Raw genomic sequence first — 66,052 nt, 5'->3', positions numbered from 1 at the left:
GTTAACTTGTCTTTAATAATGCTTGAAATTTGTATTGTTTGGGCTAGTTGTTTTTGCTATGGTATTTTTAAACCATAGGCAAAGCTCCTTCTGTAAGTGTTCTTTAGCCTGTTAATTTTTGTTCATAGAGTTCATCTACAAAGAAATGTTTTGATTTACAACTTAAAATCAAGCGTGGGGCCCAGTGCACCCTAAGCAGAGAGCCCTACAAATACGCCACGTTATTCTCTAACTTATTCTAAATATACGTCAGTCTTATGAAAATGTCTGAAATGGCCTAAAGAACACAGATAAACACACATATATCATTGTAATTGTGTTTTTGTTATGTTTCTTCAGTTAAAATGTCTCTATCTGTATTTTATTTAGTTATAGTGATATCTGATGTGTTTGTCCATAAGGGATTTCCTGAAACATCATAAGTTTAATACTTCCTTGAGTCTTACTTGTGAAAGAGACATAAAAAAGTGTTTATTGCTCCATAATGCTCACATCACATCATTTTAGAGAAAAAATGTTAAATAATACTAAAGTACTTTGTAACACAGTAACTTGAATAGTTTTTCAGCAATCCTGTTTATTCTTACTTGAGTCTTGTTATTTTTCAATACATTTTAGTACATTTTTTGTTTTTTGTACCACTGATTGTTGATTTGTTGTATACAGTAATTTAAAGAGTGAACTTTAATCTCATAGTCCAGTTCATCAGAAGAGATCAGAAGCAGAGCCCAGCTGTGTGTCTTTGAGGAGTGATGAATCTATTGATCTGCCAATAAAGTGTAACAGTGGAGATACACAGCCTGATCTCAGGTATAATATTTGTATAAAAATGTGATTACAGCATGACTTTTAATATTGTCATATATTATCACAGTTTTTGGATAAACATCTTATGAAATGAAATGACTCTATAGTTAATTTGATCATGATAAATGTACAGTTGACTTGTTACATACAGTAATTAAAAGAATGAACTTTAATCTCTCTGTTTTAGTTCAGTTCATCAAACAAGATCAGAACCAGAGTCCAGCTGTGTGTTTATGCAGTGTAACATGTCTATTAGTGATGTGCGGATGGTGGTTATATCCGCGGGCGCTGCGGATAATCCGCGGGTCGGGTGGGTCGGGTAATGAAAAAATGCATTCTGATTATTTGCGGGTGGGTCGCGGGTGGATGAGATAAATCAATAATGACGCAAATATTAACTACATTTTCTAAAATATGCACTTGTTTTAAATACTTTTTCCATCAGGTAAACAATTTTGTGTTTGTGTGTTTGTTCGAAAAGTTGTGACAGAAAAGGTGACATTCCAGATAAAGTTTGAAGGGTTATGCCTGTGTTAATGCTTTTGAGTAGGGTGTTGTGCAGAACCTGCGTATACCCATTTCTTTATCAGTCAGCTTTGCGTAAACCTACTTCTAAATCCCCTCTGATGCGCATCATTCAGTATTTTTCATGCATTAGCCAAAATCATGACAGGACTTTTCTAATTAAATCGTATGTGAATAAATGCAAATATTCGCTCAAAACACCCAGCAAAGACGGTAAGGACCTTGGTGCCGGCTTCCTTTAAAATATGTTTGATGATTGCGCCTGATGCGCCCGCGCCCGCTCCGTCCGCACCAGCACCAGATTTGCTGCCTGTTAATACACGAGAGCATGTCAAGGGTGGCACGCCGAGTATTAAAATAAGAATTATTATTGATTACTAATTTTAATCAGTACATTATAACGAAAACAATACATTAAAATGTAAAGAATTAGATTTTTATGATCAGAAATGTCTTAAACTGGGTGAACCCCTGTAAACTTTTGTCCAAGGATCCAGTAGGCATTCAAACACCCAACCGATTTCATCAGAGATTGCGGAGAGTGACATCCAGATGTCAGTTAACGTTATTCTTTTTAGTGTGGCTTTGGCTTAAAAGCACGAGTGATTAAACTTATATAAGTGTGCAGGGATGTGCAGATCAGCTGAATCTGCTGTTAAAAATGAACCATCCATTCATCATATCATCATCCAAAACTAAGAATTAGAATAATTGTAAATGACGATCGGGTGCGGTTATCTAAATCAGAGAAAAATACAGGTGCGGGTGGGTGGTGGGTGGGTAATTTATTTGAAGCTGTGGATTCGGACGATGCTTGAGCTCATCCGCGTATCTCTAATGTCTATTATTGATCCAGTAAAGTTTAAGAGTGGATATACACAGCTTGGTCTTAGATACAATATTTTTTTTATTTTACAGCCATGAAGTCCTCAACACATTTAGATCAAATCTAAAGAAGAAGTTTGAGTGTCTGTATGAGGGAACAGTGACGCAGGGAAACCCAACACTGCTGAATGAGATCTACACAGAGCTCTACATCACAGAGTGTGAAAGTGGAGAGATCAGTAATGAACATGAGGTGAGACAGATTGAGACACAATGCAGGAGAACAGCAACAGAGGACACACCGATCAAATGCAAAGACATCTTTAGACCTTTACCTGGACAAAACAAAGCCATCAGAACTGTGCTGACAAAGGGAGTCGCTGGGATTGGAAAAACAGTCTCTGTGCACAAGTTCATCCTGGACTGGGCTGAAGGGAAAAAGAATCAGGATGTCCAGATTATATTTCCACTTCCTTTCAGAGAAATCAACTTGATGAAGGACAAAACACTCAGTCTTTCAGATCTTCTTCATGTCTTTTTCCCTGAAACTAAAGAAATGGAAATCTCCAATGATGAATATAAATTGTTGTTCATCTTTGATGGCCTGGATGAGTGTCGTCTGTCTCTGGATTTTCAGAGTAATGTGAAGTTGTGTGATGTAAGCGAATCAGCCTCAGTGGATGTGCTGCTGATGAACCTGATTGTGGGGAATCTGCTTCCCTCTGCTCTCATCTGGATCACCTCCAGACCAGCAGCAGCTGATCTTGTCCTCTCTGAGTGTGTCCATCGAGTGACAGAGGTACGAGGATTCAATGAGCCACAGAAGGAGGAATACTTCAGGAAGAGAATCAGTGATGATGAGAGTCTGGCCAGCAGGATCATCTCACACCTGAAGTTATCAAGGAGCCTCTTCATCATGTGCCACATCCCAGTGTTCTGCTGGATCTCAGCCACTGTTCTAGAGAAGATGTTGAGTCGAGCAGAGAGTGGAGAGATTCCCAAGACTCTCACTCAAATGTACACACACTTCCTGATCCTTCAGACCAACATCAAACATGAGAATGACTACGAGAAGAAGGTGACAGATGAAGACATGATCCTCAATATGGGGAAACTGGCTTTTCAGCAGCTTGTGAAAGGCAACCTGATCTTCTATGAAGAAGATCTGAGAGAGTGTGGCATTGATGAGACAGAAGCATCAGTGTACTCAGGATTGTGCACTCAGATCTTCAGAGAGGAGTTTGGCTTGTATCAGGGGAAAGTCTTCAGCTTCGTTCATCTGAGCATTCAGGAACATCTAGCAGCTCTATATGTACACCTTTCCTTTACAGTGCAGAAGAGAAATGTTTTTGACAAAACCAAAGAGAGTCTTCTGTCTAAGGTTTTAAGCTGGATGAAGTCATTATCTGATCTGCATTCAGAGAGCTGTAAATGAGGCTTTACAGAGTAAAAATGGACATTTGGATCTTTTTCTGCGGTTTCTTCTGGGTCTCTCAGTGGAGTCCAATCAGACTCTGTTACGAGAACTACTGACACAGACAGGAAGCTGCTCCTACGACAAAGAGAAAACTATAAAGCACATCAAGTGGAAGATCAGAGAGAATCACTCACCTGAGAAATCCATTAATCTGTTCCACTGTCTGAATGAACTGGGTGATCATTCACTTATGGAGGAGATCCAAAAATATATGAAATCTGGAACAATAAAACAAACCAAACTCTCCTCCTCACAGTGGTCAGCTCTGGTTTATGTGTTGCTGACATCAGAACAGAAGATGGATGTTTTTGATCTAAAACAGTTTATTGGAGCACAACATTCAGTAGATGAAGTTCTTAAGAAGCTGCTGCCTGTGATTAAAGAATCCAGATCAGTTCGGTAAGAAAACAATCATTCCACTTTAAAAACGTGATCACATTCCACTGGATACACTCTTCCTTGACTGCCTTGCTGTAAGAGCTGATGTATTTACTGCTTATTGAATTACTTCAACTCTGTCACTACAGTCAAAGGTTTTTACAAGTCATTTGTACTCCAGATTATATACCCTACCAGATAAACACAGTAATGTCGCTGTTTGTTTTGTTCTTTACAGGCTACAGTTCTGTAATCTCACTGCTCAGTCCTGTGTGAGTTTGTCTTCAGCTCTACACTCCTCAAACTCTGTCCTGAGAGAGCTGGACCTGAGTAACAATGACCTGCAGGATTCAGGAGTGGAGTTGCTTTCTAATGGACTTAAGAGTTCAACCTGTAAACTCGAGATACTGAGGTTTGAGTTTCAAATACTTGATTGATTTTTTTACATTACGTTAATTGCTAAAAATCACATTGCTAAGATTTATTTTGTATTAAATTAAATTATGGGCTGAAGTTTACTTCACTTAAGAACACAAATTTGTGCTATACCACTGACTGCAGTGTTTTCATACACAGGCAACACTTACTAACGAAGTGTAAAGGCTTATTTAACCATAATCATGAAATTTGAATAGAAGTCACGTCTCACGCACTTTACTGCCTTTTCAATAGAACATATTCGTTCCTTTCGAACTGGAATCATGGCGGAATATCCTGTCATGTCCACTTTGACAGGGCACTTACGGTCAACTGGAACAAACCCCTGAAGTGGTAAAAGAAACATACAAAATGTGCAGAGTGGGGGGTCGCAAGGACCAGGATTAAGAACCGCTGGTTATAACTGACATTAAATGACCAACAAAACCAGGATGCCTCCAGTAGTATAGAATGGTAAAGTTTACTCTGTTGAAAATGTAAAAAAGAAAGTATAAGTGAATGCTTCTGTTGTCTGCTGTTCTGTAATACAATTCAGTCTCTATTACCAACATGACCTGCAATTAAGTTGAATACCAACAAATAAGTATTAAAACATTTTTACTAACCAATTTCTATTCACACTTTTCAAAATTAGTCATAGAAAACAATTGCTGGTGGCAACAGATAAGACAAAAATGGATACAACAGAACAGAATAGAATAAAGTAGAATAGAGAAGTACTTAAATTAATTGATCAGGTGTTGACAAAGAGATATGCTGTTAGATGTTTTTTGACAATGGCTAAAGACTCAGCTGCTCAAATTGAAATAGGCAGGTCATTCCACCAGCGGTAAAGATCAGTGAGAGTTATTTTTGTACCTCTTTGGGATGGCACCACAAGGCGTCGTTCTCTCTTGCAAAAGCAAGCTTCTGGAGAGTGCATAAGTCTGAACTAGCGAGTTAAGGTTTACTGGTGCAGAGCCAGTGATTGTCGTACAGGCAAACATTGGTACTCGCATCAGTACTCTGAATTTGATGCGAGCACCTATTGGCAGCCACTGCAGACCAATGAAGAGAGATATGCTGTGGGCTTTCTTTGGCTCATTGAAGACCACTCTCACAGCTGCATTCTGGATCAGTTGCAGTGGCTTGATAGTATATGCTGAAAGGCCTGCCAATAGAGCATTACATACAAAACAACACTAGTCCAGTCTGGAGAGAACAAGAGCTTGTACAAGGAGTTGTGTGGCCTGCTCTGATAGGGTCTAATTTTGCTGATATTGTATAAGGCAAACAAGACCACAAGCAGTTCTTTCTTGGCAAGTCTGAGTTGAAAGTGATGGTCTATCATCCAGCCAGAAATGTCTGTCAGACAGGCTGCAATGTAAACAGCTACCACTGGATCATCTGGTTGGAATGAGAAGTAGAGTTGAGTGCCATCAGCATAGCAGTGATAGGAAAATCCATGTTTCCGAATGACAGATTCTAATGGTGACATGTAGATGGAGAAGAGAAGTGGTTCAGGGACTGAGCCCTGAGGAACCCCAGTAGCAGGAAGTTATGACTTAGAAACCCTCCAAAATACCTTAAAGGTCCTACCTGAGAGATAAGACTTGAACCACTGGAGTGTGGCTCCTGAAATGTCCATCTTCATGAGCATGAACAGCAGATTCAGAAATGAGTACTGATAATTTGGAATCTGCTTTTGACAGTCCCAGGGCTTCAGTGACTATTTTAGACTCAGTGTTCACTTTTGGAGCCAGATTTGTTGTTGTCCAGGAGGTAGTTTTGTGCGAAAAACATAGAGAGATGGTTGAACACAACTCGCCTTAATTGTCTTTGCAATGAATGGAAGAAGGGATGCCAGTCTGTAGTTTTCTAAAAGTGCTGGATTTAGAGAGGGTTTCGTAAGCATTGGGGTTACCCAAACCTGCTTAAATGCTGTGGGAAATGTATCAGTGTGAAGAGAGGTGTTGATAATGGGAGTGAGCGCAGGTGTAACTGAAAAAGAAATAGCATGAATGAGGTAGTAGGATGATTGGAAAGGATAGGTTTAGAAGCATCTACTTCTGAGAGTGGGGAGGAGGAGGAGAAAGAGGGTGTATTGTTATGATGTATTTGACAGTTTGTGGTGTAGAGAATGTGAAGATGCTAGTGGTGTGGAGTTGATGAAGAGAGAGAATAGGAGGTTTTGAAAAGTCAAGTCACCACTATTTATATAATGCTTTTATACAATACAGATTGTCAAAGCAGCTTTACAGTGTCAAACAAAAAAAATGTCAAAAATGTAAGAGAACAATAACAAACAGTCTGTGTTTCAGTTAAAGTCAGTAAAAAGTTATTTTTAAATCAAAATGACCACATGACCACACAGTGATAATCCATGTCAAAAAATAGGTGTAAATGTGTAAAAGTCAAATGTCTGATTGTGAAACTAATCCCATCTGGACTTTTGCTCTGGTTGTAGATTGTCTGGCTGTATGGTGACAGAGAAAGGCTGTGGTTATGTGTCTTCAGCTCTGAGTTCAAACCCCTCACACCTGAGAGAGCTGGATCTGAGCTACAATCACCCAGGTGATTCAGGAGGAAATCTGCTCTCTGAAAAACTGGAGGATCCAAACTACACATTGGAGAAACTCAAGTAAGTTCAGTTTGTATTTTTTACTCCTTAGTTTCTTGTGTTTGTATATGTAAATTTTGTCTAGTTGTGTGTCTAACCTAAAAGTTTGTGCAACATACTTGGTAATAAAACAGCCAAATTTGATGTGACTAATTAAATTGCATTAATTTATTGCCACATCATGTCCTAATATATGTATATTTATACTACAGGGCTGTTAATGCATTATCTGATTGGCTGACGAATGTTCTAAGCTGTGGAATTATATATATATATATATATATAATGAAGTTGATAATGATCCTTCATCTCTGGATATGAAATAGTCCATTGTAACATCATTTAGGTCACTGACATCACTAAGATTGAGCAGATTGAGACAAGTAAGATCGGTTAAGTGAGCAGCTGCAGTACACATTCACAGACTGCGTTGTTGTGCTCTGCCATCTCACCATATTAAAAAATAAAAAATAAATAAAACTTGTGTGCCATAGTTTACACAGGATTAGCGGAGAATGTGAATGATATACCTTTGTGAAATATGTTACGTGGTTTATTTTGATAGGTAAATTGTTTTTATGGTGTTAAGGGAAAACACCTCAGCAGCACGTTCTTAAAGGGGTCATCGGATGCTAAGTTCACTTTTTCATGCTGTTTGAACATTAATGTGTGTTGGCAGTGTATGTACAAATCTACACTATAATGATAAAAATCCATGCAGCGGTTTTTAATTAATCTGTAAAAATAATATCCCCTTTTTCAAATCGAGCCATTCTCAGAAGCCTGTCGTTGTTGCGTCACACCCGCAGAGGCCACTCCCACAATAGTTGATTGACATGAGTGATTTACCTTGAATCAGCCGTCACAGTCCACCCTCTTTGTTTCGATGCAAGAGCAGGGATGTAAGTTAGACAAGAATATCTCTGATTGAGCGATTGAGGTGTTGTGTTGCTGGATGTAATAATGAACATAGTGGTCGTCATTTACTCCTGACATCTGAGTCACTGAAGATGCAGTAGATTACGTTTGTTTGTGAAGGGAATGCACCTCCCGATCTACATATATCCGTCTATGTTCACGCAAATCATTCATGATCCAGCTTCACTTACAGCAGAAGTGAGTATAAGGGTTTTTTTTTATGAATCTTTGCGATCGCCTTTCCTTATAACGTGGTAGTTAGGAAGTTTAGCGGCTAAACGCGGCTACATGCCGCTAATGTAAACAATATCGTCTTTCCACAGAGAGAAGAAAGGGGTGGGTTGAGCAGAGCTCATTTGCATTTAAAGGAACAACCCCTTAGAATGAGATGATTTTTGCTGAGCTCATTTTGACAAGGTTAAAAGGGTGTTGTTTTACAAAACCATTGAGAATTTTAATCAAAGTATATTAGAGACTTTTTATTAAGACCCTAAAGAATCATATCAGCTTGTGGAAAATGGGCATCCGATGACCCCTTTAACATAAGAGAAAGACAGTCATTTCTGCTTGCTGCAATAAATGGTTATTTTTCTGCACTAAACAAGTGAATTTTGCCAAGATATTTTCAAAGATGATGGACAACATGTTATAGAAAAATAATGTAATGAAAACCTAATTTTGACCAAAAATTGACATTCAACCTATTTTTCGAATTTCCTGAAAACGTCCCAGCACGACATCCAATGGGTTTTCCCAAATCGCATCACACACACACACACACACACACACACATATATATATATATATATATATTATATTCAATCAAGCCGAGACCAGGTGATCTCAGACTGATTGTTTTTGTGTGGATCTGAGTGTGATTGCTGTGTTCACTTTGCTTCCTGTATGATCTGTCCCATCATAATAAAGGCAAAAAGGCCAAAAATAAATAAATATATATATATATATATATATATATATATCACATTTGTTCCTGATGAAACAGGGTTTCTGCAATTTCTCTTAAATTAGAGCAGAACGTCTTGAATTCATAAAGTCAGGGTGTTGAATGTGCTGCAAAAAACATTCTTAAATCAAGATGCATTTACTTAAGATGAAATGGAATACTTGTTTTCTGAGAAGTGGGACAAAATAAACTGATTTTATACTTTAAGGGATAGTTCACTCAAAAATGAAAATTACCCCTCTCAAGCCATCTTAGGTGTATGTGACAAACTTCTTTTAGACGAATGCATTTAGAGTTAAATTAAAAAATGTCCTGTCTCTTTCAAGGTTTATTATGCTAGTGAATGGCTGTTAAGATTTTGAAGCTCAACAAAGTGCAATAAAGAGTTATAATTTCTCTGTAATTAAAAAAAATGTTATGATGCATGAATATGTATATTGTAAATACACTGAGTCTATCAGGGTTTCCTGTTAATCTGTGAAATTCAGCTGTCATATTGATAATTTCCCTGCATTTGACACAGGTGCAGATTTCATGATCAGGTTTGAGACACAAACACGCATCTCACTGCTGGAGTTTCTTCAAGCTCTTGTGAAGTGCAGGAAGAAATGTTGTTGCTGCAGAATCTCTGAGTTTTAGACTAGTTCAGTCTCTGTAAAACCAAAAAAGACCAGTGAGAAAATCCTGAGCAGATTTATTCTGCATTGTCTTGTTATTTGCTGTGATATTTAATCGGTCAGTGAGAGACATTCTGAAAGTGTGTGAGAGCTGGCAACCCTGATGCTAGTGCTATTCTAGATTGTTTACCACTTTGCTAGCATGAATATTGCTAATCTTTTTGAAGCTTGGTTTAGCATGTCGTTAATGATCATCTTGTTTTATAATTTGATTAGTCACACTGCACTGTGTGTGTGTTTACTGACCGAATGTCACTCTGTGTGTGTTTTCTAGTGTGGATCATGGAGGAGAATCCAGGATTACAGCAGGACTGAAGAAATGTATGTTTACAAACACACACACACACACACACACAGAGACATACACACATTGTGTTTCCATGTTTTATGGGGACATTCCATTGGTGTAATGGTTTTTATACTGTACAAACTGTATTTTCTGTCACCATACACCTAAACCTAGTCCTCACAGGAGACTGTTCACACTTTTACTTTCTCAAAAAAAACTAATTCTGCATGATTTATAAGCCTGTTTCCTCATGGGGACCTAAAAAATGTATTACTATCCTTGTGGGGACATTTGGTCCCTATAACGTGAAGGTATACACACACACACACAGCTGTAGTGATTGTTGTTGTGTTATAAATGTGTCTGTTCTTGTGTTCAGATGCCTGTTTTCTCACACTGGATCCAAACACAGCAAACAATTATCTCAGTCTGTCTGAGGAGAACCGAACAGTGACAAACAAGAATGAGAACCAGCCGTATCCTGATCATCCAGAGAGATTTGATAATGTGCGTCAGGTGTTGTGTAGAGAGAGTGTGTGTGGACGTTGTTACTGGGAGATTGAGTGGAGTGGAGATGTGTTTATATCAGTGTCATATAAGAGCATCAGCAGGAAGGGACAGAGTTATGAGTCTACATTTGGGTGTAATGATCAGTCCTGGAGTTTGATCGGCTCACATTCTGTTTACTTATTCACACACAATAAGATAGAGTCTGTTCTCCCTGTAAAGCTCATCAGCAGTAGAACAGGAGTGAATGATGATGATGATGATTATAATATCTATAGAGTAGGAGTGTATGTGGATGTGAGTGCAGGAACTCTGTCCTTCTACAACGTCTCTGACACAATGAGTCTCATCCACACAGAACAGATCACATTCACTCAGACGCTCTATCCTGGGTTTGCTGTTTGTTGTGGATCATCAGTTTCACTGTGTTGATGAATCAGAGTAGACTGACGAGAGATTCTTCCCATAATGCTTTGAGCTGATGATGAATCGGTAACAGTGAGATGATATAGAGTCTTTATGACATTAATACTGCAGCTGAACATCTGTCACTGAAATAACAGTCAGAATAAATGTATCATAAATCCTCATACAGACAGTAATATCAGTGTGTGTGCTTTTCTTAACCTGCATTTATTTTTTATTGTAGTCACAGCAATCATTTATATTATTACTATCAAAATTACTGTTTTGTAATTTTGTAAGAGTGCCTTCACAAATGATTTCTGAAAAACATGTATTATATATATTTTAACATTCATTAGATTTTTCTCTATTAATTTTGTGCACAAATAATAAAAACAATATTAAAAAAACTTGAGATCAGATTTTAATTTATGATGAATATATGTATTTATCTGTAACTTCATGAAATTGTAAGAGCAAAAAAAAGAAAGAAAAAAAGAAAAAAATCATGAATGGTCAAAACCAGGGGAAAGGATTGACATAAATGTGATAATGGATCAATTAAATGTGTAATGTTTTTTTTTAATTCATGTCTTGTGTTTCAGCAGGGTTCGATTTGTTGACCTGACTTGATTAGATTCAGATGGTTAATGTCGTTTATTAAGTTGATTACCATATTATAATGAAACCATCCTATTTAAAAATATTACCTTAAGTTAATAAAAGATCATGTTTATTGTAACTAATGTAAACAACAGTAAAGCCATATTAAATAATTATAGGATCTTCTTCAAGCAGTGAAATAAATATTTCTCTGTATTTTTTAAAAACATTTTAATGACAGTACAATTATTGAACAAAAATAAATTATTTTATTAAAACACATTGAAAGCACATTGTTATTATTTAATGCCAATTATATTACTTTAGCTTTAGCCTTTTTTGGATGTTTTTGCCGTGTATGGAGTAAAAGACCCCCATCATCACCTCATATGTGACCCTGGATCACAAAACCAGTCATAAGGATCATTTTTTCAAAATTGAAAAAATTCAGTTTTCATACATTTACTGTAGGAATTTTACAAAATATCTTTATGAAACATGATCTTTACTTAATTTCCTAATGATTTTTGCCATAAAAAAAAAATAAATAATTTTGACCCATGCCATGTATTTTTGGCTATTGCTACAAATATACCCCAGCGACTTAAGACTGGTTTTGTGGTCCAGGGTCACATATGTTCATAAGAGTTTTATTTCTTATATGCATGATGGATAAACAGAATCTTTTTGTTGCTTCATGTCCAGAAACCCGATGAAAATCATGATAAATGTATGGAGTGTCTGTGGTATCTCTGGAAATGACGTGCTCCTGTAACAGGTGCATGAAGTGCATTGCTATGGATTACTGCTGTTGTGATGTGCTCTCAGATCATCTAAATAAAGCTGTGGTCACACTAGACTTTGAGCATGTGAAATTTCTGCAGACGCCACAACAGTTGTGTTATGATGTCATGGTGTACAGAAGATACAATGGGCCTCATTCATGAAACTTGCGTAAATATATGAGTAATCTCTGTGTAATTTGCGTGTAAAACAGAACTTTCCGAAAACTCTCCTCCGGATTCACAAACACTTCGCAAACATCCGAATTTATTGTTAAATGTGTATGTTAATGAATTCCAGTCATTCGGAAATGGTACACATGCACGCTCATTCACAATTAGCATAATGCCGCCTATGAATTGCTATGATTTAGGATATCCATGGCAGCAATGTATTACTAGCATTTCATTATTTTTTTTTTTTTTCATTTTTTCAATTTTACTATATATAAAAAGCACTAACCAGTATTGACATCTTCTCTATTTACGGCCAGGTAATAGTGACAGTGACGAGCGCTGTGTTTTACGATTATCAACTCAGCTATTAAAAAATCAATAAATAAAAAAGAGGGCAAGGGCAAATTAACTTGTATTTATTATGGCAGTGCATTAAAATTCAGTGTCATCAGATTGCTAAAAAAAAAGAAGACATTTTACGCACTATTTACACTTGGTAGGGAGCAGGTGTACATTTCTTTCCTACCAACTAACATTTTGAAAATATGAACATTTTCATGAATCCAGTAGTTTACATCAGAATGGCTTTACGAACAGTTTACACACAAATTCGTTCTGCTCGTGTTTTATGAATGAGTCCCAATGACAGTAAATAAAAAAAAAGTGTGCTGTTCATGGTAGAGGTAATTAACTGTACTGCTTAAACAGAAAGAACAACAGGAAAGATGCAAATAACTGTCAAGGCAAACTACAGCAGCAACAAGTCTGTGTTGGCTGAATATATATATATATATAGTAAAAGCAATATTTTAAAAAAATGAATTATCTGAAGCACAATTAATCAAAATTGGTTTGGGCAAACCTTTCTATGGTAACTACAACATTACATTCTCATATTTTCATTTGGGATTAAATATGAGACAGCGCTTTTATATAGCCTAATAAAGTGCACTCCGGAACATTTGTACGTACACTTGAAGAGCATATATATATATATATATATATATGGAATGGACCCTTATCACAGTGGAATTGATTACCGGAAGTGCCCGTCGAAGCAGTGTAACAATTCTTTCAGTTATATATATTGTTCAATATGCTGTAATCACTTAGTTGAATAAAAGCCTTTTAAAATGAACACCTGCAGGATGATTACTTCAAAATCTGGACATTTTCAGAGACAGGCGAAGAGATATTCTGATTATTACTGTGCACAGAATGTTTTAATCCAATGCAACGTTATTGACTTCACACACTGTGTCAGTGCCCGTTTAAATAGTGACTGCGATGCTGTATCGTGTGCGAGACCTGATGAATAAGATCAGAAGATATTTACTAATTTGTTTTAAATGTTAATCATTATTCTGTCATCTTTCATTGACAGTCGTTTTACTGTAATTCATTTATGCCAAAATTCATAATTAATATTGAAAGTGACGCTGTCAACGCATTATACTGTTTAAGATTAAACAAAATATTCATTCAACTATTTTAATACTGCTCTTACGAAAATTAATGTGGTATATGTAGTCAATACAAATGGAAATTAGTAAAAAATAAAATAAAACATGGTTACTACTACATATTTACTACAGTAAAAACCATGATAAAATTATTAGTAAATCTCAAATTCTTTTTAAAAAATGTAAACAGGTATGAAATATGATCAGTATAAGAGAAAAACTTTGTTAATGAGAACACAAACGTGACTGTAGCAGGTTAATTGGGAAATAAATGTACTTATTCAAAATGCACATTTTGAAGGGAAATATATTAATAGGAACATTTCAGCAGGTGATATGAGATGTAGGCCTAAAAACATAATTCATCTGAATCTCATCTGTGTTGTGTCATGAAATCATGAAAACTGATGCAGTGTATTGTTGTTTAGAATACAGGTACACTGCAGTAACATCGGCGAAAGAGAGGATTCTCCCATTAGTTTTAACTGTGTTGCAATGGGACCGGAAGTGGCGATACACTGCTTCACTTTTATCAGACCTAGGAAGTGCGATAAAGGTCCATTGCATTTATTTACAAGCACATCAAACAGGAGACCCAACAAACATAAGATGTCTGCTCGATGTACAGATCATGTCTATACTGTGTCGGTCGGTAAAGGACTATTTCTGTACATCTACATGACGTGCAAATCCAATATGGTATTTGGATGTCTGACTACGACATCCCTTGGACGTAGATATGCAGTTCAAAATTTGAATGTCTTGCTAGGACTTTTCTTGGACGTCTGTAGAACGTGCAGAACAGGTTCAGGAAATCAAACTATTTATGCCGGCCCTGGACAGTTTACTGCCCTAGGTAAGATTTTGCCTGGTGCCCCTTGCCTCACAGCCCATTCCACCAATAATCATTTTGTTCAAACATTCACACAGAAACTACATAGCTAGATATTTCAAAGGTGCATCTGAAGAGAGAAATGTAGGGGTAGATGTGACAATTGGCTGTAACATTTTCTTATTTAAAAAAAAAAAAAAAAAAGAAATACGATATAGCTGATAATAGAGAAATGGTAACACTTACAATAAGGTATTAGCTAACTTATACTAATGATGAACAACATATTTGTAACAGTATTTATTATTTTTGTTAATGTTATGGAAAATGAACCTTATTTTAAATGGTTTCCAGTGAAACTATAAAAATGTAAGTGTGCCTAAGGCACATTATAAATCAAACACAAACAGCAAGAATAATAAAAAAATCTGGTATTCATACACAAAACTAATACAGTTTTGTTTGAACACCTCTAGTTTACAGTAATGTTACTGTTTAAAGGTGCTTTATGTAAGCTTTTGACTTTTCTAAAGCCAAAAAATATGTTTGTAGATATTTGGGAAATATGTTATGTTTACGTAGTTGTTTCTCTTAAAGGGGTCATCAGATGCCCATTTTCCACAAGTTGATATGATTCTTTAGGGTCTTAATGAAAAGTCTATAATACACTTTGGTTAAAAATTCTCAATATTTGTCTAAAACAACACCCTTTTTACCTCGTCAAAATCAGCTCTGCAAAAATCATCTCATTCTGGTCGAGGTTGCTTTAAATGCAAATGAACTCTGCTTGTCCCGCCCCTCTCTTCTCTCTGTGGAGTGACGAGCATGTTTACTTTAGCTGCACTTGCTAACTAGTACATTTTTAGGAAAGGCAATCGCAAAGATTCATAAAAAACCCCTTATACTAACTTCTAACTTCTGCTATAAGTGAAGCTGGAATTTGAATGATTCGCGCAAACGTAGATGGATATATGTAGATCAGGAGGCGCATTCCCTTCACAAAACAAACGTAATCTACTGCATCTTCAGTGGCTCAGATGTCGGGAGTAAATGACGACCACTATGTTCATTATTACATCCAGCAACACAACACCTCAATCGCTCAATCTGAGATATTCTGGTCTAACTTACATCCCTGCTCCGGCATCGAAACAAAGAGGGCGGACTGTTACAACTGATCTGAGGTAAGACGCTCATGTCAATCAACTATTGTGGGAGTGGCCCCTGTTGGTGTGACGCCACAACGACAGGCATCTGAGAACGGCTCGATTTGAAAAAGGGAATATTATTTTTACAGATTAATTAAAAACCACTGCATGGATTTATATCATTATAGGGTAGATTTGTACATACACTGACGACACACATTAATGTTCAAACAACATGAAAAAGTGAACTATGCATCCGATGACCCCTTTAAAAAGAATGCTGTAGCCAGTAATTCTACTCTAAAATGATTCCGGGACGGATTTGCAGTACCCATTTCAACCGCTAGCTGGCAATATTACATACTGCACAATGAACTATGAGCAGAGGAACAATAAAACACAATAAATCAACTCATCAAATTACAGTGCAAGACTTGTCACATGTTTTCAATCTAGCAAACCTGCGTGAGTGTCTAGTCTGAGTAGGAGGAAGTGAGAGGACAGGCTATACCCATTTCAACCGCTAGCTGTAAATCTTACATAATGCACCATTAATCTTTAAAATAAATTTGAAGTGTTCAGTTGCCAGTACATGGCAGCAATGTTCTACAAACTATAGACCTTTCTAACATTATCACCATTTTTATTACCCCATTTTAAACTTTTAGTCTAGGCTTTCTAGACCAGAGGTCAGGGTTCTGGGGACCCACTATCCTGAAGAGTTTAGCTACAGCCCTAATCAAACACACCTGAAGCGGCTAACCCTAACCCAGGAGAAGGGTTGAAGACCCCTGTTCTAGACTGGCCTAACATAAAGTTTGTTCACAAACTTTTACCTCATCTAGTTTTTTTATATGATCATCATTTATTACATCACATTTACCTTAGTCTTTGTCCTGTTTGTCTTTTTCTTCTTTTCTTTTTTTCTTCCCTGGCCACAAGAAGGCTTCGGTCTTTTTGACATAGTGGTAATTTATTAGTAAACATTTGTCACAATCAGGTAACTGATGTATAAGTGCAGCTGTGCGGGGAAAGACTGATCACACTTTGAACCAGGGTGAGTTGGGGAGATATATTATGTTTATGCTATAGGAAGCAGCTAAGGAAGTGGAAGGGTGGATAACAGAGGTGAACAGAGGTGGAAAGTAACTACTTACAAATACTTTTGTTACATTACTTGGGTACATTTTTACATTTTTCTACTTTGAGTATAATTAAATTGTGGTACTTTTACTTTTACTTGAGTAGTATAAAAATAAAGTATTCAACTTCGCCACGTAAATTTTTCACCAAAAGCACAAAGTACTAATAAAAAAAAAAAAAAAAAAAAAGACAAAGAAGGCATTTGACAGGCACTTTTCCAACTTCAGGCAATAACAGACAGGTCTGACTCGGGTGCAAAACCAATCATAACTTCCAGTTCAGTGGGGGACCGGGCGTTCAAACCGCACTTTGCTTTGGCAGTCAGTTGGCATTAGCTTTTCAAGATTTTAGTGAATGTATGAGCTATGCCCTGTTTTTAAAGTTTAATTTTGTCAGCTCCTGAAATGGGTCATACTATTGATATTACCAGAGCACTCAACAGTTTAACTAAATAGAAACTCGGTTAATAGAAGGACACAGTGTTAACAGAGCCGTTGTTTACTGACAAGCTGTTCAAGCTTGATAATATCAAAGAACAGCTCTGTGTAGTAAATGCTGCTCTATCTGAAAGCACAGACATGATGGAGATTTACTATTGATTATAGTACCAGCTTTACTGATAAGATGAGCATTTGATATCGCATGTGATTTATCGTGAAGCTCTATAATTCAGTGTATCTTATAGGTTGCTGTGCCCCAGCTGTTCTGGTAAAACAGAAAACTAAATGCACACAAATGTGTTCTTGCTCTTGATATACAATCACAGATGAACACCTCTGGTTTTAAAAAAAAAAAAATATATATATATATATATACAGGCTATATTGATTAGCATTGCATGGCAGTTGTGTGTTTATTGTCTTCATGCTTCATCAGTCAAAGTGTCTCTATATGCATGTTATTCAGCTGTAGTCATATCTGATGCCATTTCTCCATACAATGGGTTTCTCCTGTAATATGACACGTTTAAAACTTCTCTCTTCTCACTTGTGAAACAGACATTACATGAGAGTGTTTAATGCTCCATAATGCTCACATTGCGTCATTTTAGTAGAAATAATAATAATACAAAAATACTAAGTACTTTGTAATGTACTTAGTAGGCTACTTTGTATTTTTTCAACATTAAGTCATATTATTTTTCCGTACTTTCAATTGTACTCAAGTAAATTATACTTATACTAAGGAGCAATACTTTTACTTAAGTACAACTTTTTTAGTATTCTTCCTACCAGTGACTATTTATACCAATTTTTGCCCATTTTAATTGAGTTTTCCATTCAGAGTCAAACACACCATCAACATAATCCTTTACAGCCAAAGTCCTTTAATAAAATACACTTTAACAAAACAAAGTTTAAACTTGTTTTAATTTATTCCCTTATATTCTGTGGAGAAACTGAAATGGAAAAATATGGAAATATACATCATGATAAGTTTTAGTTAATTAAATATCTCTCTTCAACCTCGAGCGATTTTTTAATTCTTTAAATTAAACTGTAAATTCTTCTTGAGTTTGAATCCAATCTTTTGTAATATAAAGATCAAGATTCCTGACTTTATTCATGATTGAGAATTTCACAAATGCCATCAGTAGTTGGTGCTATTATTGCGATCACTTCACACTTACATTCAGATATAAGCCAGAAGCTTTTGAAAAAAAAATCAGTGATATCGATAGCTTTCTGAATCTGTGGTTTATCCTTTGCCTAAAACCTTTATCTTATAGTTTAAATGTGTTTTCTGTATGTGAATTTCTATTATTATTTTTAGTGTGTGAATGGGGCTTTTATTTTGGTGTGGCGACATGTTGTCATAAGGCTGCGTCACACTCCTGCATCTGTGTTTGTGCTGAAGAAAGGTTTGTGTTTTTAATCCTTTAACGTGTTTAAATCAATACAACCCGTATAGACAGCCTTATAGAGAACGTTAAAATTATTTATTTTTAATGCAATGCTATAATCTATCTAATAATAGCAATGAACATAGTTTTTTTATATAGTAAAGCATTAGCACATACATGTCTGAGATTCATCTCGTAACGTTAATTGTTAGTCTGTGTATTAAGTTTTGTGCCTCATCTGATTTTTTTAGACAGAAGACTTTTTTTTATTTAACGCGAATATTTTATTTTGACCTGGAAGTTTAAGGTTTTGCAATATATTGTGAAATTGTGTTTATACAAATTATGAATTGTGTGTTAGGAATTAAGAAAAACTGTAATAACCAGAAAAGTTTGAAGGTTTAGGTTAGAATAGATCGATGTTCTGTGTGGTTGCAAACATTGTTTGCAAAAACGATTCAGTCTCAGGGCTTTGATATATTGTATTTGTTTCTAATGTTAGAAAATTCAAAAATTGTTGCTCATAAACTTGCGCTAAAACGTTATTTAAACTAACCAAGTAGCCAATTAATTAAAATGCATTATTTATTGATACAAGTTCAGACACATTTATGATCTGTTGATATTTTTCATGTTTTTTTTATTTTTTATTTTTTTATTTTTTTTTTGAATTGGTGCAATGGATTGAAATGTTAATTTATTTTTTATGTTTACTTTGTGGTAATGCAATATTTGCCACCCATTTGCCACCCTATAAATGACTAAGTTCTTTCATGAAACTCTAGATGATGCAGGCTGACGGGTTGTTAACATAACTGATATTCAGTGTTAAATGACTTTGCACAAGCTGATTGTTTCATGTTGCATACACAGCCCATGATCTTACTGCCTTACATTTAAATGACTTGTTAGCATCCACATGAGCATTTTCCAGCACCCTTTCAGAGTTCCTCTGAAACTCAACAGCAAGATTATCACTTTCTTATTTCAGTGCATTACTGCATTTGTCAGTTTTACATTTCTAAACTAGAAAACATATGTGACCCACAGATCAGATTTATACACCAACTGAAAGCTGAATAAATAAGCTTTCCATTGATGTGTGGTTTGTTAGGATAGGACAATATTTGGTCGAGATACAACTATTCGAAAATCTGGAATCCAAGGGTGCAAAAAAAAAAAATCAAAATATTGAGAAAATCACCTTTAAAGTTGTCCAAATAAAGTTCTTCACAATGCATATTATGAATCAAAAATTAAGTTTTCATATATTTACAGTAGGAATTTTCCAAAATATCTTCATGGTACTTAATTTCCTAATGATTTTTGCCATAAAAAGAAAATCAATAATTTTGACCCATGCAACGTATTTTTGGCTATTGCTACAAACAAACCCCAGCGATGTAAGACTGGTTTTGTGGTCCAGGGTCACATATACGTAAAACTATACGGAGATTATTTGAGTAATGCCTAGGCATGTTGTGTTCATATAACAGCAACAGCAGCAGCAGCAAGCGGTTTTATCAATGTGTATGTGAGAATACAATGTCAAAGCATCACAGATTTTAGAAAAGTAAAGTAATTTGGGGATTACCTTATTTACCTGAATCCTCCAATGCTTTTAATATTTTCTTGGTCATTCATTTCTACTTTAAGTGTGAACGGGTTGATTTCAAAAGATGTTTGTCACACTTAACATTAGTGGGTGGGATCGGAGTTTTATTCACAGTTTTAAGTCAAGGTGAGCCTGTGTAACTGTCAACAGGTTTACTCATTAAACCCAAACAACCTAATTGAGCAGCAGAAAATCATATGAATGTTTACACATGTACTCGTGGCGCACATGCCATGCACTGCAGATGGGAGCGCTCACACTTAAAGGGCCACATCTCTATTTCACTCATTACATTTAGTTCAGCAATAGTGAAGAGTTTATTATGAAAGTCATGTTTAGTGGTAGTTTAAAGATATTCAATCATGAATTTGTTTAATCTATAAAGATACTACTAAAGGAAAAGTTCACTTCCAGAATTAAAAAATTTTCTGATCATTTCCTCACCCTCATGTCATTCAAGATGTTCATGTCTTTCCTTCTTCAGTCGCAAAGAAATGAAGGTCTTTAAGGAAAACGTCCCAGGATTTCCCTCCATATAGTGGACTTTCAATGGTGGCCAATGGGTTGTAGGCCCAAATTGCAGATTCACTGCAGCTTCAAATGGCTCTATACAATCCCAGCCGAGGAATAGGGTCTTATAATAATAACAAGGGACTTATTGAGCAAAACAATCATAATTTTCTTAAAAAAAAAAAAGTTCTACATGTTTTTAAACCAGAATTGTTTTGTCTTATTAGGTGATGTTGAAAAGGATTACGTAATGTGTGAAGATGTGCATCGCAGAGATTTGAGCTGTGCATTTGTGGTTAAAAAGTGTATAAATATTTTTGTAGTTTTTTTTTTTTTTTTTTTTTTTTTTAATCATTTAGCTAGATAAGACTCTTATTCCTCAGCTGAAACTGCATTTTGGACCTTCAAATCATTGGTCACCATTGAAGTCCACTACATGGAAAAATCCTGGAATGTTTTCCTTGAAAACATTAGAAAAAAGACATGAACTACTTGGATGACATAGGGGGTGAGTAAATTATCAGGAAATCTTTATTCTGAAAGTGAATTTACCTTAAATAATGATAAATCAGTTCAGATTAGTAGCCTGTGTACATCACAGCATAATAGTAGAGCACTTTTAAACTTGGAGTTTGCTTATTTGTTTATTCAGCTGGGCTTACAGCAGTTCTAGTACTGTCATGGAGTGTAGCAGCAGTGTTCATAGAAATTTAGATTGCATTATTAGCAAATTATTAATAGCAGTCAAATAATGTTTTTAGTAGCAGTAGCAGTAGGTAGACTGTGGTTTCTGAAATTTTAGTGACTAAGCATGGATGGTATGTGAACTCTTCAATATGCCATGCTTTATGCTATTAAAAGCTTGCTAAAGATTAAAAACCATTTTAGTGAATTACGTTAATCTGACAGTTAAGGAACAGGGGTGTTGCAGGGATTGGGAGAGATACGGAGCTTATATATATATAAAAAAAGTTCTGCCATAATTTATTTAAAATACATTTATTTTATACTAAGTAAAATTAATTCCATTAACATTTACTGACACATCACTTAACTGATGGGCCTATAAAATTATAAATTAACTTAATTTGGAGTGTTTTGTTATTGCACAGTGTACATTTAAAAAAAAAAATATTATGCCTAATATCACTATTAATAAGGATTGTATGATCTCTGTATAATATCGATCTTTAAATGTAATATATTTAAAAGTAGGGATGACATGAGAAACAAAATTTCCCTTGATCTTTTTGAGGTTCTTGTACCATTAAAACTTCCTGCAAATTTCATAGCTAAAATGCCTCCTCATTATAAACAAAGCATTTATTTAAATAAGCTCCAAAAACGGCTCGTTCTGGATCCTGTGGGGCAAAGGTGACGTCACCTAGCACCAGTTATTTGCATTTGGTGACCTCCAGCGCATCTATTTTTGCATCAGGGTCATTCTGTGTCAAATCAAACAAATTTGATCAAAACATTTGATTTTGCTAACACGTTTTCTAAAGAAAACAGACATGTAGTGACATCTAAAGCCAAAATATTGTGTGCTTTTTAACAATTTACTCCTGAAGCCATATTGATATTTCAATGTCTCTGGAACCGAACAAGGCCTTAAAAATGAAAATGGCAAAAAGGGCATAAAGATATCTTTAATGCTTCTTGAGTTACAGGCATGCAAAAAAAAAAAACAAAGTGGGGTTTCCCCATTTTTGACTGGTCACCATTGGTACATAATGCTACAAAGATTTCTAAAATCAATGGGTTTTACTAACAAACCTACAAATCTCTGTCTAAAAATGATCATTATGATGCTGCCATCTTTCTAAGTCATTTTCACCCCCCTGTAATTTGGCTTTGAATCCCAGGAGAAAATTGCCATTTTGACCCCCCTCTACAAAATGGTGGATTGCTCCATAACTATTCATCCACAACATTTAATTAAAACATTTTGGCTTTGATCAATATACATGTGTATCTTCCTTTAGAAAAAAGAAAAGTCTGGTTGAGTTGACATGGAATGACCCATCATCGCATTGTTGTCACGCCCACAGGTTTTCAGTCGACGTGCAGCGAGTGGGTCTGAAGAAGTAGTTGTTTACAATAAAATTGCGATGCCACGCAGATGTGCCGTTCCTGGCTGTGGAAAAACAACATCTTTGAATACGCTGCCGAAGGATCCAGACGTTAAGGAAAAATGGATTCAGTTTATTTTTAGCAAACGTCCCAGTCACTTCAGTGTTAATGCACACGTGTGTTCAGTACATTTCACCGATGACTGTTTTGAGAACAAATTGCAGTATGATGCTGGCTTTGCCAGAACACTTTTGCTCAAAAATCAAGCCGTGCCAACTATTCTGGACCCAACAACACCGCTGACCACTGTAAGTAACGCATTTCATGTAATAACCTCTTTTGAAAATGGTAATTGCAGTTTAATTAATAGTGAATAATCACAGTGTTTAAACTTGATTTACTTGCATATTGTTTTCAGAGTCCATCATGTTCAGGCCCGGTGTTTAAAGATGTAGGCTGTCAAACTGACCGACCCACTCAGACATCTGTGGGTACACAGCTGTCATTTCAAACCATGAGATCTAAGTACCGTAGCAAAGGTATTATTTATATAATCATACCTTGAGTCATCATAATTGTATTTATAAAAAATAAAAAAGCTTTATTGCCTAAAAAGTTGAAAAAAAAAAAATAGAATTATTTATGTCCTGTTATGTGACCCTGGAGCACAAAACCAGTCGTAAGTTGGATGGGTATATTTGTAGCAATAGTCAAAAATACATTGTATGGGTCAAAATTATCAATTTTTGTTTTATGCCTAAAATCATTAGGATATTAAGTAAAGATCATGTTCTATTAAGATATCTTGTAAATTTCCTACTGTTAATATATCAAAACTTAATTTTTGATTAGTAATATGCATTGCTAAGAAAGAACAACTTCATGAACAAGGTGATTTTCTCAATATTTTTATTTTTTTTTTTTTCACCCTCAGATTCCAGATATTCAAATAGTTGTATCTCAGCCAAAATATTGTCCTATCCTAATACATCAATGGAAAGCCTATTTATTCAGCTTTTAGATGTATAAATTAATGTGCAAATCTAATTTTCAGTCATTGACCCTTATGACTGGTTTTGTGGTCCAAGGTCACATATTTATTGTAGTACTGCAATGAAATTTGATAGAAGAAAACACTGCATTGTATTTTTAACTTTATAGAAACACAGACAGAGCTGTCAACAAAGATTTCAGGAGTTGATGTCACCATACCCTGGACTACTTCACAGCCTTTCACTTCAACATCTTTAAAAAATGAAAGGCCTGCCAAAAGGCGTCGCTTTGAATTGGAGGAGGGTGAAGAAAGTGTGTCTTTTGAAGAAGTCTGTGACACTCAGGACGTGAAATGTGACCCTTCTCAGTCTGTCACCAGTGTGACTGAACCATCAATGCATTCGTAAGTTTTTGTCTTTACCATGTTAAGTTTAGCATACATCTATGTGCCCTGTAAAAGTCATTCAATTTTTTTTTTTCTTAATTTTCTTTTGTGATAGCATGTACACATCCAGAGCCTCTCATGAAGACACAAAATATATTGTGTTTGAAAACTGTCTCCTTGAACTGTTCGAGACCTGTCCAGTGTGTTCAAGAGCCTGTGATATTCAGCCTCGTAGCAATGGAACTTTTGTGGCGATTGATCAACATTGCCCGCACTGTGAGTACTTCAGACAGTGGAAGAGACAACCCTGTGTTGGCAGCACCCCTGTTGGTGACCTTCAGCTATCTGCTTCCCTGTATTTCACTGGAGCTTCATTCTTCCAGATAAAAAAGGTAAGTGGTGTTAATTTTTTTGTCCTGTTTAAAATAGTAAAAAAAAAAAAAAAAACCACATACCAAATAATGTTGTTTTTCTTTTGAAGGTATTTGAGTCAATGCATTTGAAGATGTTCAAACACACAACCTTCAGAAGGCATGCCAGCATGTACCTGGAACCACTAATAATCCATAAGTGGAAGAAGGAACAGGAGGATTTAGTGAAGAATCTTTGTGAGGCAGACAAGGTGATAATTGGTGGCAAAATGAGAGCTGATTCGCCAGGTAAGAAGTAATGCATACGTTCTTCTGCAGTGTAATAATTTGTTATTTTGTAAAAAGATTGATGAAACGGTTGTTGTCATTTGACATGTAGGCCATTCAGCAAAGTATGGGAGCTACACCACGATGGATCTTCAAAACAACCTCATAATAGACATCCAGCTAGTGCAAGTGAGAAAATGCCAAATCACATCATGTCAATGCATGTCTGTTTCAAATTAAACCATTTTAAATTAGAATTACATTACAAATTAAAGCTGCACACAATGCTAAAAGGGCCCTTTCACCCGGCCTCACCACCACCTGGTGACTTTAGGAAAGCAGCAGTGAGCAGTATGCATTTAAACTGGTAAATACAGGAGGAATATTTCAGTCATTTATATGTGCCAAACCTCCTGCTGCCAGCTGGTGGCCCTATGACTATAACTGAATATTGGCATGTAGATGTGTTCAAGGCAGGACTTTGATCAAACACATGAAGTTTATTGCAGAACATTGTATGTTTAAGTTAGTGTAAAACATGACATATCCTCTTGCCAACAGGTGGCGCTATGATTATAACTAAATATTGGCCTTTTAATGTGTTCAGGCCAAGACTATTGAATGGGTGCAGTTTGGGGCAGATCGAACATTGTATGCCTGAGTTATAACGACTTCCTTTTACATGGCGAAACATCAAACTTTGTCAGGCCGCCGCGGACACCCCCTTTAATTAAAACTCAAGATCTTCGCAATTTAACATCGCAAAGACCTTTAGATTAGACCAACCAAATATAATGTTGATGTCATTAAATCTCTTTGAAGTTTGTTAGAGCATAAAAAAATGCCACTTCCCGTTGCCAGCAGGTGGCACTATGGGCATGTATTCAGGACAGGGCTCTTATCAAACCTGTGAATTTTGGGGCCATTTGGGCAACTTTTTGTTTAAATAAAAGTTGTTTAAATAAGTGGCAAGTTTGTTTAAATACAACACATTAAAATGGCAAAAACAGTATTGATTTTGGACTTTGTACTGGAGGATTTTTTTGTAGATATTGGTGTGTCACATGTGTCTGCCAAATTTCATACGTGTATGTAAAGCATAGCTCCAGGGTTACTTCGTTTACATTTTTAAATTTAAAAATCGTAAGGTTTAGGTTTTTTTTTTTATTCTATAATTTTTTGTTCGAAAAAAACTATTTTTTCGAACTCTTCCTAGACGGTTTGTCTGATTTGGCTCAGATCATCTTCAGACCATGCTGGTGAGAAGTTATGGAATTCAAGTTGGTTAGTCAAACCATTCTCGAATAAAGAGGAAATAAAAAATATAAAAAATATTTTGTCCAAAATGCTATATTTTAAGAACACATTGGAGTATCATTACAAAACTTGGTATGTCTTCGACACCATGCCATGACAGTACTCAAAAAGTTTGAAGAAATTTCTAAAAATGCTAATAACTTGTTTACATTAGCCTATTGTAATAAAACTTCTTGATATATTCCTTGGATCATGCTGAGAACACTGGTACCAATTATGCCTTAATTGGATGAACTTCCTGTCCGCCATTTTGATTAATGTTGAAATAATACTTTTTCAAACTCCTCCTAGACCTAGACAGATTTTTACCAAATATGACTCATATTGGATCGTATTCAGACCATGCTGGCAAAAAGTTATGGATTTTGTGTCAATATATGAATTTTTTTTTTCGTTTAACGCATCAGCGAATTTGCTGTAAAGATGCCAAACTACATCTGAGGCTGTATCTCTGCAAAGCTTTGACATATTGACACCAAATTTTATATGTGCCATTGTCACATCACATCAATTTGGTAACAGCGCCACCTATTGGTCAAAAGTGATAAGCCATTAAATTTTATTATTATTGGTTATATTTATGATTTTTCAGCCATTGCAACTGACATCATCCTAAAATGACTTCAATTACTCGTTGTAGTCTGTCTATCGCTCCTGCCATGCTAAGCTCCTCATTCAGCCTCTTTTGTGCTTGGCCCCGCAAATGCTGCTTGCAGCTGTATTTACAGTTGCAATTTTCATTATGCCTTTTATGCTACAAAACAGTAGTCAGTTATGTCTTAAAATGTCTTGAAGGAATGAAATACCTGACTTTCACTGCTCTGATACATATTTTTTTCCTAGAGTAAAGAGGTTGGTGGTAGCTATCACATGGAGAAAAAGGGGTTAAAAAGAAGCCTGGAATGGCTGGAGGCATGTGGTGTAAGACTAGACTGCATTGTGACAAACCGACATCCCCAGATTCAAAAGTTTCTGAAAGAACGAAACGTCACACAGTACTATGATGTCTGGCATTTGGAGAAAGGTACGTTTGAGCTTTCTTTTGGTCGTGACTGTACTTTGTAAAGATTCTGACAAAACTTGTCATGTTAATAAATGAACAGTTTTTTTTCCAATTACATAAACATCACTTTGTTATTATATATTTTGTTATTACCAATGATTAGGGTTGTCAAAGAAGTTAGAGCAAATTGCCAGAGACAAAGACTGTTCAATAGTGAAAAAGTGGCAGCACAGCATAAGAAACCATCTCTACTGGACTGCAGCATCCTCTACTTCTAGAAAAGAGAAGATAGCTAAGTGGAAGTCCTCATAAATCACATTCAGGATATTCACATCCATGATGACCCATCATACCCAAAATGTGAACATCCACATCGAGTGTCTAAGGACAGCAGCAAATGGTTCAAACCTGGTGAGTGCATAATATTTCATACCATTACCAATCAAAGTGGCTGACTGTTCATCTATATGTTTCATAAATTCATACATACTGCTATTTCAGGTACAAAAGCACTTTATAAAGTCGAAAAGCTGCTGACTAACAAGAGAGTCCTCAAAGATGTAGCAAAGCTCAGCGCTCACTACCAGATCTCATCACTGGAAGCATTTCATAGCATTATTTTACACTTTGCCCCCAAAAGTGTGGTATTTCCTTTTCTTGGAATGCTGTGCAGGTATGCAATGTAAAGTTGTATAAAAGCTTGTTATTGAGATTCAATGAATTCTAATATCCTATTATTTCATAATTGTAAAACAGGAAGCATAGCATAAGCATTAACTCAGTTATAACATTACTTCATTTCTTATTGTTTTGATAAAATAACAGCACTGTTTCATTCCTGTTTTTAAATAACTACATGTTTTCTGTTGTTTTAGGTTGTATTTAGCAGGTATGCATTTTAATGAAAATTCAAACCGTCCAAAGGCTAAAACATCCTCTGGAAAGCCAATGTACAGACTTCTGTTCCCCAAAGCTAAACAACGATTATATATCACAAAACCACTGACAACCAACCCAACGTACTGTAAGTTTGAATAGATAATTAGTGTTTTCCAAAAAAAACAAAAGCTAAATACATTACACGCAAAGTGCATAACACTGCATTAACAGTATTGCAACAATTTTTTTCCAGGCTACGTGTACAATCTGATGACACTGCTTTTTGAAAAGGTTCTCCCTGATCCCCTTCCCTACATGGAGGAGCTGCATAAAATCACAGTGCCTGACAGTCTATGCACACCGCATTGACAGACCTTCATTAGAGGAGGCCTTTGCTGAGCATGCGTCAAGGTTTAGTCGAGGGGCAGTTTGAATCCAACATAGCTGCCTTCCACAACTGGGATTTTTTTGTCATAAACACGAAATAGCACACAATAGTATTACAACCGTGACTTTTTAAACCTTGACAAAGTTTCTGTAAGCCAAATGCCTGTAGCGCCTGATGGAAAAAGACCTTTAAAATTGAACTTTCATAGAGTTTTCAAAAGTGTTTTTTTTTATTTATGTCAAAACTTTAATGTACATTTTGTTACATTAAATATGTATTTTCCGTATTGACATGCTTGTCTTTGTATTATTTGTTAAGATCAATGTGTTTATCACATTTCTGTAGCTTTACAAAATTTATGTATGTCAGAATTTTCTCAAAGTCTCAATGCCCTATAAATGTTACATGCATTCTGTACAGATTCAAACAAATGTTCAAATACCGGGTGTTGAATCATACAGGTAGGTGGGACTGGTGCCTGGTTAAAGGAAAAGTTCACTTCCGAAACAAAAATGTACAGATAATATAATCGCCCCCTTTGTCATCCAAGATGTTTATGTCTTTCTTTCTGAAGTCCTGAAGATGTTATGTTTTTTAAGGAAAACATTGAAGGATTTCTCTCCATATAGTGGACTCCTATGGTGCCCCTGTTTGAACTTCCAAAATGTAGTTTCAATGCAGCTTCAAGGGGCTCTAAACGATCCCAGCCAAGGAATAAGTGTCTTATCTAGTGAAACAAATGGTTATTTTCTTTAAAAAAAAAAAAAAAAAAAAAAAATCATTGAAAATTTATATACTTTTTAATCTCAAATGCTTAACTCTGTGTATTCATGACTGCGTTTTGGAAATTCAAACTTGGGGGCACCATAGAAGTCCACTATATGGAAAACATCGCTGAGATGTTTTCCTCAAAAAAAAAAAAAAACCCTGAAAGAAAGACATTAACATCTTGGATGACAAGGAGCTGAGTACGTTATCTGTAAACTTCTAGAACAAAAATGAACTTCTCCTTTATTGCTCTTTACAATGTTACTTTTAGCCCTTGCTCACATAAACACCTTCTGAGAAGTGAATTACAAAAATGTTGCTTTGTTACTAGTACGTGTTACAAAATACATTTTTACCATATCAGTGCTGTGTTTTCAAGTATGACCTGTGCATGCATTTTGTCTGTGGTACACCCTATCATTTCAGTCAAATTAGTTAAGTAATGTTAGCAAGGTAACAAATAATTACACAACAATCATGTTGACTTGGGGGGTATTAATAATTAATGCATAGGCACTGACGTTATCATAACAGTGGGTGGTTACGCTGAACTCTTAAATAGGGACAAATGCAGACTGCTTTTCATCCTGGACAGTTGGATTTCTAGTACTTGAGGAACAAATAAAATGTATAAAGCATTTTATTTTTTAAATGAATGGTCCTTCTTCAAAAAGATCAGAGGCTTTTGGCAAAACATCAGCGGCTTAGCCCCCAACCATGATATGATATGTTAAACATGAATCATAAATGCCTTTATATGAATTGTCTGTATAATCTGTGTTCTTTTGGTCATTTGTAGTGCTAGTTTTAGAGTGTTTTTGTGTTTGTTTAATCAGGTCATTTAAGTCCATTAACTCTCGCTCTGACTACTGTGCTGACTACTGAACTAGGGAGCTGATTGAGTTGCACCCAAAGATTTAGTTTGCCTTTATGTTTTTTGTCTGTTAATTCTTCTCATCTTAAACACACAGAAAAACTCCTGGTGAAGTGACTGAGATCCACGTGACACACTGTTATAAAGATGGCGTTTATTAAAGTGGAGAGTGAAGACATGAAAATTGAAGAAGCTTTCAGAGTAGGACATGAAGATACTGAGAAACAACAAACAGAGATGGCGTTTATTAAAGAGGAGAGTGAAGACGTGAAGATTGAAGCTTTCAGAGTTGAACATGAAGATACTGAGGAACAACAAACAAAGATGTCGTTTATTAAGGATGAGAGTGAAGATATGAGGATTGAAGAAGCTGTCAGAGTCAAACACGAAGATAACGAGGAACAAATAGAGATGGCGTGTATTAAAGAGGAGAGTGAAGACGTGAGGATTGAAGAATCAATCAGTCTCAAACATGAAGATAATGAGGAACAAACAGGTTGGTTTTATTCTCAACGTCTTCTTTCATTCTGCACCTCTTTATCCCTATTTTTTGCCTCATTCATCATAAACAATGTCATTAATTTGCACTCGGACAAGGTTCAGAATGCCTAGTATGAGTGCACCATAAAACACTACAACGCTGTAATTGAATAATATCTTACACTGATCACATAAACAGCAACAAACACCAACATTTGAAGTTTGCTGGTGGGATTAAAAAGAAGTTTTTTTTTTTTTTAAGTGTTTGATGGATAAGTATGAATTAGCATACTTATCCACCATAGCATACTTTTTTATTGTTTTATACTGTTGTCTGAGGTCCACTTATGATGTATCACAATAAGTGATAGGCTATTTTCTACCCTGGTTTTGAGGCCAGCTCGAGAAACGCTCGGTTTTTATGGGTGAGCCGCATTGAAGACTTGGAAGTAAATGCCCACTGTTATGACTGGATAACAGTTTTACATAGTAAACTAACTTTCGACTCCCTCGTCAGTACACGTGGGAAATTGTTTTGAAAACTGCCAATGTGGAGAAATGGCAACCGGGGTGATTCAACCATATATGTTCGAGCCGGAGTCTGATCCCGAATTTCAAGATGATGAACCGACTACACCTCAAATATCAAGGATGCTCCAGCCTGTGACAGCGTGGTAAGTCTTTTGTAGTTAATCATGTTTATATCTAATATATTTGTTAGGGTTGTTTTAACTTTTTATTTCAATGTACCAATTGAAAAGTTGTTTGAGTAAAAGTCGTTACTCAAAATTCAAATATTTACCAACAATGTGAAACAATTAAGCGTACAACATAACGTTTATACGTCTTGTATGTGACAAGTTAGGTTTATGAATACGTGCTTGCCATAGTTATATTATAAAATAAGCATTGTTTGTCGAATGTTGAACCTTTATTATTCGTTAAGCATTTTCAGTGAAGTGATAAACGTTTACTGAAGTTACACAGTGCCATCTTGTAAATAAAATTAAAACGAATCATCTGCTATCATTAATCTGTAGGTGTACCTGTGGAAACTGTGCTGTTATGCCAACAGATAAAGAAAATGTATGTTGTTTAGAGATTCCTGAGGTAAGTACAAGGCACATAATTTTGTTTCTACTTTTGTGTGTCTGTGTGTGTGTGTGTACATATAATAAAAGTACATTGTTCTTGTTTTTTAGATTGTTAGAAGGATTAACCAGGTACCAGACACACCGACCTGCATGACCCATCACCCAGGCTTTGGACCAGTTTGCCTAAATGTGTATTCACTACAGAATGCACTTAATGTTTACAAAGCTGATTATGGCCCCTTGAAACTCAAAGGAATAGAACAGTAAGATCTATTTTATGTCACAGAAGTCTGTGTAATTATTGCATGTTTAGAACAATAGCTATTTTGTAAACCTGTCAGGTCATTACTATTAAATTTAAGTAAATAACACACAATAGTATGTTTCAGTGAAAACACTATTTTAAGACAAAAACAGCTGTAATGTTTTGTGTTTTTATTATAAATAAAATATTACAACATTTGTCATCAATTTATAGTAATGGCAGATAACAACGCAATTTCTTTGACTTTGTCAATGTCTTTCACATTAGGCGTTACAGGCATTTGGCGTATAGGAGTTTTGTGAGCTGGTGCTGGGGCTATCTGGGCAGGACAATCGGGGTGGTTGTCCCATCTTGCGTTGTCCTGCGTGTATGCCAAGAGTTTCCTGATGCTGCAGGCAGCTGTGTTGGATTCAGACCTCCCCTTGAGACTGAGCCACGATACATCTTTCCATGGAGGGTCTGCCCATACTGGGATGAGAGTGTTTGAGGGACCTTGATGTTGTGAATTTCCTCCATGGGTCTGGGATCACCTTTTAAAAAATGAAGGTCATCAGATTGATTACATAGCCTGTAAAACATATAATTGCACAACTGACATTACAGTTACTATTTCTGGTTTAGATATTTTTGTTACTTAATTGTGAACATCAATAAATTTCTTCAACTTACAAGATGTTGCCTGTGACTTCAGTGGCTACATGGTGTATTCTCCCTCTTTGGCTTTGGGAAACAAAAGCCAATATATTGGCTTTCCAGTTGTTGTTTAAGCCTGATGACAATTGGAGTTCTCGTTGAAATGCACACTGCCAAATACAGTTTAGAGTAAAAAATAAAATTACATCAGAAATAACAACATTCCATCAAAGTATGTATTCTCTTAAAAAGTCAATAACATGAGAATAAATGAGATCAGATTCACTCATGAAGTTGTGATGACTCGGTGACAGTGGTGACAGACTCAGCTGGCTCATATGTTGTGTCCTGATGATCAAAAACCTCAAAGAAATCACTTTCCTCCCACTCCAGTTCTAGATGAGCTCTTTTTGTTGGCCTTGAATACCTCAAAGGTGTTGAAGCCAAAGGTTTTGAAAGTTTCAGCAGATGCAGTGGGTGAAACATCTACACTTTTACATGACAGTTCTGTCTGTGTTCCTATAAAAGACAGAAACTTTTATGACCAAAAAATTGTGTACACATGATGTCGTAAGAACATAGTAACACCAAAAATTACAATGTCACATTGTACATTATAATGACTGGCCTCCAAAAATAAATACATTTGACCAGCTCATTCAGATTTTTGCTTCATGAGCATTGATTCTGACTCTGCAAAGAAGAAGAGAAGAATAATCATTGTGAGCTGCTGTAGTTTCTCAGCTCTGCAACTTCGTCCATGCATGCATGCATGCATTCACCCTGCTATAGCACAGATAAGTGTTGTGGTCCTCCCCCAGGAACACCAGCTATAAGAGCAAATTCCTACAGCATACATGGTTGTTGAGAGCATCTTTAAATGTCTTTCTGACCATGTGCTTCTGGGTGCGGTAGTTTCCTGATGGACATGTCTTATGTACCTGGGCCATAAGCATTTTGAGATGCCGTTTATGGATGGGTCATGCTGTGTCTGCCTGTCTGCTCTGCCCCAGGGGGCGTTGATCAGGCTGCAGGAAGGGCATGCAGCCCACCTCTGGGGGTGCATTAGGTCTTCTCGAAGACCAGTGAAGCATCCCTGAGACAGGCCACCAAGGAATAACACAATCTGTTCTTTGGGGTACACTGACATCTGCACCCCCCGGTAGAGGGCCAGTGGCCTTCTCCATTGCTGCTGATCTCTGGGTCAGCGGTACCCACCTTTTCTATAAAAGAGCAATTCCCTTTATACTGGTTCTACCGTTGGGTTCTGAGTGTGAACGGCATGTTGTTTCCTCATACCCAGACTTGAGGCATGTTTTTTTTTTTTTTTTGTTTTTTTTTTTTTTTTAAATTTGGTTGCAGGGACACACTGCCTCCTCGCACTCCACTGATTTCACCTCAGATTGTCAAGATCAGGTAAGTGCTGTCTCTGCTTCAGGACGCTACGCTTCCGAGGTTGAGCCATCTCCTTTTCTACAAGCAGCCCCATTGTGGGTGCGTCAGTAATTGCTCAATTGATTCTGCTTGTATGAGGCTGTGGGCATGGTTTACGCTACCTGGACTGGCTGGCTGCTTATCCAGAGGGTCTAATTCAGCTATGCAACTAATTTTGCCAGGTGCAGTATACTTGTCCCTCTGGCTGAGAAGATTTTGTTTTCATCGTACCCTAGAAGAACGGCGGGTCAAGACCAACCCTAGATTTTCATATCTTGAATTGGTTCCTGCTATCAGGTTTCTGTTCAAGATGCTGACACAGAAGCACCTTCTTTTTTTCAATTTCAGCATCAGGTTTGATTTGCAGCTATCAACCCTTAGGACGCATACTTTCATGTCTCGTTTCTGCCTCAACACAGGCCTTTTTTCTGTTTTTCCTTCGAGGGTTGCGTGTTTCAGTACAAGTCCCTGTTGGGCTGTCCCTGTCTCTGCGTTTTTATGAAATTAACAAGAGAGAGATTGCCTCTTGCAGAGGTTCCTGGGGCATATGGCAGCCACAGTTACACCAGTCGGCCTGTTACATATGAGACCGCTTCAACACTGGTTGCACGCCCAAATCCTGAGATGGCGCCGTGGCACTCTGTGGGTTGGTCTTACACCGGCTTGTCGCCGCCTCTTCAGGCCTTGGTCAGACCCTGCATTCTATGGAAAGGAGTGCCTTTAGAACAGGTGTCGTGGCATTATCAACACAAATGCCTCCAAGACGGGCTGAGGCGCTGTATGCAATGGACTTGCAGCCTTAGGATCCTGGATGGGACCTCGACTGCAGTGGCATATCAATTGCCTTGAGTTGCTAGCGGTGCTGCTTGCTCTTCACTGGTTTCGACCATTGCTGCAGGGTGAGCATATACTGAACAACATAGTGATGGTGCCTTACATCAACCACCAGGGTGGTGTATACTCCCGTCGCATGTCACAACTCGCCTACCATCTCCTCCTCTAGAGTCAGAAGCAGCGTCAAATTGCTGCATGCTGTCCACATTCCGGGAGAGCTCAATTTGTGCAGCCGCTGCACTCTCACGGCAACTTACCCTCTATGGAGAATGAAGACTCAGGTGGTCTAGCTTATTTTGAGTCGATTAAGGGAAGCCCAGGTAGACCTGATGCTTCCCAGGAATCTTCCCACTGGCTGTTCTATTCTCTGGAAGCGCCTTCTTTGTCAGGGGATGTGAAACGATCTGGCACCCGTGACCCAATCTATGGAACCTGCACGTCTGGCTTCTGGACAGGATGTGGTAGACCTCTCTGGCTGTCTCAGGGCATGATAGATACTATAGATAGGTATGTATTCTTTGAAGTGGCGTTCCTCTTGCTGAGAGGACCCTCAAAAATGCTCGACTGGTATGGTGTTTTCCATCCTTGTAGAAAAGCTGAAGCGAAGGCTGTTCCCCTCCACTTTGAAGGTGCACGTTGTTGCCATCGCGGCCCACCATGATGCAGTGTGCGGATCGTCCTTAGAAAATGCATATGCTTCCTCAGGGGCTGTTGCGAGAAGCATGAGGTCGACAAACCAGGTTCGGCTGGGCCAATACGGTGCAACCAACAGAACCTGCTCCTCATCCTCCATAATCTTGCACAGGGTCTGTGCCAGCGCTTCCAAGGGAGCCTCGCTCAGGGAATAGAACAGCCAGTGGGAGGATTGCTGGGAAGCAACAGGTCTACCTGGGCTTCCACGAATTGACTCCAAATAAGCTGGACTGGACTGGCACGAGGGTTACATATAAATTGTAAATTAAACATTTTTGTGTGTCCCTGTATGAGGAGCTGGTAATTTGTTGGGGTTGTTCCTGCCCAGCATCCCTAGGAGCATGAGAGTAGCAAGTAAGGAACCACAAAATCTTGCGCCAATAGCCTTGTGGACAGCGCGCTGACTCACTTCCTGTCATATTTCTACTGTCCTAGCAAGAAAAATAGCAAAAATGGCAAAAAAAAGTAATATAACTAGTTGCACTTGCAGTTTCCAGTATGTTTTATTTGTTATTAAATAAACATAAATTTTTGCCAAATTTACCCCCAAGTCATCAGTTGACCAGCAGTCACAGTATCAGCACACCATCAGTACTCCATGAGAAACAGTTTGGTTCAGTCAGTGCTAGCTTCACGCATGCTTGCATCTCCCGCTCAGTATTGGACATGTCCAAAGGAAACAGTTCTCGAAAACTGCTGCAACCAGTTCTTGAATCGAGATCCGCTGTAGCAGTATGTGCAAGTCTGCTGAGCTGAGAACTGCTGCAGTTTGAATATATAGTCGACAAAACTAGAAAGGTGAAGCTTCTCTCCAGTATGTTTAATAGGTTTCTACTGATTAACACAAACATTTACTTTGCACCCATTAAATCTAGGCAAATGTTTGCATCACGATCTATATACAATTATTTAGAAATTAAATAAGTTGTTCAAATATCATGCATTATTGATGAAACAAATAAGTGTTTAGTTTTATCAGTTTTACGATCCTTTGATTGTGTTTCCTATCTTTAAAAAAATATTGAAACACTGAAACAGTAATTATGTGTTAAACAAGTTTCCAACATCTTTTATTTTGTTACACTTTCTGATGTTCAACAAAGCACTTAAGAAAAATGCTTATTGTCCATCTGAGAAAATTACAGACATGCTCGGTATCAATAGCTCATTGGTTCCCAGTATCGAACGTGTCCGAAAGAAGCAGATCTCGCTTCAGTGTACTGGTGATTTAAGTAGATAACTTTAGAAAATAGTGCTGACTCAAGACGTAAACTGTTTTGAATGATTCAGTCTAATTTGGTGAACTGGATTGACCGATCACCTAAAAACAAGAGGTTAAAAAACACACATCACTATTGTTGACTACATTGTTCTTGTTAAATCCCAGTAACTGGTGTATTTTTGATCTCTCACTCCCATCCGGAGCAAATGTAAAACCACCTGATTTTGATTTGTGTTGGGAGCTGCGGGATCCCAATCCAGTGCTCTACTGTGTGTTTTTATAAGGGCTTGGATGACTGCCAGCTTATTGACAAGGTTCTATCATTACATTTTAGTTGTTTTAGTGGGTATAGAATCTAGTCGTTAAATTTGATGTTTCACTGTCTAAAAGCTTTCATGTCTTGGTGCCGTTAAACTGTTGATCACTTGTTTTTGTTTCTTTTCATCCTAGACCTGATGGCGTTGAAAGAGGAGAGTCAAGAACTGAATGTAATGGAAGAGTCAAAGCAGTATGACAAACATTGTGATTTTATGACTGAGGAAAAATCTTTTACGACTCCAAAAACAGAAACTAGATACCTTGAATTCCAGATGAGAGTTCACACTGGAGAGAAGCCTTACACTTGCAAACTGTGTGGAAACAGTTTTACACTAAAAGTAAATCTTAACCTTCACATGAGAACTCATGCTGGAGAGAAGCCATTCATGTGCGCTCATTGTGGAAAAAGTTTTAAACAGAAAAAGTACCTTAATGCCCACGTGACAATTCACACTGGAGAGAAACCTTACACTTGCAAACAGTGTGGGAAAAGCTACAAAAGAAATGAAAATCTTAAAATTCACATGAGAATTCACACTGGAGAAAAGCCTTACACCTGCAAACTGTGTGGGAAGAGCTTTACACAAAAAGAAAATCTTAGAATTCACACAGGAATTCACACCGGAGAGAAGCCATTCACATGCTCTCAGTGTGGAAGGAGTTTTAAACAGAAAAAGTACCTCAACGGCCACATGAAAATTCATACTGGAGAGAAGCCGTTTGTTTGTAATCAGTGTAAAAAGAGTTTCAGGTATAAAGCGCACCTTGATCTTCACATGAGGATTCACTCAGGAGAGAACTGTTTTATGTGTCACCAGTGTGGGAAGAATTTCTCACACAGAGGAAACTTTGAGAATCACATGCGAGTTCACACTGGAGAGAAACCGTTCACTTGCCATAATTGTGAAAAGAGTTTCACAAATAAAGGAAACCTTAAGATTCACATGAGAGTTCACACTGGAGAGAAACCTTACAAGTGTCTTCAGTGTGACATGAGTTTCACATATCACACAAACCTGAAACGGCACTTGCAAACTCATTCTGGAAAGGAAATCCAAACCTCATGTCACACTCAGGAAAATGGCAATTTCAGTAATCATCTGCGCATTGACTCTGAAGAAAGATAATTCAGTTGTGATCAGTCTAATTAAAACATCACATTAACACATCAATTTGAATGATTATGTAAATTATGTAAACAAGTTATTAATTACAATGCTATTTTGATGTAATATTTTTAATCAACTTTGTGTAGCCTATAAATTTATGTAAAATAAACAAAAACAATATATATTTTGCTTTTGCTGTTGTCCAATAAATACCCAGGTACATGTATGTCTACAAGATGTTTTGAAGAGCATTTCATCAGGAAAGCATCTGTACAAACATTGGATAAACATCTTTTAAAAAGCAGTTAATGTGCATTTTAAATCAAGTCTGTATGACATCTGATAGGAAACATCTTAGAGAAGTATTGCAGTCAGATTAAACATAAGTATTACCAGAGCTTCTCAGTGATTTTGGTCCCATCTGAATGTGCCATCTCAGTAATTATTACGAACAATGTCAGTAAAGATCCGGAAAAATGACCTCAGATAATGTTAGTCCCATGCGAATAGACCAGCTGTAAATATATACACACTGTAAATATTCCATCATTTGCTGTTTAAAAGTAGCGCTTAAATAAGCACTCATTTGCATTCTAGGCAGTGGGACAAGTCTGTGGCAAACCTCAAGGGGTTTTAAGCAAACCATTCAGATCAAAAAGAAGGCTACTCCATCCATTTTCTGTTCAAGTCATCCAGTTTAACACAACCTTTCAGAGAGATACAGTGAAGACATCTAATGAAGTCTGTACAGAAATGAAGAAAGTTTTTCCGCTGGCTTTTGGTAAATGCTACCAAACCCACTCTGTACTGCCATATGCTGTTTCAAGAGTCCTAATCTGGTCAGCAGCAGTTGGACTGCTCACCTTCATAAATCTGACTATGTCAGCAGCAGGCCCTCTCAAACTTGTCTCGTAACAGTCTCAGCACATTGCCACTTACCAATCATCTGAGCTGCTTGTTCCATCCAGGATTCATAATCCTCTACCCCAGGTAGAACAGGTTGCACTCCTGGTTTAAGAAGTGACTTCACATCACCCAATTATTCCCTTTCTGTTGTATCAGAAGCATTAGCTTCTCTTTAAAGGTGGCTTCTTGAGCCATTTAATCTATGAAATGATTTTGAAATTATTTTTTAAATTGAGGGAGAAAATATGATTGAAGTTTTTCGACATACCCTTACTGTCTTGAACCAGAATACACAGAGTTCAAGAAGAGAAAGGCAAGATGAGCGTTTGAGATTAAAAAGTATTTAAATTGTATTTTTTTAATGAAAATAACCGATCGTTTTGCTAGATAAGACCCTTCTTCCTCGGCTGGGATCATTTACAACCACATTTGGGATCGTTTGAAGCTGCATTTAAACTACATTTTGGAAGTTCAAAATCGGGGCACCATATCAGTCCATTATATGGAGAAAAATGCTGAAATGTTTTCCTCAAAAAACATAATTTCTTTACGACTGACAAAAGAAAGACATGAACATCTTGGATGACAAGAGGGTGAGTACATTATATGTGAATCCTTGTTTTGGAAGTGGACTTCTCCTTTAACAGGACTAACACAACACATTCCCCAGAATAAGGTGATGACACGTTCATTATTTCATGATGGGAATGATTGACTTTTTCATAAGACAATTGTTTGATTTCAAGAACACACAACTAAATCCTAATGCTATTTGTACTTGTAATATCCTGTGAGACAGCAGAATTATGTCTCTTCATTTTACAGATGCTGAACTCTGTAAACACAAGCTGGACCCAGTTAGGACAACAACACTCTTCTGAACTCAGAATGGTAAGCTGTTTGTTTTGTGAGAACGCCCTCTAGTGGTCACACTCCCAACTGACATTAACTTAATACTTTCCTACAGTATTCTTTAATATAATTGTTTAGTCTAAATATTTTTTAGCAGGGTATTTTTATGTTTTGTTTTGTATTTTACAAACATGTTACCCTAGTGTGTATATATTTCTGAATCCCTGTGATGGATCTCCCTCTGGAGTTACAGTGTTTCTAGTAAACTGGTTACTGCATCTTGTATTTAGACACAGAACAGTATTCACACTTAAGAATTAAGCTGTAATTTTTTATCAGTTAAAGAAAGTCAACATGTAAGTATTTATTCAATTAACTATTTTCCTTTCAACTGCACAAAGAGTGAATTCAATCAAATAAAAAATGCTCATATAAAAGTACATTACCACTGAAATCAATAGACAGATTTAAAAAAAAAAACATGTATTAAAGATTAATTAAATTAGGGAAATGTAAACCATATTTCATTACAATTTATAAGATTTTTTTTTACCATTTTTATTGATGTTTTCCACTTAAGAGTCAAAAATCAACTGTTTTAAACCATCATCAACGTATTCTGCAATCACAGTCTTTTAATAAAGTACACTATGACAAAACAAAGTTTAAATGTGATTTCATTTACTTCCTTTATATTCTGTGGAGAAACTGAGATGGAATAAGATAGTCCACATCACAATGAGTTTTAGTTAATCAATCTCTCTTCAACTACAAGCTTAATATTCAACTTCAGATGTTTAAATTCTTTATATTGAACTGTAAATTCTTCATGAGTTTGAATCCAGTTATTTTTAATATTAAGATCAATTTTATTTATCATTGAGAATATCACAAATGCTCAGTAGTTGGTGTTATAATTGCCTACATTTAAATATAAGCCAGAAGCTTTTGAAAAATATTGTGATATCGATAGCTTTCTGAATCTGTGGTGTATCGTTTGAATCAAACCTTTATCTGATCATTTGAATGTGTTTTCTGCATGTAAGTTTCTGTTTTGTGTGAACAGGACTTTTATTTTGGTGTGGCGGCGTGATGTCATAAGGCTGCGTCACACTCCTGCATCTGTGTTTCTGCTGAAGAAAGGTTTGTGTTTTTAATCCTTTGGAATGTTTAAATCAATACAACCCGTACAGACAGCCTTATAGAGAACATTACATTTTTTATTGTTATGCTATAAAAGCTAATAACAGTAATGAACACAGATTTTTTTTTTTTTTATTTAGTAAATCACATATAAGCACATACATATCTGAGATTCATCTGGTAATTGTTTGTCAAGATTTGTTTGTAAGGTTAGTATGTGTATTATTTATTAAGTTTTGTGCATCATCTGATTTAGAAGAAAGTTTCATGTTTAACTACAATACTTTATTTTAACCTGGAGGTTTGAGGTCTGTGCAGGTTGGTGTATAGTTTTGAGGTTGTGTTTATAGTTGTGACTAAATGATGAATTTTCTGAAAAGTTTGAAAGAAAAAATCCTGGCTTGCTTTGAAACCAGCTTGTGTGAAAAGCATAAATGGTTTGGTCAGTTAGGTCAAAATAGATGATCTGGGTGTGTGCTAATGTGTTGCTAGATTACTTTGTTGATGGGGTCTGGGTAACTACACACAGAAATTCCCACCTCTGTTAATAACAGAAACATAAACATTATGTTTGCAAATCTGACTCAATGCTTTGAGTTGTTGTATTTCATTCTAATGTTAGGAAATTCAAAAGTTTTTGTTTCTCATAAACTTGCACTCAAACGTTATTTAAACCAAGTAGCCATTTAATATTAATAAAATTGCTCATCTTCTTTAGTGGTAGAAGTTCAGAAACATTTAGCATCTGTTGATGTTTTTCATATGTTTTTTTAGTGACTTGCTGCCATGGATATTGAAATTTAGAAAATGATTTTTAATTTTAAATAGTGTGGTAATTCAGTATTTGTGAACACAACTATGTCTGTGAGGCCATAAGTTCCCAAAAACTACACAAGTATAAATAATTTTCTAGATCTGCCCCTGTGTGTAATGACAGCTTCTACAAATCAGCTGACTGTTTTCATGAAAGTGTAGTCTATTAAAGATAATCTACAAATCATGTATCATTTGATCAAATCAAATCATTTGATCTGCTTTTTTTTTGAGTGCTTTTGTCAAATCAGGTCATTTAAGTCCATTAACTCTCACTCTGACTAACTCCCTTACAAGTGTGCTGACTACTGAACTAGGGAGCTGAATGAAACGCACCCAGAGATGTAGTTTGCATTTATTTTTCTGTCTGTTAATTATTCTCATCTTAATCACATAGAAAAACTCCTGGTGAAGTGACTGAGATCCACGTGACACACTGTTATAAAGATGCCGTTTATTAAAGAGGAGAGTGAAGATGTGAAGATTGAAGAAACATTCAGAGTCAAACATGAAGATACTGAAGAACAACAAACAGAGACGCCACTTATTAAAGAGGAGGGTGAAGACGTGAGGACTGAAGAATTATTTCGTGTCAAATACGAAAATACAGATGAACAAACTAAGATGACGTTTATTAAAGAGGAGAGTGAAGACATGAAGATTGAAGAATCATCCAGAGTCAAACATGAAGATGCTGAGGAACAAACAGGTTGGTTTCAATCTCTAAGTTTTTCTTCAGTCATTCTGCATCATGCATCTCTTTATCCCTATTATTTGTCTCATTCGTGATTATGGGTAGTTGTAGTTACAGGACATTTTAGAATGGTATGGGTTTTTTTTTTGTAGTTGTCTAATACTCTTTAGATACACTGTTATTTGTAAATGCTACTGCTGTTTATTTCAGCTTTTGATATGTGGTTTTATCCTTACTAAATCTTTAGTTGCAAGAACTGCGAGTCCATTACAAAGACTAACCATGGCTGTACTACAGTGGCCAAATCAAATACAGAACCATATTTAGCGTGCCTGTAGATAATGGCTCGTGTCCACCGAGTGGTACGTTTCAGTACAGTACAGTTCAGTATGCAATTATTTCCGATTTCATTGTACCAAAACAACGTACCAAAAGGGTAGAGCTAAACTCATTGCAGAAGGTTGACTAGAATTGTCACTTGTGCGTGCTACAAGGGGATAAAGCGTCTTTCACTTGTTCCGCTATGCCAAGGATAGACAACATCAGTCCTGGAATGCCAATGACCTGCAGCATTAGTTCCAACTCTAATCAAACACAACTGAACAAGCTACTCAAGGTCTTCAGGATTACTTCGGCTATAGGCAGGTGAGTTTTTTTTTTCAGGTTTGGAGCTAAATTCTGCAGGACACCAGCACTCCATGGCCGATGCTGCATTCCTGCGCTATGCTGTTCATGTGTGTTGGGCTTATTTACATCAGAGTGGGCAAACACAATATATAAATATATCAGTGTATTTTACAATTTTATATTTTCACAGACACAATAGCCATTTCTCAGTGTGTGTTCTTGTCTGTTCTTGCATAAAACCTGCATAATTTTCAAAATATTACTGTTACTGTGTCAGGAAATGCAGTTTTAAAGTGCTCCTATTATGCCATTTTAAATGTTGCTAATATTGTTTTATGAGTCTCCTAAAACAGGTTTACATGTATGCAAGGTCAAAAAACACTTTAGTTTTCTCCAAAAATAGATTTAATTTGACCTCATTTCTAAATGATTTGTAAACGACTCATGTGAAGCAGTTCGAAGAATCAGTCTCTCTAAACCCCTCCTTTCCATGAGCCCTCACTGCTGTGATTGGTCACAGGGTGCAGTCCTTTATGATTGGTACAAATACAATCTTTGTAGATTCATCTTTTGGAAGTGAATATAGAACAAATTTTTCAACGTAAGATACAGCCCTAAACCACATGGAAATTTTACTGTTTGATTGCAAGTTGTCAAATGTGTTAATTTGTGACATATGGTAACAGAATAAGATTTGAATTCCTGACCACTCATTCAGGTGAGCAACATGACACACTGCATGAAAGGTCATATTTTGAAACATGACACACTGCATGAAAGGTCATATTTGAAAAGGCATAATAGGAGCAGTTTTTAAGGCAAGAATGTAGTTGTTTAAAACTCAAATCTGCAGTTTATTTATAAAGATAGCATCTGTTTGAAAATTTGCAATACCGATTTCAGAGCTCCACAAGGCACTCAGTCCTCGTGCCTGGAGCAGCCTTAGCTCAGCTAGTCCTTCTGACATTTGCCACTGGCTCTGATGTCTCTGCAGTGATTAAACGAGATACAATTCCTTTTGGGTATAATAACAAGCAATTGTTTGGTCTCATGAATCTATTATTTTTTTCCTGGTCATATCGTTTTGGCAAACAAGTACAAATTTATGTTTAATTTTATATATTTACTTTAAACTTTACCGTAGTACAGTGCTGACTTTGTAGCATACGTTTGACTGAATTGTTTGCTTTTGTTATTCTCTCTTATATGAGCCTCTTATACTTTGTACTTTTACTTTTATAATGGCTATTATTCTTCATTAAAACTGACATTTAACAAAAAGGCAGAGTTGTGCTTATTATGTTAATGTTTTATCATCGATCGCTTCTTTTATACACCACGCCCATCATGTAAGAAAACTGTTGGCATTGGAAACGCAAGCTGGAGTAGGGTGTTTGGTCCCGAATCGTACCGTACTGTACTCTACTGACCTGTACCGCTTGGTGGAAATGAGCCATAAAAGATCATGTGGATTAACACTACATAAAAGTTCAAAGAATAGTTTACACTGAATGTTCAAAGTATTTTGTAATTATTAAGTGTTGAAAGTTAAAGTGGAAGTAAATGCAGCCACATTCTAAATTAATTGTAAAGGTTTGATAGAACGGGCTGGAAGACCTGCCAAGAGAGCACTGCAATAGTCCAGTCTGGACAGAACAAGAGCTTGAACAAGGAGTTGTGAAGCATGTTCTGAAAGAAAAAGCCTGCTGAATAAAGCAAATCTGCAGGACCAGGCAGTTGTAGCAATGTGGTCTGAGAAAGTCAGCTGATCATCAGTCACAACTGCCCAAGCACAACAATGTTTCTGGCTGTTTTTGAAGGACTTATGGTTAATGTGCCAAACTGGATGGTGAAATTGTGATGAAATGATGGGTTTGATGGAACCACAAGCAGTTCTGTCTTGGCAAGGTTGAGTTGAAGGTTCTTCATCCAGCAAGAAATGTCTGTTAGACAAGCTGAGATGTGAGCAGCCATTGTCGGATCATCAGGATGGAATGAAATGTAGAATTGAGTGTCATCAGCATAGCAGTGATATGAAAAGCCATGTTTCTGAATGACAGAACCTAGTAATGCCATGTAGACAGAGAAAAGAAGTGGACCAAGAACTGAGACACCCCAGTAGTAAGATGTTGCGACTTGGATACCTCACCTCTCCAAAGTATCTTGAAGGACCCATCTGAGAGTTAAGATTCAAACCACTATAGTGCGGTTCCTAAGACGCTCTTTGCCATTAGGGCTGACAGGAGGATCTGGTGGTTAACTGTGTCAGAAACAGCAAACAGATCCAGCAAGGTAAGTATTGAAGATTTCCACTCTTACCAGTCTTAGGGCTTCAACAACTGAGAGCAAGGCAGTCTCAGTTGAATGTCCACTTCTGAAACCAAACTGGTTCCTGTCCAGGAGAACAGGCAAGCAGAGTGTGGAAGTCTTCCGCCTGAGGTTTATCTAGGTGGATGTTAAAGTCACCAAGCAAAACTAGAGGAGTACCATCATCAGGAAAGATGAAAGTAGCACATCTAATTCATCCAAGAAGTTACCTTGTGGTCTTGGGGGTCGATAAACAATTAGAAAATGGACTTTAAAAGGGAAGGTAATAGTGACTGAATGTGATTCAAAGGAGTTGATACTCAGAGAAGGTAAAGTAATACGTTTCCAATCATTAGAGATAAGCAGACCAGTACCTCTACCTTTTCCGGTGAGACACGGAGTGTGGGAAAATGATAAATTATTAGAAAGTGCTGCAGGTGTAGCAGTGTCCTCTGGTTTGATCCAGGTCTCTGTCAGGGCCATGAGGTTTAGTCTTGAATGACTAGCAATAGATGTAATGAAATCTACTTTGTTTACTGCAGACTGGCAATTCCAAAGACCAATAAAGAAAGTATAGTTTTAGCAGACATAGGCAAAGCCTGAAATCCATCCATCCATCACCAACTGCATATCTGGAGCCGGCTCCCCGGACACTTCCTCCAGCTTCTCCGGGGAAACCCCAAGGTGTTGCCAGGCAAGCTGAGAGACGTAGTCCCTCCAGCATGTCCTGGGTCTTCCCTGGGGCCTCCTGCCGGTGTGACAAACCCGGAATACCTCCCCAGGTAGATGTTCAGGAGGCATCTGGATCAGATATCTGAGCCACCTCAACTGGTTCCTCTTAATGTAAAGGAGTAGTGGCTGTACTCCAAGCTCCTCCCATTTGACAGTCACCCTATCTCTATGGGTTAGCCTTGCCACTCTGCGAAGGAAGCTCATTTCAGCTGCTTGTATGCAAGATCTTGTCTTTTAAGTCATGACCCAAAGCTCACGACCATTGGTGAGAGTAGGGAATGTAGATTGACTGGTATATTGAGAGCTTCGCCATTAGGCTCAGCTCCTTCTTTACCACAAAAGACCGGTACATCAACCACTTTGCTTAGGGCAAAAACTCTCCTCCAACCTGGAGAGGGCAAGCCACCCTTTTCTGGTTGAGCACCATGGCCTCGGAATTGGAGGTGCTGATTTTCATCCCCCACCACATTTCTCTCGACTGCAAATTGTTCCAGTACATGCTGAAGGTTCAGGCCCAAAAGAAAAACTAAATTGAATCTCACAGAAACAGATTAACTGTAACTTGCTTTATTAAGGAAATTCCAAATAAAATACAAGAGTCTTCCCCTTACTCATTAGCTTACTCATAAACTAAAGAAAACAGTTTCACAAATAAAAATGGCAACCCACATCCTACAGCTTCTGAAATAGCAAATTATTATTTAACCAGACAAAACTCTCGATTACAGAAAGGGTTAGAAAAAAAAAGTATTACCGTTTCAAACGTGTCTGAAAATTCCTATCTGGAGCAAATGTGAAACCGCTTGATCCCGATTTGTGTTGGGACCTGCAGGATCCCAATCCACTAATCTACTGTGGGTTTCTATAAGGGCTTTGATAACTACCAGCTTGAAAGTATTTGGGACATGTCCTAAAGAAAGCAAAGATTTGAAAATATTGACGAGGTTCTGAGAATACATTTTAGTTGTTTAGTCGGTATAGAATCTAGTGGTTGAATTTGATGTTTTACTGTCTAAAAGCTTGTCTTGGTGCTGTTAAACTGGTGTTCACTTGTTTTTGTTCTTTTTATCCTAGACCTGATGGCGCTGAAAGAGGAGAGTCAAGAACTGAATGAAATGGAAGAAAAAAATCATTATGACAAATGTCATGATTTCATGACTGGTGAAAATTGTTTTACTTACTTGCTGACTCAAAAAACAGAAAACCTTAAAGTCCAGATGAGAGTTCACACGGGAGAAGAGCCTTACACTTGCAAATTGTGTGGGAAGAGTTTCTCCCAAAAACTAAATCTAAACATTCACATGAGAATTCACACTGGAAAGAAGTCATTCATGTGCTCTCAGTGTGGAAAAAGTTTTAAACAGAAAAAGTACCTTAATGCCCACGTGACAATTCACACTGGAGAGAAACCTTACACCTGTAGAATGTGTGGGAAAAGCTACAAAAGGAATGAAAATCTTAAAATTCATATGAATGTTCACACTGGAGAGAAGCCTTACACCTGCAAACTATGTGGAAAGAGCTACAAAAGAAAAGAAAATCTTCAATTCCACATGAGTGTTCACACTGGAGAGAAGCCATACACCTCAAATCTGTGTGGGAAGAGCTTTACACAAAATGAAAATCTTACATTTCACAGAGGAATTCACATTGGAGAGAAGCCATTCACATGCTCTCAATGTGGAAAGAGTTTTAAACAGAAAAGGTACCTCAACGGCCACATGACAATTCACACTGGAGAGAAGCCGTTTGTTTGTGATCAGTGTGGAAAGAGTTTCAGGTGTAAAGGACACCGTGACCTCCACATGAGGAGTCACTCAGGAGAGAACTGTTTTATATGTCAGCTGTGTGGGAAGAGTTTCTCACACAGAGGAAACTTTGAGAATCACATTCGAGTTCACACTGGAGAGAAACCTTTCACCTGCCAAGAGTGTGGAAAGAGCTTCACCAATAAAGGAAACCTTAAGATTCACATGAGAGTTCACACTGGAGAGAAACCTTACAAGTGTCTTCAGTGTGACATGAGTTTCGCATATCACACAGACGTGAAACGGCACTTGCAAACTCATTCTTGAAAGAAAATCCAAACCTCATGTCACACTCAAGAATTTCAACAATCAACTGCACATTCACTCTGAAGAAAGACAGTTCAGTTGTGACAAGTCTAATCAAAACACTAACATATTCATATGAAAAAATCATGTGAATGTGAGAACCTGACTGTGTTCTTTAAGTAAACCTTTAAATAGATTGAAGATGTAGAGATTATTCTTACTGCCCTTCAGAAGCTACAGAAGATACTTACATATTTCCCACAAGACAAAATAAGTTATATCTACCCTGATCTTTAAATGTAAAAAGTTTCCCCCCCCCCCAGCTCTTAATGCATCAGTGAGCATTTGAATCTTCTGCAGTAGTTGCATATGAGTTCCTCAGTTGTCCTCAGTGTGAAAAATGCTCAAAAAACACCCACAAAATTAGTGGGACCTAAAGGATTTTTTTGAAGAACAGCAGGCAGTTTAACTTTTCAGGACAAACAAGGGACTCATGAACAACTATCACAAAAAACAAACAAAAAAGCAAAAAAGCTGTGGATCATTGAGGTACCAGCACAGTATTAAGAATCAAGTGTATGTAACCTTTTGAATGGGGTCATTTTTAAAAATTCAGCTATTCTATTCTCTTGTGGGCTATATGTAAACGTCTTTTATGTGAAATATCTTATTCAGGTCAGTAGTAAATAAACAATCACATGCATTTTGTATGACCCCTTATTTTGGTAAAATAATTAACATTTTGCAGGTTCTGCAAGGTGTTTGTAAACTTTTGACCTCAACTGTAGCCTTTGACAAAAATGTACCATTTTTTCCAGCTTTTTGTTTAAAATGTTGCTTTTTTATGAAACTCACCCACATTCAAGTGTGATTTCAAAAAAAGAATGTATAGTTCTACAATACAAAGTTTATTGTTGTTTAAAAGCAGAGGTCCAATTCTTTCATTTGATATGCTGTATGTTCAGATGTTGAGACAACAGAACATTCTGGGGGCCATGAAACTTTTGTGAAAATGGTCGTAAATGCCACCTCTGGCTGCTACAGAACAGTTAAAGGTGTATTTAAAGTATAAAATACCTAAAATGGAACATAGTAGTATTCTTTAAGATCATTTAAAGAAACTTTCAGCATTTAAATAACAGTCTGTGCAGAGTTTACCCAGCATAAAATGAGAAATTAGACATTGCATAACTCCAGCACTGAATGTAGCTCAAGTCCATGAATGGCAATGCAGTGTAAACAAATGCAATTGTAAGATTGCTGGCAAAAATGCAATTCTGATAATGGCATGAAGTCCCAAAGCAAAAAACATTGTCCACATAAGGGGAAAAAAAAAAAGCAGTCAACAAACAAGGTACAAAACAAAACAAAAAACATGAAAACATGTTTTGCAGCAAATCCAAACTCTTGTACCAAATGCAGTACATCTTCTGAATAAGATGTAGGAAATGTGAATATTTTAGTTTATGTTGAACTGAATGTTGTGTATTGTCAATTGTATTGTTGATTGTATGGCGAAGGCGTACAATTTTTGCGTAAAATTGGAATATCGCAAAAAATAAGTAGCGTATTTCTTCAGTAAAGGTTTCCATTTGGTGTCTTATTATGAGATATTCCAAAATGTGCATAAAAATATGTGGATGGAACAGAGCTGTTGATGTTTGCAGTGCAATATTTGACAGGGAGGGTAAAAAAAGAGTTATTTTCATCAGCATCCTGCCCACTTTGAATCAGACAGAGCTAAAGTAGTGCATTACATTTATTTGAATTAATTATTAATAGAGAGAGGGGAAATGCATCTGTGAATCACCTGTCTGTTCATTGTAATTTTCTATTAACAATGTGAGTTTAATTACTTAGCAACAAGGATGTAACATCACTTGTTAAGAAGACAAATGCAGTGATTTAGAGGTGAAGCAATATTATTAATAAAAGTCATGGGGCAGTATTGATAAGTTTTTATCATAATTTTATCACCATTTAACATCTTATGACTAACAAGTCAAAACTTTGTTGTTCTACCAACTTATTGATTTGATAGTAGTGTAGTCAGTTCTACAGAGACTGTTTCTGCTGAACAGTGAGGTCAAATAATAATTATAGTTTGATGTGGAAAAAATCGGACTGTGATTAAAACAGAAAAATCACAGAACAAGTGAACAATTTCTAAAACTCGGGCTGCTAAACAATAGATCGCTCTCACCTTTGGTGGATATTGTACATGAAAATTATCACTGCCTTACTGAAACCTGGTAAAACTAAAGGATTATTTCTTAAAGGGATAGTACACCCAAATATGAAAATTATTTAATTTCATTAATTACTCATCCTCCTTTTTTTTCCCAAACCCATTAGACCTTCGTTCATCTCAATCAAGAATCTTCTGAAGATTCACAGAGAGTTTCCTACAGGTAGAACTGGATATCAACCGTATTTTGGTGTCACATATTTTTAAGTTCACTAATATCATAAATGGCAATTCGTTTCAGATAGTCCATATAATATACAATATAATTATAACAATATATTTTTTTAAGTTAGAGAAAATCCCCATATTAATAATGAAACCATCCTATTTAAAAAAATGAAATCTTAATCATATCACTTAATAAAATATATTACTGTAATTACAGGATCTCCTTCAAGCAATGAAAGAAGCTTCTGTATTGTTAAAATGAATAGACTGTAATGACAGTATATTTACTGGACAAAACAGTTAAAACATTAAAATATTTATTAAAGCATCCAAACTTTGACAAAAAAATCTGCACATATAAATTCTCCTCCCCTTTCACATCTGTTGTAATAATGTTAATTTATATTTTACCTTTTGCAGTTTAAATAGACCATACATGTCATATATTTTAACAGGGCATCTTGCTTTATTAATATTTATTATGAATGTCTTAGATATCAAACTGTAACAACGTAAGGGCAGATCCATTTAGCGCAGCTGGTGTAATGCTTGAGTGGCCAAGAATATTCCAAGATACAGTAACTGTAATTATTGTACAAGTACATGAGGAAGTACTTGTAGATCACTGACAAGCTACACAAAAATCGCGCTCAAAATCGAATTCGATTTGGCGTAGCTTGTCAGTGCTTTACGGCTCTGTGTATTACTTGCCGCTCCAGCTGAACGCACGTGATGGAGCTTTACTACTAATCAAAGTACCGGCTTCATTGACTAAACGCGCCTCACATCGTGCGATTAATCGTTGCAGCCCTAGTCAACAGTACTCTGCTATATTAAGAACTTTGTCGACAATATCACTGTCAACAAATGCATATGGGTTTATCCCAACAAGAAGCCCTGGATGACTAGAAAGGTCAGAGCCCTCTCAAAAGACTGTAATGCTGCCTTTGGCTGTACTGTAGAAGGCTTTGTCTCCAGCGTTAAAACTAATCTAAAAAGAGCCATCAAGGGTGCAAAAGCAGAGTACAAAAGAGAAATTGAGGACCACTCTTCAAACTGTCCCTGTCAACAGCCACCATCCCCACCTGCCTGAAGTCAGCAACAATTATCCCAATGCCCAAGAAAACAGGTCTTAATGACTACCGCCCAGTTGCACTTACCCCAGTTATTACGAAGTGCTTCAAGAGACTAGTGCGTCAGTACATCAAAGCCAGCCTCTCAGACACCCTTGACCCTCGTCAATTCACATACAGAGCCAGTAGGTCTAAAGAAGACACAGTAACTGCCCAGCACACAGCATTGCTCCACCTAGAACACCAAGGCACCTATGTGAGGATGCTTTTCATTGACTATAGTTCACAATAGTTCACAGTTCATTAAGCACTTCCTGACCAATCACCCACAGATGGTTAGGCTAGGTCCCTATTCCTCCTCCATCTTAACACTAAGCACAGGTGTGCCACAAGAGTCCACTTCTCTATGTCCTTTATACTCTTGACTGCACGTTTACTAATGACGCAACCGTTGTTGGACTCATCTCAGGAGGAGACGAGACAGCTTAAATAACCTGGTCCTGAATGCTTCTACAACCAGAGAGCTCAACATTGACTTCCGAAAGCACAACTTGAACCACTGCACATGAGTGGGGTCTGCGTGGAGAGGGTTCCTTTGACTGAGATTCTGGCATCATTCCAGAAAGACCATCTTGACACTCAAAACTGTGCCACTGTTGTTGCAAGGTGGTCAAAATTCTCCACACTGCTTTTCGAGCTCTGTCAAAGACCTATTTTGCTTGGCACAGAACTCCATGGATTGAGTTTTTCGGAGAGCCTGTTGAAGATCATGGAGGGCCACAAAGAGCTTTTCAGGTTGGTATAAATAACTGGAGCATAAACACATGGATTCAGGTCAGACATGTTTATTAGGCAGTTTTTTCTTTATACTGGCAGGTATGATACTGGGGAGTTATGAATGTTTTAAAAAATCAAGATGTATCAAATTCCTTTTCTAAAAGGCTGCAAGCCTCAAAATAAAACTAATGTACATTTTATTTTGTGTGCTGCAGTTTGTTCCCTAAAGTTTTTGCTACATACTTTTGAACTTAATGCTAATGTTTACTTTACAATTTATACAACCAAGTTAAATATATTGTGACTTTTGTATACTAATGAATGGAAATTAAAATATACAATACATTTACTTCTACATCTCTTCTCACTTCTCTTTATTAGTTTACTTCTCTTAACAAAGTTAATGTTAATTTTCTTTCCATCAGGTTTTTAATGGTTGAGGTCCAGCTAGCACTTGGAATTTTTTAAGGAAAACAAGGCAGGTTTTTCCCCTACAACCAATCAGCCTCAGAACAGAATGATATTACACAGGAGGAAAACTTATTGTGTGATCCCTAATGCATGAAGGTCCAGGCATGAAAGCTCTTCATCCATTTGTACATGTGGAAAGGAAGGCCATCTGGAAAAGTTCAATTTTCAAGACTTTCCAGATGATGATGTGCAGTTAAAGCTTATCACTAACAATGACAAAATATCTAATTGTTTAGAATTAAACTGAAACCAAATATTTGGTACCCCAAAGATTGCTATAGTGGGACAAACTTCAGTTCTAAAAAACATATGACTCAAATTACACTGAAACCATGACATCTGTCTTCAATATTAGGAAGTATTTCTGATAATCGGGCCTTGGATAAATTAATTCTGTGTAGTATTTTGAATTGTATGAAGCCAAGACGTGCATAAATTGTACTAGAATGTATTCTGTCCAATGCACACTCTCTTCAAAACTTTCACCCAACTCCAACTCCCAAAGTGACTATTTAATGAAGGAATGGTACTAAATAATTTATGAAACCTGAATCATCAAAATTTGTTGCATATAAATTGACAAGAATCACAGGATTTTAAAATATAGTGTTCTATACATTTCAGAATTCATCTGGCTGTTTCTGTCCTGTGTCACATCATCACTAAACACCAGTAACCCAGTACCACTGGAAGCCATGCATGCTCATGCCGTCACACCGCTCCACCATGTTTCACAGATGATGTTGTATGCTTTGGATCATGAGCTGTTCCAAGCCTTCTCCATACTTTTTTCTTCCTGTCATTCTGGTACGGGTTGATCTTAATTTCAGCCGTCCAAAAAAATGCTTTTCCAGAAGTGGTCTGGCTTTTTTCAGTGTTATTTATCGAAGTCTAATCCGGTCTTGTTTGCACCTTGTGGTGAACCCTCTGTATTTGCTCTTGTGAAGTCTTCTCTTACTTGTAGACTTTGACAGTGACGTGGCTACCTCCTGGAGAGTGTTCTTCACTTGGCAGGATGTTGTGAAACAGTTTTTCTTTATTTCCTTATCCAATCATCCACCACTGTTGTCTTCTGTGTACCTCCAGGTCTTTTTATGTTGCTGAGCTCACCAGTGTGTTCTTTTTTCCCAGAATGTACCAAACTGTTGATTTGGCCACACCGAATGTTCCTGCTATCTCTCTGATGGATTTCTTTTGTTTTTAAAGCCTAACAATTGCCTGGTTTATTTGCATGCCGAGCTCCTCTGACTGCATGATGTGGGTTCAGAGCAAAAGCTTCCAAATGCAAATGGAACATTTAGAATCAACTCCAGACCTTTTACCTGCTTAATAGAAAAAAAAGAAAGAATAGCCCACACCTGTCCAAGAGAAAAAAGAGCTGTAATTCCTTTACCTTTCCTCCAATTTTGATGAGATTACCATCAAATAAAGCTCAGAGTGTGCACATATTCATATTATATAACTGTAACTTGAATATGTTTTGGTCAGCAGCTAAAATAAAAATTGTGCCTGTGTCCAATTATATATGGACATGAGTGTATATATATATGGGACAAAATGCAAAGAGGCAGAAGAGAATGAAGTACAAAACAAAAACAACGTTTGAAATGTTTTACTTTACATCTAATGAATAAAGAATACATGAAAGTTTCAGTTTTTTAAACAAGTTACAAAAAATGAACTTCTCAAAAAAATTGAATATTGTGAAAAAGTTTACTTTTTTGTACACACTCACATATATGAATCTTATATGAATTGTAACACTGTGTAGCTTTCACCCTATTTATTTATTTATTTATGTATTTATTTATTTTGGGTAACATGACCATGTTTTTTATATCCATAGATGTGTTGTAAATATCATTTATGTCATTCCTGTTAATAAAACTTTATCAGTTGTTTACTTCTATTCTATAAAGTTATAACAATCAAGACGTTGTATATTTAATAACACATGGCTAAAATAAACCTGTAACGAAGTGAGTGAGACGAGAGGCGAGCGGATCCACTTGCGAGCTTTTATTCATGGGACGAGACAGATACATGGTGGAAAACAGGCAGGGTCAAAGCAACAGCAAACAGGAATGTCAGAGGCGAGACCAGAGAATAATCCTTGAAAACGCGCAAGAGTCCAGTAGGCAGGCGGCGAACGTTCGAAAACGGGGGGAGCCAGGCGAGGGAACTAAACACAGGGAACTAGGAACTCGGGAACAAGGAAACTAGGGAACGCTAACAACAATAATAACACAACAACACAATACTCTGTGCCTTGCATGGGGAGAGACCTGGACTTTTATAGAGGCCTGATTGGTCACAGGTGTTGACGCAATCAGCGTGATGGGTGATGGGAATAGTAGTCCGGGGTGTAGTACAACAGTCAACGTGTAATGATAGGGTGAGAGTGACATCTGGTGGTGAGCGGACCGCAGGTCACTGACCAGATTCGTAACAAAACCATACAGAGTGGCTTAAGGCAAAACAGGAAACTCATGAATATTCATGTACGCTCCGCCTAGTGACACCAAATATATCAGACACAGAATATTTATATTGTGTAACACGCACATTATCTAGACGTCTCTGCGTTGAAGTTTGTCATGTGGCATGAGGAAAATTTTCCGGGATCTAGCAAACCATAACGGGCCACTGTCGTGAAACATAGAAGTGAAAGTAAATGTATTTACTTGATGTCGCCATTATAAACAGACACAATCGATGATTTACAAAACAGAATATATTTAAATCTTTAATACAATCGTTTATAAAAGCTAAAACAGGAATATGTGTGCAGCTCCCTGATGGGAATGAGAATCTGTATGTATGATATGTGTGTTTCATGAAGACTGCGATTCTTCCAAACTTTCTAGAGCATGTGTTCACGTGACTAACCTGATGTATTTGACTGACGGCAGCTCCTAATTTATTTCTCCTGCTCTCATTCAGCTGAAATATATATATGCAACATTATTTTTTAATGTAAGAACGTGCAAGGCTTTCGGTGTCATTTGATTCCAGTTATTCAGCTGTACAGAAAAAGTACGCTATGCTGCTTGATCTGACAATCTGTTATTTACCTAATTATTTTATTTAATTATTATAAGCATAGCCCTGGTGGTAGGTAGGTTTTGATGCTGGTTTAAGCTGGTCCTTAGCTGGTTTATGCTGGTCATGTTGCTGGTCAAGGACCAGCATCAATCAGCAAAGGACCAGCAAAAACCAGCAAAGGACCAGCTTAAACCAGCATCAAAACATACCTAACCAGCATCCCAGCATCAAAACATGCCTACCAGCATATGCTGTTTTTTTCTCCAGGGAGAAAACACTTATTTGCAGTTTGGTTATTATTTTAGTTATTTAACTGTAGCGGCTGATGCATCGAAGGTCTCACACACTGACAGAAAATAACTTACTTCCAAAATAAGGCAGATAACGGTGGTTTGTGATTGTTTGTCTTTCCATCTAGAGTCAGTGGAGATCAAACTGATCAGATCCATCATGGATGAACTCAAGCTGAATCTGGAGATGAAGATTTTTTAACAGGATGCAGGTACTTTGAGAAACACATTACATAATCTACTATGTTGTAGAAGAGATGACTGTCTACAGAAATAAAAGTGTTTTAGAGTTTAATATTTGTTGAAAACAACAATACCATAAAGCCCCCATAAGTGCTTTTCATTAAATATACTTTTTGAAGATCTTAAGATGATTGTCATCATTAAGAATTAAATCTGTTGATGAACAGGATGAACTTTAATCTTTCTCTGCTTTAGTTCAGTTCATCAGAAGAGATCAGAAGCAGAGTCCAGCTGTGTGTCTATGAAGAGTGATGTGTCTATGAATCCACCAATGACGTTTAACAGTGGAAACACACAGCATGATCTCAGGTTTTAACATTTCAACAACCTTTAAATATTGTTATATACAGGGCTGCCAACTTTGGAGTTGAATTTAACTGTAAAATGTACAAAATTTTCTCAGCTGTCCGGTCTGCTCGAAACGGCCTACTAGCTCGATAGCCGCATCTGGGATGTTAGGATTCAGCCAGGTTTCAGTGAAAAAGGAAGCAGGAAACACAACTGCTCAATCTATTCAAGTGGATCCTCAGCTCACTGATAATAATAAATAATAATAATAATATGTTAATTTATATAAATTAAGAAATTAATTATTAATATGAATACCATTAATAATTAATTATTAAATGAATAACAAAACTAAGAGTATTGTGTACATTTTACAGTTAAATTAGTCTATCTGGTGCACTTTGACATTTCAAAATGAAGAGCTCCAATACAGATTCAATGTGCAAACTAAAAAAAAAGGAAAAGGCTAGTGAATTGACCTGATTTTGAGGTTTTAGATGTGAGATAGTGTCTCAGTCTAAATTACACTCACACTAGTGAATTTGGAAACCAAACAAATTAGAATATAATGATGATAATAATAATAGTTTTATATTATTATTCCTATCACAGTAATATTGGGAAACAATTCTGTAAAATAAATGAAAATGAGTATTTTACAAATATATTTTTTAACCTTTGTCACACCCATAGACAGTTCGTTGTGTTTTTATTCCTCATGTGCTCCCTGTGACTCCTTCTTGTGGCCTTATATGGTCATGTTCCTGTCCTCGTTTTGTCTAATTAGTCATTACCTGTGATAATTAATTATCTAGAGTTTATAAGCCCCAGTCTGGGCATTGTATCTCTGTCTGCTGTTAATGTCTTCCTGCATGTCTACCCTGTGTGTGCGCGCACGCCTGTCCTGGGTTTGCTTGTGTTTCTTTCATTAAAAGACTTTTATAACGTTTCTACATCTCTACACTCCTTTTTTTCCTTTGCCTTTGTTAAAAGCGTGACAACCTTATTCTACAGTAGGGAAATTACAATACTTTTGTTCTATTTTCTACACTTGCAAGCAGGGCCTAAAACTTCTAGATCTGCCATTTTTTCCTGGCCATTAAAATGTTTCTGCAGTTGCTGCTGCTACAACAACTAAACATATTTAATAAAAATAAATAGAAAATTAGAACCAAACAATGCATTTTAAACAAGATACAAACAAAGATGCTACACACATGTAGCATTAGCAGTTATTTTTATTTTAATTTAGATTCATAAATTCAATATATATATATATATATATATACATACATACATACATACATACATACATATATATATATATATATATATATATATATATATATATATATATATGCCTGTCAGCAGGCATATATACACCTGTCAGCAGAGTTTTGTCTGACATCTGGACATTGTCATACTGTGTTTTTATCATAAAATGATCAAAAAAAGGTTGTTAAAAAGTTAAACTATTAACTTTTTACCACAACAAGAATAACAATGTTTTAAATAACTGTAACTGCATTTTAAAAATATTTTGACAAGAAAATTCAGATATTTCTCTGTTAATCTATTAGTCTGCATTGCTTGAACATTGTTCTGAGAAATCATATTTTTCTCCCATTCGAATTCTTCATTCTTGAGGGATTTATCACTGCTGATACTCACTGCTTGTACAGGGTATTTGGCTGAAAAGCAAAAATTGTATTCAAATTCTGAATGGATTATATGTAGCTTACAAGTGCGCAAATAGCCCTTACTTAATAATCACTGTAAAGGTGTCACTTACTTAGGTTCCTCACGATCTCACAAAGTTCCTTTAAGCAATGAAGCTCTTATTTACACTGAGAGGTCTGGCAAGTGTACAGGGGAAAAATCTGGCTTTTAGAGGTGAGTGAATTCAGACTAACATGAATGCAATAGCCAATCACAGTTGTTAAAGAAATCAACAGATATGTGTGTGATTGACTACATTGCTCAGCGCTACGAAATTGTGTATCTTTTAACGATTTCCAGTATGCAAACACAAATATGCTCTGGAACCTTGACCAAATCTGTTTTGCCAATATCTTATTATTACAGTTTTAACTGAGGGAGCTTTTGACTGCGTGTGCAAATGGATGTGTGGTGTGAGAGTGTGAGAAAAGTGTCAACTGCATGAGTCTCACGCTGAAGGTATGAGAGTTGGCAGCCCTGCATATATTATTACAGTTCACTTTGCAGTTTTTGTGTAAACAGTTTATAAAATAATTGTAATGTGCTGTTTGAAATGAATTTGAAGTGATAATGATAAATGTACAGTTCATTTGTTACATACAGTAATTTAAGGGATGAAGAAAATCTTTCTCTGCTTTAGTTCAGTTCATCAGAAGAGATCAGAAGCAGAGCCCAGCTGTGTGTCTATGAGGGGTGACCAGTCTATGGATCCACCAGTGAAGTTTAACACTGGAGAGACACGGCCTGATCTCAGGTATTAAAGGGATCATCGGATGCCCCTTTTCCACAAGTTGATATGATTCTTTAGGATCTTAATAAAAAGTCTATAACATACTTTGGTTAAAATTTCTCAATGGTAGTGTAAAACAACACCTTTTTTACCTTGTCAAAATCTGCTCTGCAGAAATCAGCCCTTTCTGTTGCATGTTTTTTTAATAAACATGAATATGACATATGCATGTCTTTACCCGTTTGGCTGTTGTTCTTCACAGCATCCAGGCCACTCTGATCACTTTGCTCTTCTGCCACCAGCGCAAAGCTCTTCAGATCTGGGATGCTGTCGTTCTTGTCCATCTCCAGCTGCAAATCTTCCACTTCACAGACTGAGATGTTCTCATTTCCGTCAACCTCCAGCTGATGATATTTAACGTTATATTAACAAAAATCGATTTATTGCGCTTACCTTTTCCTTTGTGTCCGTTTGTTGGAAGTTGACCGTTAAAATGACGGGCACGCGCACTTACGCAGCACTCAGACAGTGACGTGTGCTGGTTTAAATGTTCATTAGTTCCACGCCCTCTTTCAATAAATCTCTGTCATTCACAAACATCAATTATTGCCATTTGCTAAGCAAACTATTTGGTTTTTGTTTTGTCACTAATTTGATTACAAATATATATCTACATTTTAAATGACGGTATAATTGTTATATTTATATAACAAATCATGCAAAATGCTCGATTAATTCTTTATATTTCACATATTATAGGCTATCCATGGATATACACCTTAAAATGACAGGCCAAATACAGGTGCATCTCAATAAATTAGAATGTCCTGAAAAAGTTACACTCAAATTGTGAAACTGGTATTAAAAAAATTCAATGCACACAGACTGAAGTAGTTTAACTTCTTGACTGTCACCCCACATTTTTTAAAATAGGCTTGAAAGTGCACTATCCGAACTTAATTTGTTGCAATGTGGAATTTTTTCAACAAAATAAAATATTAATAAGTTATAGAAGTTTAAATTTACTAAAAAGAAAATGCACTGTACCATTTTTATTATATTTTATATAAAATACATATTTTACATAACAGGTTTTACCCTTTTCATTATACGATGAAATACCTGTTGTTTTACAGGTATTTTCTGTATTTTAAAGTTCCACCATTAAATTTACAGATAATTGCTTGTATTTTGATATTACATACATTTTCTGATTTGTAAAAGAAAATTTTCCATATTTTCACAGAATAATGTGTAATTTAACATAAAATGTCATGTAATAATTACAGATTATTCCTGTAAAAATAAGAAAAAATTTAACCACATTATCATTTACTCAAAGTGTTTTTATTACCATTGAAGGTGGTTAATTATGTGAAGGTTAATGTGAGGTTTTAAGGCCAAATAATAGTATTTGTACATACAGTAGCCTACATGTACTGTTAATTGTTTTAAAATACTTTTACTACTCTTTTAACCTTGTATTGCAAATATCCTGATTTTAATCACATTTAGTGTTGTTTTCTGTCATGGTAGGTTTAGAGTGTGTGTGTGTGTGTGCGCGCGCCCGCGCACAATCCGCTCATGAACGCAGATTCAAATTTGCCACTAGTTTCGCTCTGCCTGCGACGGTTGGCTGAGCTGTTTCTGTATTGGACAACAAGGATGGAACAGCGCGCGGGAATGATTTGAATTTATTTCAGTCCATCCATTCGGAAATGTGTGAGAAAATTACGCGCTCTTCTGTAGTGAATCTGTTTCACCAACTATTTGATAAATTTGATATCAAATTGAAGCCTTATGTCTAAATAAGTTATGTTCCAAATTTGAAGTTGATATGAAAAAAATCGAGGTTCCTGTAAAAGTTTGTTTAGGGCGTTATACCACAAACAGCCACCGGGTGCCATACAAACTCTAAAGAATTTTTTAAAATGCATTTTTCTGTCACAAACGTCTAAATTAAATTACTTCTATCACAAAATAACCACCAAATATGAAATCCTGAGACTCAGACCTTTCCAATGACATGTTTTTTGTCAAGATTATAAAAAATTTGTATTCTAAAAGACCATAATGCATTTTGTAATTTGACACTTGACACCGCTGCTAAGGGGGAGGAGACCACCAAAAGATTTTACAGTATCATTTCCATGGTAACACAATGTCCGATTTCAAAATGGTTTTCATAGGATGATTTTTGGGCTTCTAAGCTTTGATATATAATTGATGATATATAATTTGTGATGATTACTAAAATATTTGATAGAGAAAAAGGACAACGAAAAAAGTGCCAAGCTTCCCACAGGTGGGACGGTGACAGTTAAAGGGTTAAGGTTCTTTTGATTGTAATGATTTTGGCTCACATTTAACAAAAATCTCAACAAATTAGAATATGGTGACATACCAATCAGCTAATCAACTCAAAACACCTGCAAAGGTGTCCTGAGCCTTCAAAATGATCTCTCAGTTTGGTTCACTAGGCTACACAATCATGGGGAAGAATGCTGATCTGACAGTTGTCCAGAAGACAATAATCATTGACATCCTTCACAAGGAGGGTAAGCCACAAACATTCATTGTCAAAGAAGCTGGCTGTTCACAGAGTGCTGTATCCAAGCATGTTAACAGAAAGTTGAGTGGAAGAAAAAGATGCACAACCAAATGAGAGAACCACAGCCTTGAGAGGTTTGTCAAGCAAAATTGATTTAAGAATTTGGGTGAACTTCACAAGGAATGGACTGAGGCTGGGGTCAAGGCATCAAGAGCCACCACACACAGACGCATCAAGGACTTTGGCTACAGTTGTCGTATTCCTCTTGTTAAGCCACCCCTGAACCACAGATGACGTCAGACGGGTCTTACCTGCACTGTTAAAAATAAATGTAATTTTACATGTAAATGTCTGTATTTTTTTTTTACAGTATTTTACCTTTTTTTCATTATACGATGAAATACCTGTTGTTTTACAGATATTTTCTGTATTTTAAAGTTCCACCATTAAATTTACAGATAATTGCTTGTATTTTGATATTACATACATTTTCTGTTTTGTAAAAGAAAATTTTCCGTATTTTCACAGAATAATGTGTAATTTAACATAAAATGTCATGTAATAATTACAGATTATTACTGTAAAAATAAGAAAAAATTTAACCACATTATCATTTACTCAAAGTGTTTTTATTACCATTGAAGGTGGTTAATTATGTGAAGGTTAATGTGAGGTTTTAAGGCCAAATAATAGTATTTGTACATACAGTAGCCTACATGTACTGTTAATTGTTTTAAAATACTTTTACTACTCTTTTAACCTTGTATTGCAAATATCCTGATTTTAATCACATTTAGTGTTGTTTTCTGTCATGGTAGGTTTAGAGTGTGTGTGTGTGCGCGCGCGCCCGCGCACAATCCGCTCATGAACGCAGATTCAAATTTGCCGCTAGTTTTGCTCTGCCTGCGACGGTTGGCTGAGCTGTTTCTGTATTGGACAACAAGGATGGAACGGCGCGCGGGAATGATTTGAATTTATTTCAGGCCATCCATTCGGAAATGTGTGAGAAAATTACGCGCACTTCTGTAGTGAATCTGTTTCACCCAGTACAACAAATTCTGACAATACTCCAGCAAACATCATCACAACCACTGAGGTGAGTCTTTCATACAACATGTAAACTATATTTTTATAGTGTAGCTGCGCATTTGTGTTATTTAGTTTTGAAGCTAAAATTAGCATTTCTAAACAAGTTTTAGTAAACTTGTTATTCGTATCAAAATCCGTTCGAGTGTATATAACGTTAAAGTCTTTGTTTATCCGGAAGTTCCCGGCAGTTTTTCATACTCTTAAAATGCGGGACATTTTGAAACGCTGAACGTGGCAAACGTTACATAAGTGGTATCAAAAACGTTTTTAGAGCAAATTCAGTAGGCTGTGCACTTTATTGATTATGAATATGAACGCAGCATGATCGCAAGGTAGGCGCTTTCCCCCTTTCATACTCTCCTGTACATATATATATATTTTTAAAAGTACTCAGAATTTGGTCCTCCATTGTCACTAATGTCTTAAGCGTTTTGCAATGGATTTCTATGGGAAAACGCTCAATCTAACTTGCAAATAAAAAGCGTTGCATTCACATTCTGGGCGCATTTGCTCGCCTACATCTATATTATGCACGTGTAAGTGCATATTTTAGTCTTATACGTAAAAATAATTGTTATAATCTTTGTGTTCTGATTAGGAATGAAATGCACATCTTGAGGCCTGAGGCTGAGTAAACTGTCATTACATATGGGATCGTTGATTATGAAAACTGCATCCATCCTGGACAGTTACACTGCTACTGTAGGCAGTAATATGATGCAGCTAAGTCAAAAGTAAGCAATATAAGTTTACTTTCTACAAATTGAGCTACAGTCACATGGTGGACCAAAACATCACTGTTAACCTTTCCTGCTCAGCTTCCAGATCATTGTCTCAGTATAGGCTGTAATGTCTGAATAAATACAAAGTATTAAATTATTATTATTTTTAGTTTCAGGTCATCTGGAAAGACTGTGGAGATCTACAGCAGATAAGCATGGCAATTCAGGTGTGGAACTTTGGTTATTATTGATATTATTATTATTGTTGTTGTTAAATCTGCAATCAGCATAGACAAGTTTTTTCATGATAATACAACAAATTCTGTATTTTCTTTTCATGCAGCTATTTGTTTCTTTCTTTTTGGTTCTTTGTGTATAATTTTCAGTTTCTATGTGGTAAGGGGTAAATAAATTAACCATCAATGTAATTAAAATCAGTGTAAACGGCTGCATGGAAAGATGTCTGTGAATTTTATTGTTTGACAATCATTGTCATTTTATGCAGAAGCAAAAGTTTATAGTTAAACCCTAGTGCTTTGTTTTATTATCTGGATCCGTATGGGTTACCTTTATGCTTTCTTCATTACATTTTTGAATAATCAATGTTGGTATACCCACTTAGATGCATTTTATGCCCCAACAGATCTTGGACTCCAAAAGTGATTTGCAGAAGACATCTTGGAATGCATGGGGGTGAGTAAAACAAGGTAATTTTCAACTCTGGGTAGGGCTGGGTATCATTTTTGATACTTTTTAGGCACTCACCAAATTGCCTCAAAACTATTGAGTATCAAAAAATGTCTTGTTTGAAGTATTAAATGTCTTGAATTTAATACTTCAACGTCAGTGAAACAGTAAGCATGCAGAATGCTTTATGTGCCCAAATCAAGTGCTGGTCATTGGCTGTGGCAAGGCATCAAGGGCTTTAAAATTCAGGAACCAGTATCAAAATCAAGGTATCGTTATTGATATTGAACATTTTTGAATGTTTACATTAATTTTGGGGTTAACTGGGACCATGAAAACATGTCATTTGGGCCTAGAGTTAAAAATAATTGGGTCTGTCATTCAGAAACATGGCTTTTCATAGTACTGCTGTTGTAGTGACACACATCTCTACCTTTCATTCCAGCTGGATTTTCTGATGGTTGCTGCTCGCATCTCTGCCTCCTGAACAGAAATGCCTTGCTGAATGTTGAATGACATCAACTCAACCTTGCCAAGACAGAACTGCTCATGTTTTCAGCCAGACCAACCTTGGTGTTACAGTGGACACATATGAACTTCACTGACCACATCGCAGTGGCCCGATCCTGCAGATTTGCCCTTATGGGGCATGCAACAGAACTGCTTGTCCAAGCTCTTATTCTCTCTAGACGGGACTACTGTACTGCTCTCTTAGCAGACCTTCCAGCATGTCCTACCAAGCCTATGCAATGAATCCAGCATATGGCACTGACTGCAGTCTTTAATGAGTTGAAGAGAATGCACGTCACACAAATCGTCAGTTTGCACTGGTTGCCAGTAGCCTTTCACATCACATCCCAAAGAGGTACAAATTCACTTTCACAGACCTTTACTTTGACTGTTTGTTGCTGTTGTAATAAACTCCCTAACTCTGTCCATTTTCAATAATTTGTTTTTTGTTTTTCATAAACGCTTAACTAATTAAAGGGATAGTTCACCCAAAAATCAAAACGAGCCTATGATTTACTCACCCTCAATCCATTGTATGTGTACATGACTTTCTTCTTTCAGACAAACACAATCGGAGTGAATGCTGCTATGAGTTTGAAACTCAAAGTGCATCCATCCATCATAAACATACTCAACATGGCTCCGGTGAGTTCATAAAGGCCTTCTGAAGCGAGGCATATTTTACACCTTATAAAGTAAAATAACTAATGTTCAGGTCAAAAGTTCAGGTCACCCTTAGCAAACGCGATTACGCCTTATTTAGAAAGTTAACTAGTCGCAAGTTTGTGGTAAAATGTAGGCTAGCCTAGTTGGGTTGTCGAGGTCAAAACACTATATGTAGCAGCTGTGAATCAATAGGGCTTTAGAATCTTTTTTTAGAAAGCCCTGCAAAATAAGGTGCCCTAACAAAAGTTGCAGACTGTGCAGCAAGTAGGCTGTTGTATATGGTGTTAAATTAATGTAATAAAGTTCCGTGTAACCAATTATT

The 66,052-nt window shown here is 36.6% G+C and overlaps 3 protein-coding genes across 4 annotated transcripts; all 3 read left to right on the top strand.

Moving 5' to 3' along the window:
* Positions 1 to 688: 688 nt before the first annotated feature.
* Positions 689 to 11,963, top strand: LOC127164557 (NLR family CARD domain-containing protein 3-like; the record flags this gene model as incomplete). The annotated part of the gene is given in 7 exon segments (XM_051108542.1): positions 689 to 810; positions 2,251 to 3,570; positions 3,572 to 4,033; positions 4,251 to 4,424; positions 6,897 to 7,070; positions 9,883 to 9,929; positions 10,277 to 11,963. Coding segments are annotated over 7 exon segments (2,859 nt in total), but the record flags the coding sequence as incomplete, so codon positions are not given.
* A 6,803-nt stretch (positions 11,964 to 18,766) lies between these two features.
* On the top strand, positions 18,767 to 50,388 carry LOC127164504 (zinc finger protein 665). The gene is made up of 6 exons (XM_051108471.1): positions 18,767 to 18,818; positions 30,341 to 30,739; positions 37,349 to 38,339; positions 41,150 to 41,226; positions 42,479 to 42,748; positions 47,474 to 50,388. Exons 2-6 carry the CDS (start codon positions 30,391 to 30,393, stop codon positions 48,472 to 48,474), a joined length of 2,688 nt encoding a protein of 895 aa, XP_050964428.1. The 5' UTR covers positions 18,767 to 18,818; positions 30,341 to 30,390; the 3' UTR covers positions 48,475 to 50,388.
* LOC127164327 (uncharacterized) lies at positions 21,394 to 28,891 on the top strand. 2 transcript variants are annotated; one of them, XM_051108195.1, is made up of 12 exons: positions 21,394 to 21,433; positions 22,977 to 23,306; positions 23,417 to 23,537; positions 24,160 to 24,394; positions 24,492 to 24,768; positions 24,858 to 25,035; positions 25,127 to 25,203; positions 27,175 to 27,355; positions 27,498 to 27,745; positions 27,836 to 28,007; positions 28,210 to 28,358; positions 28,467 to 28,891. In XM_051108195.1, exons 2-9 carry the CDS (start codon positions 23,037 to 23,039, stop codon positions 27,644 to 27,646), a joined length of 1,488 nt encoding a protein of 495 aa, XP_050964152.1. In that variant the 5' UTR covers positions 21,394 to 21,433; positions 22,977 to 23,036; the 3' UTR covers positions 27,647 to 27,745; positions 27,836 to 28,007; positions 28,210 to 28,358; positions 28,467 to 28,891. The 2 variants fall into 2 exon arrangements, with proteins under 2 accessions (XP_050964152.1, XP_050964151.1); XM_051108194.1 differs by lacking the exon at positions 21,394 to 21,433 and having other exon boundaries at positions 21,448 to 23,306.
* Positions 50,389 to 66,052: the final 15,664 nt, after the last annotated feature.

Source organism: Labeo rohita, chromosome 4 (assembly GCF_022985175.1).
Source record: "Labeo rohita strain BAU-BD-2019 chromosome 4, IGBB_LRoh.1.0, whole genome shotgun sequence".
Taxonomy (NCBI): Eukaryota; Metazoa; Chordata; class Actinopteri; order Cypriniformes; family Cyprinidae; genus Labeo; species Labeo rohita.
Note: the sequence above shows the minus strand (reverse complement) of the source record. Positions and strands in the feature narration are given on the sequence as shown.

What these genes read in the sequence shown, in the direction of transcription:
- LOC127164327 (XM_051108195.1), top strand. Translation starts at nt 23,037, where the DNA reads ATGCCACGCAGATGTGCCGTTCCTGGCTGTGGAAAAACAACATCTTTG. An exon ending in CAACAACACCGCTGACCACT is followed by an intron (nt 23,307 to 23,416) that starts GTAAGTAACGCA and finishes TATTGTTTTCAG; the next exon opens with AGTCCATCATGTTCAGGCCC. An exon ending in ACTGAACCATCAATGCATTC is followed by an intron (nt 24,395 to 24,491) that starts GTAAGTTTTTGT and finishes CTTTTGTGATAG; the next exon opens with CATGTACACATCCAGAGCCT.
- LOC127164504 (XM_051108471.1), top strand. Translation starts at nt 30,391, where the DNA reads ATGGCGTTTATTAAAGTGGAGAGTGAAGACATGAAAATTGAAGAAGCT. An exon ending in CGCATTGACTCTGAAGAAAG is followed by an intron (nt 38,340 to 41,149) that starts ATAATTCAGTTG and finishes TTGTGTGAACAG; the next exon opens with GACTTTTATTTTGGTGTGGC. An exon ending in AGATGCTGAGGAACAAACAG is followed by an intron (nt 42,749 to 47,473) that starts GTTGGTTTCAAT and finishes TTTTTATCCTAG; the next exon opens with ACCTGATGGCGCTGAAAGAG.